The following is a 72,089-nucleotide window of genomic DNA, read 5'->3' as shown; positions in this document are numbered from 1 at the left end:
TACTCAGAACAGTCTCCAATTTACAGTATGGGGTGAGCTTAACAGCATTAAAAGGATTTTCAAGGCAGAATACAGATGAACACCGAACTCAGAAAGAAAAAATATAAGTTAAAAAACAAAACAAAGCTAAAGGAAAGGTGGCTAGAAGCAGAAAAAACATTCTGATTCTTTCAATCCATTGCAAATCAGGAAAGACTAAAAGCTAGCAGTTAGCCTGATGTGCAGTGACTAACCAAAGAGCAAAAACATTGGCTATTAAAAGAAATTATAAATAAGAAATTTTTTTTAACCCAGAAAACAAGCATCTAGAAGAAATTTCCAGAATTTATAGACATTCTTAGCACATTTTCTTTCTGCACACTCTTGTATTTATTTGTTTTTAAATAAAGGAATGCGTGTACACTTCATACCTCTGTTCTGACTAGCATTCCCAGGCAAAACTTTAACATTTGCCAGCAGTTCACGTGTTCTTTGCAAATTGCATGGAAGCAAATGCTGAGCATGCACATGCAAGGCACGTGACCCCACTTCTCACATACTTCTGAGAAATCATGAATGGGTGTGGTGGAACATGACTGTGCTGAAGCCTGACACCATTCTTCATTAGGATCTCTTTTTCTCTGCCTAGATTAGCGGTCTGCATGCATTGTAACATGCTCGTGTGTGCAGCAGTCTTTTGCTGATGGCCGTAATGAAATGGTTATCAATCAGTTAAAGAGCCAAAGTAAAGGTCACATGGACAGGATTTTGAAGAATCTGTCTGTGGTCAGAAGAAAGTGGTTCTGCCTGGCCTCTGGACTAGTTATGTAACTACCAAAATAATTTCTCTGCTTAAAGTCTGTTTTCTCCTGACCAACCACCTGACATACCTCTATTACTTTCCTTTTCGCAACCTCATTTCTCCTGTCACTTTTTATGTAGTGTCTTTAACTGCTAGCTCCTCTGGACAAGGCAATCTCAATTCCCCTTTGATTTACTGGATGCAACTACAACCAAGAGAATAAATAGTAGTAGTAGGGTCTCTTGAGTAGATTGACTCTTGCAGGGGACTTCCCTCCAAGGAAGTCCAGTGCTTTCTGGCTTGGTGCTAGCTCTTTATCCAGCTAAATTTAAGCGTTTTGCAGACCTGAGTTGAGTTGTTCAGGAGTTATTGTAATGGGCTAGATTTTCTCTCAGAAATTTTAACAACCAGAAAGATTTCCCAGGCTGGAGAAAGACCTGTGCTATGCAGAGCTACCCAAGGAGTGTTAGTAGGCAAGCACCTACAGTACATGAGCAAGAACGAGGATACATGTGAGAACAAGGTGAAGTTCAGGCCCCTAAAGCTACTGCTCCAAGAGTGGCGTCCCCTGTCTTGCTCATGCAGCTCTCTCGTTGGCTGCTGGGTTCTGGGGGGGGCTTCCACTACCTCTTGTGTTGCTGCACTATGCACAGTAAAACAAATACCCTTCAATATGGCACCGTCCTCCCCAGACCACAAGGGTGCCCGACAGGAGATCACCTTGTCAAAGCCATAAGTGAAATGAGAGGATCTTTTTCTACTCGAGCACGTTATGGGGCAGCCTGGGTCTGCCTTCCCAGAGGGCAAAAAGAGGGATTCTGGGGTTTAACTGAAGCACGGACACATGCGTTAGATGGAAAAGGAGGGAAAGGACAGAAATGAGATGGAGACGGGTGGAAACAGTGGTGATGACGGGCAGATGCAAAATGTTGAAAGAGAAGGGAAGATTACAACATCCTGACAGAGATGAAGCTGGATCAAGATACAAGTGACATTTAAAGCCTAGACAATTTATTTAAAATTGCTTAGGTCTGCAAAGCCTTTCTTCTTTCCCTTACTGTTCACTACTGCAGTTCGCACAGTGAGAGAGGGACATAGCCTGGAAGGCTTCAGACCACGACCAGAACCATCTGTATCAGCATCCTTAAAAAGGCAGGTGGACATACAGATTGAAAGCCAGATACTAAACAAGTTTTTCACTGCTACCTAAGAATGCCAGATGAGAGTCTCCTAGAAAGACTTTGCTTAATATTGCCCTTTTGTGCAATTTTCACAAATCATTACACATTTTTACAAAAGTCAGCAATTTTAGAACCCCACTGTTTTTTCATCACTGTCGCTAATCCACATGTACAAACAGTATTGCCCTTTGTACTCTAAACACACATATTAACCAGCAAGTGGTCCTGTAGAAATTGAAATGATGCCTTAAACACCCTTTGCCTCTTTAATGAGAAACAGTATTTTGCTGAGAAATTTATCCAAGTTAAGAGAATCATGGCCTTAACAGTGCAGATAAAACCCAAACATTTACTTGGAAACGGGTTTAAAAATTATTTACTGTTTGTAGGCTCTTAAGAGATGTGGTAAGGTTTTTTCGAGGCCCTGGGTGATGTCTTCCTCTGATCTTTCAGGCATTTCCTATTCAGAAGCTAAGTTAAATTAGCTATTAAAACGCAAGGTTTGTCTTCTATATCTGTTTTAGTAAATTAAATTTGCTCTCTTGCTTGCTGTTAAAGCACAAGTAACTAGGTTAGTAAAAAGAAGGTAGGGGTAGTACTAGGATTTGTACAATCACAAGAAGAAGGTCATGAAGGAAAAGAACCTAAGGGATGAGAACAGTATCGTGCTGATTTCATGTCCCAAAGGATGTACTTGAAACTGTACTGATGGAATGAATTAAAATGAGCCTGGAAAGCTTATTTGAAGACTTCAGTTACAACAGCCCTTGGGGGATGAACTAAGTCAATCCAGGTCACAATTCTGTTAGCATAAATTTCTATAATTCAGTTCTGTGTTTTTCTTAAAATACAAATTTTGTATTTAAAATAAGTGTGTCTGCGTGCTGCATATCATGCATGTACCACTATTTAAGTGGCTGGCAAGTAACAGTCAAAAAAAATCCCCCACACAATGGCAGCCTTAATAATTTTAATATTTATAAGAAGACTTAATGGAGCAATCCAACAGCCATATCATTCTGTAAAAAAAAAGAGCTGTATTCCAATACTTTTTTGCCAAATGTCATGAGAGATGACAATGCCTTGCAACTCTTCAGTGGGGCAATATTGGAAATACATAGACTATCCTACATGGCTGCTGCTACATTCTCCTCAGATGAGCTGCAGCACTGAAATATGAACATGATGAGAAATATTTGTGTATATATTTTGCAAAAGAAACAGAGAAAGAAAGTTTTCCCAGCAGATAACTTTGTATTGCGTAAAAGACAGCTAACATTTGTAAGTTTTGCAGAAGGTGTTTTGAAAAGAGACAAGGAATGAACAGGGAGTGCACCTGAAGGAGGCTGTGTTCTCAAGGGCAGTAAAGCGCTAGTGTCACAGTTATTCTGCAAAATAATTGGATCAGTAGCATACGGTTCTACTCTGGACTACTAAACTTAGCAACACTTTCCTTGTTCCTCTTTCTCCTTTTGCACCTGCTACTGCTCCTGTCACCGTATTGTGTTTTGCCCCTTTGAAAATAAAGAAAGAGGAAAAGCGTGCCCTCATCTCCCAAAACCTCCAATATTTTGCTTTCTGTCTTGGATCAGCAAAGTTTGATTTTGCCCATAGTGCTGAGAAGCCTTGAAACAATTCTGACAATACAAGTCCAACAATGAGAGGGACTATGAGTAGCACCGTAAATCCGTTTTCTTGAAATATGTTCATGGTCCTCATTCTTGAGCAGGAGGGAGGCTGAGAAGATAGAAAAAAAATAGACACCATGCTGTCATGCCTGCTTTAGATTTTGCCAAAGGTTTAGGTTGCCTGTTGTTGCCCTCCCAACCCTCTCCTGCCGTGTCTTCCTCAGGGTGACCTACTCAGTTCTCTGATTTCCATAGGACTTATGGAAGAGGAGGAGAGTAGTTGTCTCTGAACTAGTTTGCTGGAGGCTCTGTAGGAAACACAATTTTATTTTGCACATTTTTTGTGAGCAAATCAGTCACCAGCCCATCACTACAAAGCCTATTGACATACATTTCAGAACAAAAGCATGTCAAGAGAAACATAATAAAAAAAAAATTACGAAATCCAGTTTATTGCTAGTTTTCTAATCATAACTCAAAGCTACCTAATGTACCAGTAAGCACAGACACAAGTTCCAATACATTTATTCTGATATTTGTCTTCTTTGAATATTCATTTGACGCTTGATTAAAGTCACCTTTTTAAAACACCATCATGTCTTTGCTTCTTCAGCTTTTTGATTCTGAAACAGAACACAGAATTCTCAAGTGGGAGAAGCAGAGACTTGCTTATCTGCCAATAGCTATCTGGCAATTAATGAACATGTATCACATTTGTAGCACTAGTGCATAAGGCTCCTTTGAAAATTCGTGTCGATAAGGTTTAGCAAATTGAAACAACAGTCTTTGGAACTGCCTTATTCCTGATGTGTCAGTCACAACAGCATATTGGGGCCTCCCTACCAGCAGGTAGTGAAAAAGTGACAGGAACAGAGTTGGAACTGAAAGCTTCCTCCTGTTAAGAAAATGGAATCATTCAGCAATCCTATTCCTGGTGATGGTCCCTGAAAGAGGAGTCCCAGCAAATCTCCCAGCTGCTATAGCTTCTGAATTTCCCAGAAAAGGCTTCATCTCTTTTTTTTTAAATGTTACAGGGAAAATGAGGAGCTAATTGTCACCAGATGCTGCAGTAGTCTCTTTTGGGACTACATGGACAGTTTTTCTACTCTGTTTTCTGTTTTGCCATAGCAAAGTTGCAGCAGATGGCACATACTGCAAAAAGCTTGTCATTGCAGTCCATTGCTGTTACATGGTTTGTTTAATGAACTAAAGTGTGAAACAGAGATACACAAAGATTTCAGACACAGATATGATTTTTCTGAAGTGCTTCATTATTTATTAGATTCCCTTTTGTCTATGTGTACATGAAATGCTCAAGGCTCAGAAAAAAGACAGCAATTTAGTACAATTCAAAATCATCTAGGTGTTCTAGAAACCTTACAGACATTAAACCATTAGTGTGGGAAAATACTTAAACAAGAAGAAAAAAGCCTTTAGAACTTATCTAATTTATCTTATTCCCTTGTATAATGGACTCTGTCTGCTTTCAGTTTCATAACTTCATAAAAATTGGAAAGGAGATCACCAATTTTGGGTCAAATAGTCTGCATATTGGAAAACTGCAAGATATCCATCAATACTATATTTTATAGCGATTCATCCGATAATTGCTAAAGGATACACACACTTATCTGAACTAATCTAATCACACACCACTTCAGATGTACAGTGGATTGGGCCAATTTCCTTTTTAGATATAATTTCAAAGTTACTTCTGGATCTGCACAACTCTATGCTCTGACTTGTGTGTGAGCTATGACACAAACAGAAATCCAGGCCTTTATTGGTAACTATGGTCCAATCAGGAGACATTCTCTCCAATTCCAGCAACCCGGTCACTCCTCCTTTCTTGATACTAGTAAGGGCATATGCAACATAAGGCTAGAGGAACCTCAAGACGACATCCAATGCGCTTGTTTCACCTGGGCAAGATCAAGTATAGCTACATAACTACTGGAAAATATTAGCTAATCTGGTTTTAACCTCAAATGGCGAATGACGACTCTGTTTCATGATAAAGTAACCTGTTCTAGTACTCAGTTGTGGGGAAGAGTCTTCTTAATTTTGAACCCAAATCCTCCTTCGCTGAAATACAGCTTATGATTTTTTAGTCCCATCCACTATGAACATGAAGGGAATATATTTCATTTTTGCAGGAGCTTTTTAGTTATTTCAAGATCATCGTGGTGCCTCTTTCCAGTTTTCTTTTTCCTAAAGAAATCAAATTATGTCAATGTTTTCTGGTAAGTCATATGTTCGAGATTTCTAACTATTCTCAGACCTTCACTGATTTGCCTCCAGGTTGCCCACATCTTTCTTGAAAGGACATATCCAAAAGTGAACATGAAACTCAATACGAAGCCCTGAGGCATTTCTACAGAAAGAGAAATGTAATCTCTGTAATCTCTGTGCAGTAAATTCTGCCTCTTAGTAGCTTTAAACTGACACACCTTTACTTGTCTACATAATAGATAGAGCAGGGACCAACTGAAAAAAACCAACACATCGTTTGAATAATCACAGAGGGAAGTCTTAAGCCTTCTTATGCTGGAACACAGACATATAAGACAAGTTACAAGACTCAGACAGTATTGCAGACACAGTTTGCAGATCAGAGCAAAACACAGCCTGAGTATATCGCAAACCATAGTAGAACTGCAGTATTCAAACTAAGAAATGCAACAACATTTCCTACAAAGATGTGATGTGCAGCACAAAGCAAGCAAGAACACTCTAAAACAATGACATGGCCAAAAAAAAGGATCTGAAAATTTCAGCTTGACTGTAAGGAAGCAAGCTGCAATTTGAGGTCTCTCAATCTATGACATTCTATTCTACTCACTTTGCTGATGAAACAGTGAATGCTATTTTTATAGAACTCAGTTCCTGCTACTGGACCCAAATCAAACAAAAAAGTAAATATCAGCCCCCAAAGAGAATGTAGGATTTACACCAATCCACAAGAATTAAAGTTTGTTTAGACACAGCTCCAAAACAGCGAAAAAAAAACCTCAGTTGAAGAAGCATCACACAATGAATTTCAGGCTTTACAAAGCATTAAAATATTAATTTTTAAGGTAAGTGCTGTGAAAACCTCTGTACTTCTACTGTGTACCAACAATGACAGATTATAGCCAGTCTTAGAATGATTAACACCATGTTCAGCTAACACAAACTAGGAAATTTCTGCTATATTTAGAAACCTCATAAATTTTAAAGATTAATTATCATGAATCTTTGCCAAGTCTTTTAAACTTTCAAGGAGGAAGTCAACATCTGGTTTCCTGTTAGCTGGGGTGGAGAAAACCATTCTGAAAAAAAAATGGCTTTGCCATCTTGTGTCTGGTAGCTAACCATTGTCGTTCCTTATTTTATCGGCTGTGCTTTGATCTTAGGAGCAATCTGCATACAAGATGGAAAAGAGTGTGGTTAAAAGCCTTTTGGAAAAAAAAAAGAAAAAAAACACCAAAGCTTCTTTTTTCCCTCTGCTCTACACCTGATTTCGTGATATAAGCTAGCATGTTGTTCAACCCAGATCAAAACATTTTGCAGGGGTGTGTCTAGAAGAAAGAATTTTTCGGTACAAGAACAATGCATTATTTTGACCATATTATTTCAAACATTTTATGGTCTTTGCTAAAGTCAGAAATAATTCTGTCTGAAGAAATGGGGTGGGTGGGGAAGCAAATTCAAAACAAGGAAGGACAGTAAGCCCCTGGATTTGAAATCATTTGGTAAAGGATTAATGTAAGTTTTTCATTCTGGGATTATCTGATGAATATTTCATGTGACTAATGCTTTCAGCAGTCATACTTTAATAGTACAGTTCTATGACTACTCAGATTACTGTTTGTTTTCTTGTTGGACAGTTCCAAACCCCGGTAAGTTTTCATAATGGCTGAACAAACAAGGGAGGCACTACAGACGTAGGGAAGCTATCCTACCCCACTGCAGTAAGGGATCACCTGCTACAGTACAAGCCTTCCTGCCCCACTTCTCTGCCTGGTCTTGCAGCCCCATGCTGATGCCACGAATGCAGAAGCTATGTACTTTTTTCCATTCTCCTCCTGACTCCACAAAAACACCACAGAAAATGATCATAAATTGCCTCAAGGCAGAAGCCCACTGCAGAAGGAAAACCTCTTTCAGGCATCATTATGACCACCCTAGGAATGAGGATAGTGCAGTCTTAGCAGTGCTGGATCATTCAGTCTGCAACATAAAACAAAAGTCAGAGGACTGTAGTTGTATTAACACGTCACAACTTCATTAATGCTGGTATAACGTACGTTCAGAATTATGTTACTCCTGTGGTATTAATTCAAACCTCTCCATTATCACAAGCACATCAAAAAATATTTGATTATTTTCTTTGTACTATATATGTGAGATGTTTTATTTCATTTGTCTTTGGATTTGTCCAGCTCTACTTCTGACACTGTTGTTCTTTACACATCGATATTTAAACCCTGGTAACACTCAGGCAAACAAAAGAGATTAGATTATTGAGAATCACTGCTCAATGCCTTAGTAACCTCCAGATTGACTGAATAATGTTAAAAAACATTACCTGAGGGAGTAATTATCCTATTCTGGTCCAATCAGTGGGATGTACCAGAGTCACACATTGGTGAGTTCAGGTTTCAAAACAAAATAGGTTATTTTCTCTACTTAGGACCCCCCAAATTGTAACAGAAATCTCTCCTGCTCTTTGGCCTGAAGTCAGAGGACTCAACATATATTAATCAGTATCTGCATGATTTGTACTCCAAGTTAGTTGAATTTTTGAGTTCTACCCTGTATCTAGAACTATTGTTCTGACCAAGGCTGATAATTACTGCAAGTCTAATACAGCCTGTAACCCTCCTCACCATGCTTGCTTTCTAAAGAAATCCGCGTCTGTTAGAACTTTTCCCCACAAAATGTGAAATACTCTGGTCCTTACAAAGCAGAACATTAAAGCAGATGTTTAACATTAACCTGTTGAGCTGTTCTGTCATTATGTGGACCTGAGAGCACAATGCCACACAGAAAGCAGTCTGGATCTCCATTATGCATGCAATGCTGCCATGATAAAATGCTACTGTTTTAAAAACAAATTATTTAGAACAGCAACAAATACAAGGCCATATTTCTAACTTTCTCCTAGAATAAAAATACTAGAAAAAAATACTAAGGTTAAATGGAAGTGTTCTGTTTCAGCAATCCCAACTTTTATACTTTAAGTATATACTGCTGTATAAGTAGTTACCTTTTCAAAATTTCTTTACATTATGAAAATAATCAGTCTAATCAACATAATAGTTCTTGCACCTTCCTGGTCTCCCACTGAAACTTTTTCAAATAAGTAAAATGCTATAAAATAGTTGCTTTTTTACTGCTTTGACAGAATACTATAATAAATTTTAGTCTACGTCTTGCAGGATCAACACCTTATCTGTTCTCGGTAAATTTTCTTCTCCCAGCTGATCACCAAAAATAATTCTAATCTGATTTGCTATCATTAGTTGCAATACCAGCAGTGTTTGCTGAATAATAACAAAAAGGGTTAAAAATGCGTTGTTGCTTCAAGAAAAAACATCTCACCATCAGTACACTATGGTGCTTAGCTGGAAAATGCTTGCATCAATTAAACACAGAAAAGGAAGAAAACCAAAGCACATTACCTTAGCAAAGAACACCGAGGATGTGAGAAGACAACAACATGTATAGAGCAGAGATCAGAAAGAAATGCCGTTCATCCATACTTACCTTATCATCAAATACAAGCTTCAAGTTTTCTCTTGAACTCAGTTCCTTGTAAAGCTGCTCAGCAAGTTCAAGGAATCTGTTGATAAGAGTCCTAAAGCCCAATGTTCCCTGTTGAATATCAACACATTTAGAGAAGTGCTCATAGCAATGACAGATATTTACTGTATATTACATAAAGACAAATATTATGACAGAAAATTGTTATTGTGACTTGATAATTCTGTGTTACACAGAATATACCAGTTTAAAGTATGCTAGCTATAGTTTTATAAAAGTAAGAAACTGTCATGAAATAATGCCATTTCTGGAATAAGCAGTGGGTTTCAATTAAAATAACACCATCTATAAAGAATCTGATTAGATTGCCAGCGATATGCATCCATTTATTTGGTTTTCTTCCTTTTAACTGATAGTACTATTTCCTGTTTAGTGATTAATATAAGCCTGATCCTTTAGCTAATACAGTACAGTTATGGATTTTAGAGCTTAGCCTTACTCACTATTTTAATAATTTCTCGACGTTTCTTATGCATACAACTTGTTTTCACGAACTATAAATCATAAAAGTGAAAGTTTTAATGTACCTTGATCTTACCATAAATTACAATAGAACTCTATTGCTTGTCTCTTCTAGGCAGAAAAAGGATCAGACAACAACTATATTTTGGTTTTTTTTAAGATTTACCTTACCTACTGCAACAGTTCTTGTCATTGTTTGTGCTTAAGGTATGAAAAAGTAAGAGCACATATTTTACATCCTATGTTTACAATGTCAGCCTTTTTTATGCAGTGTACACTATTTCATAAGGGAAAATTTATTTATCTAACTCAAAGAATTAGCTACCATATTCTAAAAAACCCTAAAATTCCTTACTTATAAATAACTATTTGGAACAGGAAAACTATCAACACCCTTTCATGGAAAGGGACGTAAAATATAAATTCTGTTTGAAGCCTTAAGGGCTGAAGATGTTCACGAAAAACGCTACACAAATGGAAATGTGTGACGATCTTATATGGAAGGTAGGAAGGAATGGCAATAAAGGTTTTAAAGAGCATTAATATTCAAGAGTCCAGATTCATTGGAGAATGCCTGTCAGTCATACTGTGCCAGTCAGCAGTGAGTCAATTAGCATGACTGATATTATTGTACTACAAAAGTCACCAACAGCATTTGTTCACTAGGCAGTTGATAGGTGCCTCCTCTGTTAACAGGCCTGGACCATCAATGAAGCTAAACACATGCTACTGCCTTCAGTTCCCCTCTCTTCCCCTGTCCAAGACATTTCTAGTATGGAAAGGAGAAAAGCAATGCACAAAAAAGCCTTCTGGGTGACAAGTTGACTTTTGTAATGACAGGAAATGCATACCATCGCTTCAGTAAAATGTTGACACAGAAGCAAACAACAGTAAAAAAAACGGTGGTCAATAAGATATAACTTTCTCTTGATTTTGATTATGGACAAGATAATTTTAATTCTTGCTACATATCTACATGCCATATGCAGTTCATCTCTTTCCAAAGCGCTCTTCATTAGCATATCTTTCCTTACAACTCTTAGAATCACAGAATCATTTCGTTTGGAAAGACCCTTTAAGATCATTCAGTTCAACTGTTAGCCTAACACGGCCAAGTCCACCACTAACTCATGTCCCTAAGTGCCACATCTACACCTCTTTTAAATACCTCCAGGGATGGTGACTCCACCACTTCCCTGGGCAGCCTGTTTCAATGTTTGACAACACTTTTAGTGAAGAAATTTTTCCTGATGTCCAATCTAAACCTCCCCTGGTGCAACATGAGGCCATTTCTTCTTGTCATATCACTTGTTACTTGGGATAAGAGACTGACACCCACCTCACGACAACATCCTTTCAAGTAGTTGTAGAGAGCGATAAGGTCTCCCCTCAGCCTCCTCTTCTCCAGGGTAAACAATCCCAGTTCCCTCAGCCGCTCCTCTAACACTTGTGCTCTGGACCCTTCATCACCTTCGTTGCCCTTCTCTGGACTTGCTCCAGCACATCAATGTCTCTCTTGGAGTAAGCCATCCAAAACTGTACACAATATTCGAGGTGCTGTCTCACTAGTGCTGAGTAAGGGGCACGATCACTCCCCTACTGCTGGCCACGCTAATTCTGATACAGGCCAGGATGCTTTTGGCCTTCTTGGCCACCTGGGCACACTGCCAGCTCATGTTCATACCAGCACACCCAGGTCTTTTTCTGCCAGGCAGCTTTCCAGCCACTCTTCCCCAAGCCTATAGCGCTGCATGGGGTTGTTGTGACCCAAGTGCAGGACCCAGCATTTGGTCTTGTTGAACCTCATACAATTGGCCTCAGCCTAATGATCCAGCCTGTCCAGATCACTCCACAGAGCCTTCCTACCCTCAAGCAGATCAAGACTCCCTTCCAACTAGGTACCATCTGCAAACTTACTGAGGGTGCACTTGACCGTCTTGTCCAGATCATTCATAAAGATATTAGAGAACTGACTCTACTACTGAGCACTGGGGAACACCACCTGTGACCAACCACCAACTGGATTGGACTCCATTCACCACCACTATGGATCTGGCCATCGAAATAGTTTTTCACCTAGAGAAGAGAACACCCATCTATGCCATGAGCAGGCAGTTTCTCCAGGACAATGCTGTGGGAAATGCTATCAGAGGCTTTAACACATCCAGGTAAACAACATCCACAGCCTTTCGCTCAACCACTAAGCAGGTCGCTTTGTCATAGAAGGAGAACTGGTTAAAGCAGGACCTGACTTTCATAAACCCCTGCTGACTGGGCCTGATCACCTGGTTGTCCCATACATACTGTGTAATGGCACTGAAGATGATCTGCTCCATAACCTTCCCTAGTACGGAGGTCAGGCCTGCCCTGATCATTCTTCTGGCCCTTCTTGTAGATGGGCATCATGTTTTCTAGCCTCCAGTCAACTGGGACCTCCCTGGTTAACCAGGACTGCTGATAAATGATTCAAAGTGTCTTGGAGAGTACTTTTATGAGATCCTTCGGTACCCTTAGGTGGATTCCATCTGGCACCATAGACTTGTGTATGTCTAAGGTGTGCAGCAGGTCATTAACCATTTCCTCTTGGATTACAGGGCTTCATTTTGCTTCCCGTCCCTGTCTTCCAGCTTGAGGTGCTGGGTACCCCAAGAACAATTGGTCTCACTATTACAGACTGAGGCAAAGAAGGCATAAAGTACATCAGCCTTTTCCTCATTCCTTGTCATAATGTTTCCCCCGCCACAACTAGTAAAGGATGGAGATTCTCCTGAGCCTTCCTTTTGTTGTTAATGTATTCATAGAAATATTTTTTAATTATCTTTTATGGCAATTGACAGATTAAGTTGTACTTGGGCTTTGGCCCTTATAATTTTCTCCCTTCATAACCTCATGACATCCTTGTAGTCCTCTTGAGTGGCCTGCCCCTTCTTTCAAACGTCATAAACTCCTTTTTTTTTTTCCTGAGTTCCAGCCAAAGATCTTTGTTCAGCCAGGCTGATCTTCCCTGCTGCTTGTCTTTCAGCAGATGGGAACAGCCCGCTCCCGTGCCCTGACGATTTCCTTCTTGAAGCATGTCCAGCCTTCTTGGACTCCTTTGCCCTTCAGGGCTGCCTTCCAAGGGACTCTGTCAACCAGGCTCCTAAACAGCCCAAAGTCTGCCCTCCAGAATTCCCATGTAGCAGTTCTGCTGACCCCCCTCCTACTTCTATAAGAATCAAAACCTCTATCATTTTGTGTTCACTGTGCCCAAGATGGCATCCAGCCATCACATCACTCACAATTCCTTCCTGTTCACAAACAACTGGTCCAGTGGGGCACCTCCACTAGATTGCTCAGTCACAAACTTTTGTCTGTGATTTTGAGAAATGTATAGAGCTGCCCTCCGTGTTTCAAAAAATATGTTTAGCCTGGCTGTACACTGTGAAGCTTTTCAGCTGCTGAAGGGTCCTATTCCAAAACAGGATTTCACTACTGTGACCTACGGTTTTGAACTGTCCTTCACCACTTAGAAGTTTGACTTGTACTTTAATCTGCTTCAGGATCTCTGAACAGTTAAAGAGACTAGTTAAAGGAGAGATACTTGTCAAGTGTTTAGCAGCATGTTTAGCTTCATTATCAGTGGAATAGGGAACCTATAGGTTTTAATGTAAACAATACATCTAATTCAAATAACTCTGGAGAGGGGAGATGAACCCGAGAGCCTTATAATTTCTAATGTGGATGAATAATATAGAATGCTTCTTAATATTTCCTGCTGCACTCCAATTTAAAGTTTACTTTTATCTTTGTTTTCAAATATTTATCAGTCTGAAGCAGTGAAAGAAATCCGTTAAACTTGTGGAATAAACCTGTATTTTCAGAGTCCTTCCCGACCTTTGCTTACCATATTAACGAAAGCTTAAAGAGATCAGCATGTCGTCCATATTGAATTGTCTTGTCCCCAGCAACAAAAGCTGTATCATATTGTTTATCCGGCTGGAACGGATAAACTGCACGCATCTGGTTACAACACTGTAGAAGATTCTAGTAAAACAACATGGTGGTCACTTTGTAATGACGTATGTACAAATAACGCCTTATGAAAATTCAGTTTTTTCTTTCTAACTGGGATTTAAAAGAAAATAAACGGGTATAAAAATCTCTTCTTACTCAAAGCTGCACCTCCGTCAATGGAAGAGAAGTAAAACTCAATGAAGCAGTAAGAGGATTTTTCCAGCTTAAAGCCATGAAAATTAACAGACAATCAAACATGCTAGGAAGCATTATGTTATGTTAACAGTGATCATTCTCCCAAATGCGTTTTTCAGACATTTAATTTTACCTCTAAGGCAGTGTTGCATGTTGCTACTGTGGCTGAAAATGATTGTACAGACCTTGGTAAACCAAACCATCAAGTAAGCAAAACTGTTAACTTCTCATAATAGTATCTCACGGGTGAGATGAGTGCATTTCCCATATAATGTCAAGGTCAAAGATTATAAATCCCTCAGATAATTAATGCAGCCACTGCAACATTTTCTTGTGGCTTGTCTGCATGACAAAATCAGTGAACACTTAGGTAGGCTCTAAGGTAACGCTACATTCCCATGTGTGGTTTCCAAGCATCTCCATGAGCGGCTGGTCGTTGCATTTTGGAAGGTACCCCATGCTGAATATTTGAAGAACTATTTGCATAACGAAATAGAAGTAACTAAGATGCTTACATTTACACCTTTCCCTACTGCATGCTGTCTTCTGTAAATAAATCTCCCAGACACACTGAACACCACATACTGTACTAAGGTACCTAGCAGTACAAAGGATGGTTTAACTTTTACTATGGTATATTCTGTTTGCCAGACATTGGTTTGGCAAGCAAGATTTGCTCTTGAGAGAATGGCAGCTGCCATAGACATTTTAATGAAAAAATGAGAAGGGTAGTCTGCTTTTCTGATTTATACAAAGAGACAGTACTTATTAAGTTTAACTGGGATCTGATAGAACCCCTCTCAAATCTTTTAATTTCATGTACTTCCAATTTTTTCAACAGCTTAGAAAAAGAAGTCTGAGTTTGTTGGAAGAATCCCAAGTCAGATACTGTACCACACAAATCTGGTAATAATGCTGCCTTTCAATTTAAAATCTTTTAATTTATAAATGCTTAAGCAAATATAAGCTTGGCTCACACAACCTTGCAAGATCTTTGAGCCTCATTCTGGATTTCAGACAATTCTTCTCAAAAAGGAGCAATCGATGGAAGAAATCAGTGCTGTGCACATCAGCATTTCATAGTTTTTATGTGCAGCTGCCAATATTTCCTTAAAATGATTTCCTAGTATGAGGCATGCAAGATTATTTGTAGCATGTAGCTAGAAGTTTTCAGAAGCGGCTAATGGACTAGAGCTCCTATAAACTTCAACATCTGGAAAAAAAATTCAGACTATTTAGTAAAAACAATACCCAAATTAGCTAAAGATATAAACCATAATTACTCATAGCACTTCACAACAGTAGCAAAACCCCCCAAAACAAAGCTAACTACTTTCACCACTACAGCCACAAACTTATACCAGAGCTAAAAATTTTATGAGGCATAATTAACCTTACTTTCTTACAAGCCAAGCATACTGAAATAGCAGGGTAAACTGAATGACAGCTCTGAAGACAGGCAGTAACTCAGGAACTCAAACATTATATGCTGCACAGGCAGTGTGTTTAATATTTGCAGTTGGTGTAGCTGATGCATGAAACACCATCGTAGAAGTGGTACATGTGATATTGCTGCATGAGGGCAGGCAGAACTTATCTCTGTAACTAATAATGAAGAACATTCTTTATTACTATCCCATCTCCATTTCTTAATCTCCTATCCCATTTCAGGGTGAACTGGAAAAAAGGGTGCTCTTCCAAAAAAGAAAAAAAAAAACCAAAACAAAAAGAAGAACATTTTCTGAGCCTTCCTGGCTCTTCCCCCGAACACTTATGCAGGTGTTTCAGCAATGTGAAAAACATTGACCAATAAAAATAACAAAAGCCCCTAATACAGATCAACCTGTAATTAAATATTTAAGCATCAAGTATCACAATAATTTTAAGTTACTTTTTAAAATAGCCAGGCTGTGAGTTAACACAGAGTCAAAATGTTTCACTTAAAGATCTATCAAACTGAAGCATTTTGGATTTTCCTCCATTTGCAGAAAACTGGCTGAAACAGTAAGCCAGAATTTGACACAAATTAACAGACAGTTCTCATTCTCTTCAAAACCGGAGAATTTTATTTTATTATTTCTTAGGTGGGGGTTGGGGTGGGAAATATATATATCTCCTGCTTTGTCTTGCACAATCAGTATTAATGACATTATGTGAGTTAATGCTGCCGGATTTCAGATAACATTGTCGAATTCAACTCCACATTAACATTAAAAAATGAGAGTGAAAACAACAACCTGTCTTTTGAATTTAAGTATTTCAGCCTCCAAATCAGCTGGAATAATTCTCCTAGTGACAAATATTGGGAGAAAAATAAAAAATTAAAGAGGATAATGTCATTTATTCTTTGGATTTAAACACGCAGGAAATCAGGTATCAGAGTCTACTTCTAAGACTATTCATAACACTCTACATTGCTTATTATTTACTATGCTAATTTCACGTCATCTGCAAATTTTATCATCCACAGTTTCATGTCATCACCAAAACGGTCGAGAAAAATAAAAAACAGTACTAGATGAAGAACTGATTCCCAAGCGCATCTTCCTCAGTCCCTTTACATCTAAGAACTACCTAAACTTTTGAATGCTGTATGTTGCTCTTCATTATTTCTGTTCTGAAGACATACTCTGTGTGTGACTGAGTTCTGTTAAAATACCAGCATTAAAGAAGAGCCTTGTTGAAGTTCACCAGTGTTCTGTTGGTTTGTGTCAGCAACACATCATTCAGAAGAAGCTGTCTGTCTGGTAATGCATTCAGTTGTGCTACGCTGTATGTACCATATAGGAAGCTAACAGTTTTTCCTCAGATGGTTTCATAATGTATTCTCAGAAGATCACATATGTATATTTATGCAATCATAGATAATAAACTTAAACATGTTACTTGGCAATTCACTACACAATTTCACTCAGTAATAAGGAAGAAGCAATTCTGGAACGTTCCCTGTAGTTTATGATGGCGTTATATAGACATGCAATATCATTAACCATTTAGATTACAGTTGCAACACATTTGTATCATGAAAACTTAATCAGTGGTTGGTTACTTGAGCGTTGGTTAGTGCAGTTGGTCCTAAAGCCGTAGGTGAAAAAATTACTTAGGATATATCAAACCTAACGTCAGGGGATTTCTATAATAAAAAAGAATAAATTTACCTGAACTATTCTCCATTGCTTTTGTCAACACCCTTGACTTCAAAGTGTAAAACTAACAGCATGTAAAGCTTTGCTAACTTTTTTATAACATGCCTTCACAGCAACAAGAATCACGCAAATAGGGAGCATTGCCCTCTGAAATGACATCCCCAAACAACATCTGAGGCAGCAGCATTAGGATGGCACAACATTATCCCACCCTGTAGCTACAAGGTCACGCTATTCCTCTCCTTTCCAGACACCTGCAGGGAGGCAGCTTGTCCCCACAGAGGGCTGTCAATGTCCATTTGGATCTCTCAAGTTTACAGAACCACATACCCTGATTTAAACTTTATTTTACGAGCTCATTAAGAAATACAACAAAAAAACAAAACAAATGGGAGCTCAGTCCCCTTTTGCCAGACTAATCTATCACATGGATTCACTTACCATTCAGGTCATAACTTATAACCCGTAAGCCAATTCGTGCACCTATGAGGAAGAAAAAAAAAAGGAAAAAGGTTACCAAGCCGATAGTGAGAGCGCTCATACTTTCTCCTCTATAACAGTGTGGGCGCACCCTGCATGGCACCAGGAAGCATGAAAACCTCATCAGTCTAGCTGCTGATAGTTTGGTTTCAACCTTCCAGCTCGGAAGTTTGATCATTACCATTTCCATAACCTGGCAGAATTCTGACGAAACTGCCAGACAAAGATGATAGACAGCAATTTGCAGGTGATATTGGCAGCATAATGGCCCCTTTGCTTTTCTGGACATTTGTCCAGCTTACACGGTACTTTTGCTTTGACATAATGGCACTGCTCCTAACATACATCAGACCTTAGCATGAGCTGTTGGCCAAAATCTCAGCAAGAGCTGCCTGAAGTCACAAGCGCGCAGCCACAGCACTGAGTGGCATGTCCATACCACCTGCATCGCCACCGCAGGGTCTCCTAGAAGAGTTCCTGAGGCAGGGCTGGGAACCAGCTGGGGGAAGCAGGACAACGAAGCAGAGCTTGGCCATCCAGCTGGCCATGAGGCACCCTGGTCCTACCAGGCTGATTTTCACATTTGGGGAAGAAATGCTCAATTGCACTGATGCTGTTGGGACCCTAGTGTCAGCTTTTACATACTCAGAGGCTGTTGCTTGCTTTCTTTCAGAAACCCCTCCACTCACTAACCTCTGGTGAAGGTCAGGCTCAAACAGCTCTGTGCCAAGCCCATGACGCACACAACTTCCCTGGGACCCAATCCCAGAAAGCTTTTCAGTGCACATCACAGCTCTTTTAAAGTTACTTGCAGCAGCAAGACAAGCACCCAGTAGCTTAGCCAAAGTGGCTGCAGGCAGAGCAATGTCACATAGATGCCCTCTGTGGACATCACCAGTATGTTGTGCCACATATCTACGAGTAGAAGCAGCCTGGTCACCCATCTTTGTCCCTGACGGAGGTGAACTACACTCTCCATACTTCTCCATAATGAGAGACTGAGGGTTTCTCTTGCTTAAATGACCAGAACAAAGGCTTTTTTCTTTTTTTTTTAAAAGGACAAATAAAAAAAAAAACAACTTAGCAATATGACAGGGTTCATGACCATCTGATATTATCGGCTGTTTTTTATTATCAGCAGTGAAAAACTCCTAAGAAGAACACCCCTACACTTAATTCTGATATTCGTAGTCCATGTCAGGTTCTTCCAGCTAAGAATCAATTTACTTTTGAAATGTCTCTAGGTCTTTGTACTGTAAAAAAAAAAGTTATCAAATTTAATATTAGCAGGGTTTTTTTATTGAAATGAACTGTTTAATTCACACAAAAGTTTGTTTGATATTCTTATTTGTAAAGAAAATACAAATACTTGGTTTTGGCTGATGAATAACCATTTTTTTCCTACTCTTTCAAACTGTCAAAATTACAATGATTAGATAAAAAGAAAAGGAAAAAGAAAAAAATTGTTGTGTGTCTTCGAGGCTAATTTGCTAATACAGGCCAGCAAGGTATTACTGCTCATTCACATCCCTGCAGTAGCAAGCAGGAAAAGAGCCTCAATTCAGGGGTCTGTCTACAGGTAACGGTGATTTTTAGACTACGTGCTTACACAGACCATGCTCTCCCATGCAGACGGTCATATGATTTAAGGATCATCTAAGGTTCAAATACCTGCCGAATGTGGGTGTTTACATTGAACATCACAATCCAGCTAACTTAGAAGCACAGGCTCAAACCTAGAATCAGAGGTTCCTAAAGCACTAAGAATATTTTTACACACACATGCCATGAAACATTTGGGATTTTTCAGAATTCTCAGGCTGTGTGCTCTGGGACAGGCATTACAGGCCTCCTCACTGATGATGTGCCACAGCGAGGCAGTTTATGGAGCCTTGTTGTGGTGAGATACTTACCTGTTCAGAAACAAACAGCACAACACGTGGAAGTGCAACCATGCCTTTAGTTTTAACCTCAGGGAAAGACTTGTAGAAAGCTAGCAAAACACCGTAGAGATTTGATATGATCCCGCCTAATGGCTTGGAAATGACAGAAAGATTTTGAGTTTTGAGTAGTTTATTCCTTTGAAAAATCTGAACATCACATTCCTGGAGATCTAGGGCCACGATCCAGAGTTAGTGTGAGCCGTCATTGCTCTTCCAACCATGTACAGATTCCCTAAGAGGCAAGAGGCTAACTCCCCAACCACCTCCCATGTTGTCTGCTTGCATAGTCTGTCACCTGACATCAGACCAGAGGATGTCCTCTCCATTCTTTATTCCATTCTGTACTTCCTCAGTTCTGATAATTCTAGAAAGCTTAGTCTAGGGCATAGGAAGGAAAAGATTCCCCCCTTGCCTCACAATTATTTATACAGTTTTACTTCCTAGGCCCACTTAACCCTTTTCATCTTCCTTCACACAAGTCCTACGCTTCAGCAGAACACCAAAGCATTGAGGAGTAGGAATTAGTTGCACACAACTGATTGTCACTGCACTTAATGTCTTATAGAAGATTATTATTTTGATTTATTGAAGATGATCTCTGATATCTAATTGAAGAAAAATTTAATTCTATTTCCTTCAAATCTGGAGATGCGTCTATCTGGGATTTTTTTAGGCTGAGAAAGTATTTTTACCACATTTGTAAAGTATTTTTCATTGGCAGAATTTATGTGTAGAAATTATAAATATTATTTTTTAAAAATATAACCAGTTATCTCCCTTCAAAACAGTTCCACTGCTATTTGCTTCTGGATTGAAACAAAAGTACAAGTCATTGCCTGTCTTATTACAAGTTCTTTTGCCCCCTCAAAAACTCATCCTCCTCTAGAGCCTGATCTAAGTACAAAGTCTCTCCCAATTCAGTGGGGTAGGAGACTTCACAGGCTGGCACAACCCATAAACAACGTTAATTAACTTGCTCTACTTACCTGGAGAAAATATGCCATCTGCTTAAAATTCCCTCTATCCAATTGTTTAATGCATTTTCTTCAGAAGAATCTGCTTCATTATAGTAAACACAGGAGCCATTTCATATGTAAACATATATATATACACATTTTTTTTTTTCTCCAAAAAAATTAACAGCTTATTTTAAGATCATTTCATGATGCAGGGAAAACATAATCTAATGGGGGTTGATTTAGCAAGTCCAGAGAACACTAATATTTGGCTTTCTGCAGAGAAAGATGCTGCATTTCTGACAGACAGACATGTTAAGGAGTCACCATATAATCTGTGACTGTACCTATTGTTTCTACAAACTGCAGTTCACATTCAGGTTTTTGCTACAAGATCTACTTGATTTATTTGTGAAATCTGAGCTGTGACTTCCCTGGACTGAAAAGTTCCAGCATTTCAGAGTCATACATTAAGTTATTTTTGCTGAAAATCAACTCGGACTGTGTAGCACAGTCTTTGTACCACACTTACATTTGAGACATTCTCTGTGAGGTCCGTAGAGATGTTGGGTGACTACCAACATTTGATAACTTCAAAACATCAAGGACTGATTTCAGGTAAAATTACAGCCCTGTCTGTTTGTGCTCTGTGGACCAAGGGGGTTTGGCAGCTACCTGACACATGTTGTAGATGGAATTAAAAATTCTTTAATCTCGAAAACAGACAGTCAGGAAAACAATACTGTCTAATAAGGTCTATTTAGTATGAGGACATTATCATGCAGTACCAGCCTGTTTCACCATATAATTCCAAACAAGCCTGAAGATCGACAGAACTCCTAGCCAGCAACAAGTATTTACATGGGCTTGGTGAAAGGCTTGCAGGCTGTTTTCTGTCACCTGTAATTCAGAGGACAACACACTGTGTTTGGCAAAAGTGAATTACATAATGTGCAAAAATACTGCACTATGTGATGACTTGCATGTGACTGAAATCAGTTTTACTCAGTTTACACTGTTCTATTAAATTACAAAGCCATAGAGATTTTTACGTGAAAACAGGTTTATGAGACGTGCTCATAAGATATAGTTAGACACTATTGCCTAGTGCTAGAGCCCAAGGGAACGTTTTCTGCTTTTCCTTTATTTGAACTTTCCTATAAAATTTCTGCCTTTCAATTATTTTAAGATATGTGGCTACAACCAACCTGATTTTGTAAATTTATTCAATATAGACTTACTAGACATGACACTGAAGGACCGGTATTTTCTAGTTAAACCAAAGGCTGTAACATAACAGTCCTATAAATATAGCTTAGAAAGCTGAAGAAAATAATTATAATCTAATCAGCCCAGACTGATATATCATACCACCACCTGAACTGAAAACAGACCAGGATAACCTCAGCCATTAGGTAAAATGTAGCAATATGAATTTTCTTGGAGGAAAAAAACAAAAGCTGGGTTTTAAAGCAAGCAAAAAAACCTCTGAAACTTCAGGCAGAATTCTGTGTGGCTTTTTAGCCATATGGCCAGTTTCACCTCGAGCACAGAAATTTAGACTAATAAGCAATATGCTGTATTTGCACTCCAGATTGTCAAAATGATGCTCAAATTAATTACAAGCAATGGCTTTGCTATCGCCTACGAAGCCAGGTGCATGCTTAATTTAATTACAGACATCAGGAATGAAAAATGGTGGCTTACGCACTTTATGACACCAGCCCTTTTTTTTTCCCTGAAAATTGTACTACAGCCTGTCAGAGGGGGCTGAGAGACTTTTTCAGTCCTTTGCAAAAAATTTCCCTGTCTAACCACAAGTAGTTCTACTCAGAAGGAGGACTACCTACATGTTCAAAACATATGATGGAATAAAACTATTAGACTGGGTCAACAGTCCCTATCTGTTATTAATCCAGAAATGTGGTATAGATGAGAAGCTTTATAAACACATTTCAAAGAGTATCAGACAAGGTAACATTGTTAGATAAAAATAACCACATCCACAGTCTTAAAGATAAAAATGTTATCACATGTACACACTCTGCATACTTCTTTCTCCACCTACCCTTTCCAAAGGGAAACATGTATACTCTAATTATCCAGATTTCTCTACTCTTATTTGCTCCATTTTTTGTACACATACCAAAGAGATAAAAGCATATTTTGACTGGGAAAAAGAGGCAGGAGCATTGTTTCTCAAAATCTGAAAACCACTGGCTGCTTTTGTGAATATAAAACCTTATTCCAGCATCTCCAAAAATAATTAAAACAAATAAAAAACGAACCCAGAAACGTCCTCACAGGCAAGTAAGCACACATTTTCTTCCCCTCCAACACATTACAAACCACTCAAGTTACACGCCCAAGAACCTAAGATATAATTCTAGGAGGGTCCTCATTCCAGAGTACCTCAGCTAAGCCTGTAACAATCACCTCTTTCCTCTGTTTCCCTTGGCAACTGTGGAAGTACTTCTCATTAACCCTGTGATTTCTTTTCTTATATGAACACACATGGGTCTCATACTCCTTTGTATTTGTCCTATCTCTCAGCACTATTCATTTTCTGCAAGTAGAACATATTTGCTAATGCTCTCAAGGGCCACTCCTTCTCCATTCTTACCGTTTCCCACTTTTGAAAAGTTGTATTTTCAATCCAGAAACCTATCAAAGTAAAACTGAGAAAAGCCTTCCTTTTACTTATTATCACTTCATGGAGCTTAGGGCAATTAGCTGAGGACGAATATCTAACAAGCCTTATACTGAAAATATTATTGTGATGAACCAGCAACTAATATTGCAAAGACAAAAATATTTCGTTTTGTTTTTTTTTTTTGGGGGGGGGAAGAGGATGGTATATGTATGTATACCTATACAAAAACATATATATTTACATTTATAGCCTTATGTACATGGGGCTTTTACAGGGTTTTACATTAAACAAAGATTTTTAAGGTATACATAAATATAGCAGAACCAGTCCCATACACATGGTAGTTTAAATTTCTTTGGAGATTCTTTGGGCAAAGCTATGACAGGAGGTCAATTTGTTGCAAATCTGCACTGCTAAGAAAAACTTATCTTCACAAAGTTAGATAAGTAGAGACATCCTTTAATAACGATGTCCAAAAAATGGTACAAATTAGAGAAATCCGGGGACATGGAATCCTTCCCAAACATGTCCGCCTGCATATTGCAATCAACAGATATTTATATATTAAATTCATACATATTTAGTCTACACAGTGCGTATTCATCTTCATCCTCTCGATGATTGGTTCTTCTGTCGCTTCTGATGTAAATTAGCACGCAGCCTCAGTCGTAGTCTTCTATTGTTCTCTTTTGAGTAGGTGGTATAATTTGGGTAGGTGGACCGTGTGTTGAAGGTCTCGATCACTCCTCGAGTTGACCAAGTATGGTCAGGGAACGTGTCCTTGGTTTGCAGGCTCTTGGCTCGTACATGCTTTTGTCATGATTCAAAGACTATACACAATGGGTGCCATCATAAATCCTATCTTGCAGACATGTTGGACTACAACATACTGTCCTTGTTTCTAATCACTAAGACATTATTGGTTAATGAATACCTTAGGTCTGGAATTTTACAGAAGAATGCTAGCAGCATAAGCAATACAGATTTTTATATTTAATCATTTATTCTATTTGAGACTGATCTACCTAAAATTATCACTAGTCATACTTACTAATATCTACTAATTAGCATTCTTGATATTTAAATCAGAATAAGAGGAGTAAGGGGTTTTCAAACAGCATCACTGGTGCATAACAGGTTTCAAGTTTCTCTAGTTTCTAAACCGCAATCACCTGGTGAAGTTTCTGTGCTTACAGATTTCAAAACACGCACACAGTTCTAACATTCTAAATCTGATGATTTTATGCAACAAATTCACCCTCTGCTGAACCTGCTGTGTTTCCTCCTATATGGGTCTATAAATGCTCCAAAGTCAATAAAATCTTGCACTCAGATAACCAGTCCTGGTCAAACATCCTAGAATATTCGTTCTTCATGTATTAGTCCCGCACCTACAGTTTCACAGGGCAGAGTACAGAGATATTAGAAGTTTTGATCTGCATCAACAGCAGATTTTAGTGTGATGTGTTTGCAAAGGAATATTTCTTCAAAGGAATAATTCTTCTGGTTAGCACATCCAAATCAAACACGTGACATTAGTTGCTGTCAAGCAAAATGTAAGAGATGATAATATAATCTTCTACAAATGTTCTGCCAACAGTCACTGATGACCTGAGCAGACGCCCTGCAGGAAGCGAATGGGTAGCGCTTCCAGAAGCCGCTGCTCTCAGCCAAGGCTCTCAGCTAACGCTGCCTGCCCTGTGCTGGCAGAGCTGAGGTCTGTTCTGTAGCGTTTTGTCATGTCCCTTGCTAAGCAGGGGAGAAGCAGGAACATGGTCAGGAAAGGAATGCTTTAAACAGATGCTGTCCACTACTGTTTAGAAACAAACGTATGACTACATCTTGGGTTTTTCTGGACTAAAAGGTCAAGATATAGAAATAATTGCTACAATTTTTCTTCTACAAAAGACTGCTATTTACAGTACATACATGTTAGTATTTGCTGTAGCTGTGAGCCATTCCCCAGCCAGACCAATAATATCAAGGCTACTAGAAAGTTGATTGAAGTAGAGAGGATATCCCGCAATGATAGACAAGTAAACCAGATTTTGTGTAATAAATAGTTTTCTCAGAACGGTCTCTAGTATCTTTTGTGAAGTGGTTACTTAAAAGGATATGGAAATCAATATGGGACACAAGAAAGAGCATGTTTCATGGTAATGTTGGGAAAGACAGACATCCCTGAGAAAAAGATCTAATGGAGGCACCATTAAAAAAATTAAAATTAAATTAATCAACCAAATTCAATGTTTACATCAGGATGATGCATAAGTGTTTGCTGATGATACTAATTTTGGCAGATGTTCAGAGCATCCTATCTTCTTTAGAGCTGGAACTCCATATGTCCTTGAGTATCTGAACAAAACCAAATGGTTTTACATCTTTCTGCTACTTCCTGGACTGTACCAAGTTAAGGACTGTACTCTACTTAATGCCTCTGTATATAAAGCAAACAAGTTAAAAACATGTGCTGAAAACATAGAGGGAGAAAAATGGAAATGGGGTCAGCTAACCATGTCAGAAACAATGCCTTAATGAAGAGGGGTGAAATGAAACAATGTAAAAACCAATCCAGTCCTGCAAAAGCATTACCATTTCAAATAATATTATCATTAATTAGGGGAGTAAGGGCGGTATTTTCCTCTTGCATTTATAGGTACACAAACTTCAGTGTCTAAGTAAGGGAGTAAAACTTAGACTACCCCATTTAGGAGCCTATTTATTTTTTCCCACTGGCCATGCAGAGACCTGTAAATGAGACAGCATAAATAACTCTTCTGATAGTCCCAGAGAAGCACATCTCTTCCCACCAAGTGTCTTCTATACTAACAAAGCCTTTTCAGAGCAGTATGAATATTACTGATAACACAGAATTGCCATGAAATATATGCCACACAATCGATAAAATACAAATGTTCATGTAAATCTAGTCCAATCCATGAATCGATATTTCATGCATCCATGAACTGATGTAACAATGAGGCACATATGGTTTTGCTACTTTACTTGATTTAACTTCATATTTTAAGTTATCCCTATAGTTGGCAAGTATTTTTTCCAGGGGCTCAGGCTGATAAGACAGTTCCAAGCTGAAACCTTCCAGAAGCTGATGGGGGTGGTGAAATTCTGGGACTTTATTTTCTCCGTCACAGGCTCTCTTAAGTAACTCAGGAGAGTTTCTGCCACCTTAAGCAAGAACCGTTTTCTGTGAAGACGTCAGCATTTTTAACATGTACAAGTCTAGTATTACTCTAGTAATACAGATGTGCAAAAATAGTCTGTGTTACTTGCACACAACTTAAGTCATGTTCAAAACTAACTACCTGGCTCTGAGAGGTACAAATGATGGTGATCATTTTTTAGATAGTCTTTAAGTAGATTCCACAAAAATGTTATTTAATGATATCTTTAAACTAGTCTTATTAGCAGCTACCTTGTGACACATGGCTGTGCTTCTCCGGATAATAGTGCAGAATAGGAAATAGTAGGAGCCATGGGCACACAGTTTTGAAGAAGGGGAGGTTTCTCTGTCTGAACAGATATCCAATATGTGGATTTATATTCTTCTGAACTAGTGGGAACAACTCTGCATTGTGATTGGTAACTAACTGGACGGCTGAAATATGCAATACTTTCAAGTTAAGAGATTTGGATTTTCAGCAGAAGCATTTAAAGTTCAGTATTAAAAAATCTAGGTTTTCCATGAAAAGTAGCTTTCTACAGGAAAACCCATATCACTTTACTGAGGGTGAAACAGATGAAGCACAGGGATACCCTGGGCCAGCCAGCATTGTAGCAATTCTTAAAAGCCTTCACATAATTCCCCAATTAAGCCGCAAACTTTTTTCACCAGAGTCCTAGCTACCTCCTTATAAGCAATAACATAGCTCCATTAAGTTCCCCTTATCTTATAAAATCATGGGTTGAAAAAAGATAGTGTTGGGATCTAGATGTAGCTTGAGTGACAGGGGCACCAGGAGAGGCTGCTTTAGAACAATATTTGCTGGGATAGGTCTTGCTGATATGCACTATTTCAATTTGGGTTTACGTTCTAAAGATAAGCTGATGAAATGGAACTGAAAATTCATATTTTTACATTAAACAATCAGGTTGGCAGCGCTCTTTTTCTGATGGTTTTACTGCAGTAAGAAAGAGGTCCTCCATTGTTGGAAAAAAAATGGAAAAAAAATCTCTGAAAAAATGGATAAAACCATGAAAACACGGATAAAAACAGAAAAAAATGAAAAAAACCCAAACAAAGTAAAAAATCATGCCAAAAAAAAAAAAAGGAACATCTTCACATACTCATATTTATTTCATCTTCACACTATCTATTGGCATCAATTGTCACCTACATACAAATGCACCTACAGAGGTATTTTTCACATGATTTAGCAATTTTCCTTCCAAAGTTAGCTTGGAAGGGAACTGTTTTATGAAGTTCAAAAATATGACTGTAGAAAAAAAAAACAAAACGAACCTGCGTGCTCCCTGTTTTACGTGCAGTGAAAAAGCATCGAGGAGCGGACTCCTTCATGCCTGCAGTGGTTCAGGTTTCTGCCTCGCTAGATCTTCAATTCTCCCTTGGACAAGAACAAACAGTACCCACACCTCAAACTGGCTGCTTTGCCTCCTAACCCAACATCCATTCACAAGCTTCTCCAGCTGGGAAGTGGTGTCTTACCTACCCTGCAACACCTACAGCATCTATTTGCTTCTCTCATTACAGCATTGCACCCAGCACTCTGTAGAAGGCCACGCCACATGCTTGATCCAAGTTACTGACCAAATCCTGCCCACTGCTCCCTCTTTTCCTATTGTTGGCAGGGGGGTTATAACACCATGAATCAGTTCCTTTTGGGGACAGCGACAGGACAGAGGCAAGGCTATTTCCTCAGCTGCAGCACTGATTTGCGTTGCTTTAAAATGACCATGTAACTATGACCTAAGATTGTTTAAGATTTTGTGTGTAAGATGACCTCCCCATACATGCACATACAGAGAAATGTCTAGAGAGCACATGTTTACAAGTGACATGATCTCCAGCAGGTTTCCCTGTGTGATGATGCCCCTGTAATTTAGGATAGCCTGATGCACAGATTATTATGGACAATGGGTAAAAACCCTGTTCTGGATAAAGGTCTAAAACTTCGTCAAGAGTATTTTGTCTTCACTGTGGGCTAAGGCTCACATACCTATAGCTTCTCCGTCACTAGGGCACCATGGAGGGAGTTTAACAGACAGCCTTGGCAAACTCTTTCATGTTCTCTTCATGTTGCACTATTCAGTTCTTATCTTCAAACCTAGAATTAGCTGCGGGAGAGACCTCCCTTTTCCAGCTGGTTAGTTGGCTTCACCTATTAAGTTCCTTTATTTGGAAGGTATCACAAAACTTGCAAAACCATCACTTGCTGCATTTGCCATTTTGTGTAAGCAATGCCCACACAAATAAATAGATGCAATCAGACATAATATACCATACTACTTCCTTTGTCTTAACTGACACCCCTTAGAAATCTTACTGGTTGGGTTTTTTTTATATACCTAAACTGGGGCTAGGACTGCTGCTAGGTAAGAATAATTAAATATTCAAAGCCTATTTGCAGAAGACAGCCTCTGACTTGAAATTTGCAATCTGCAATGCAGAAAAAGTTGAAATCTTTAGAAAGTCATCTGACTGACATACATATATGGGTTCAGTTATGATTCATGCCTACAGCTCAAGCTTATATGGAATATATTGCCATATTACCTTTTATGCTAGTATGCAGAAAGCTGTGCCATTAAGAGTCTATCATGAAAAGACAGATGATAGGAAAGTTCCTTTCACTACTTAAATACGTCCCTCAAGCTTTGATGACGTAATCAAACCTCTTCATACATTTATGTCCTTGATAAAAACACTTGAATCATTTTTGAACAGATACTGGAAATGCTATTACAATAAATCACTAAAGGGCAGCTCTCATTTCTGCATTACAACAAGCTACTTCAAAACCAGCCCAAACCAAACAACAATAAGCATCAAGCGAAAGTCTGAAATATGGAAAACAAAAGCAAAGAAGGTATAATTATTGGTGCCCATAGCATACAAATGACAGTCAATGCCCCAACGCCACACAAAAAAAATCCTCCAGATAATGCTGGACAGTTCTTGCTATCTTTCTACTGAGGTCAAGCATTTGTCCCATCTGTGCAATAGATCAGTCCTGTGTAAGCTAATAACTGTTTATTAAATAGCTTTTGTTATAATCACTGGGAAATATTCCAAAAACAAAATAAAGGTTTTCAAATGGGGGGGGTGGGGGAGGCCAAGGGTAGATGGAAGGGAAGAAGAAAAAAATCTGTGAGAAATTCAAACAGAGCTCCACTCGAAATGATCAAAGAGTAAAGCAGAAATTTGTTTGGCTAAGTGAGCAATGAAAGACAAGACTTAAAATAGGGTGCAGACTCAAAGAATAGAAGGGCAGTGTGTATAGAAGAAATAAAGAGAACCCTCACCTTTATAAATGCAAGGGGATCACATCTAGGGCTAAATGCATGTCAGAAATTTTAAAGCACCAGCGGGTTAGTAATAGCAAGATCAGACTATAAAAGTATTATCAAGTCAAATAATTATGGTTTGTAGACTAGGAACCAAAAGCAGTCCTGGCTTCATCAGACAAGCCCAGGGAATTTTCTGCCCCCTATTCATTCTTTGTCTGCGTCTCCAAAGGCAAAGCAGCTGTCCTTACTCCTTGATGGTGGTGGCAGAGGATGGGGCACTGTGGACTCTCCTCCCACAAAGACACAACTTCTTTATTCTGAGGGTGTTCCTGGGACATGGCCTGACTTCCCCCAGCTCAGGTCCCTAGCTGATGCTGTGGATCATGCAGAGAAGTGAAAATACTACAGAGCTGCTCTCTCGTTGATGCACTGAACTACTGGTTCACATATTTCTGGAGTTTTAAGTGATGCAAAACAATAACTGGTCCGTAATCGAATTAGGTGTGACAGAGGCAGCACATCTTCACTCTGTTGGAGAGTGACGCTGTTAATGCAACAATTTGGAAAACTAGTGCAGCTTATGAACAGTATTCACTTCGGACATCAGTACATAGCATTTTTGTCCTTGATGTATGGACTAAGCCAATTCATTCTACAAGCAGCTCGGAACAACAAATCAAAGCCACTAATCAGACATTAACAGAAGATAAATAAAAGTGTGCTTTATAATAATACAGACTTAGCAATTACAGCAGAGACATGAAACAACTAATAAATAAAGCACTTCCGCAAGGAGAAACTGCATATTTTCCTGTGGTGTTCATAGTACTCAGACATTTAGGAAAATGTAAACATTTTAAATAAGTCATTTATGTCCCCAAGTTCCTGTAAGTACAATATTTTGACATTTTTCCTAATTATTAGAATGATATAGCTATACTTCCAATTAGAGTTTTTTTTTTAAAAATAAAACCCAAGTAACATTGTGAAACATTTTTCATGTTTAGAGTAAAAATGTACCAATGTGTGTTGCATCCAGAAATACTCCCCACTCAATCCCACCAAGTCATGCAGTGAAACACCTTTCTGCAAAACAGCAATAGCCATAACACTTTTGCTTAAAATGCACTTTGAAATACACTTGAAACTAAACAAGAATTAGGCAACCTACATGTATCACAGACAATGAGTTTCTGAAATTGTGCAAAGTGGCAATTAGTTTGAATAATGAAAAGATGGGGTCAAAATCAAAACCAATAGTATTCTGATATTTAGGTAAACATGTTTTGAATTTAAAAATTTAGTAACTATATAAGCATTCAAAAATTATTTTTAATAAATTGCTTTATTTTGTTTGCTTTTAATTTTTCACAGAAAATTAGGAAAGTACTATTAATCAATTTTCCTCAGCTTATTTTTTTTCTTAACAAAACTGAAATAAGTTCTTATTTAAAAGATTGTGATTGAAATTTAAAAGATTGCTCTTTGAGCGAAAGTATTTTTTCCTATTCTGTGAATGATAGAAGAAATAGAGCAGAAAGTGTATAAAAGAAGTCAGAATGAAAAAGTAATATCACGTTTTTCATAAACCCTTATTTAGAAGGATTAGCTAAAGTTGCTTACATATTTTGACAAATTTCAGTAATTTTGTGGTTAAAATATATTATTACAATCATGCTCAATTTCTAAAGACAAAGTAATTAAAAAATTTATCTTTTAGTATTCCTTTTTTAAAAGCTTACATAAATATTTGTTCCCGACATAAAAAAAAGAAATAATTTCTCATGTGTTTTATATTCGGACAACAGCTCTAGCATTTTCATTGATTCTTCTTACCAGAGTCAAAGCCAAAGTACATGAAGGTACCTCTGCAAGGTTGTTTAAAGAAAACTTACCCAATTGATATTACAACTTATTCATCCGCTGTTTAAAAAGAGGTTTATGTAATGTTTTAGGCTGGCACTACTCCTCTAGGTAATATTGACTCCAAAAGAGCACTCCAGATATCATTTTGCAATTATAACCTGTAGTTTGGAGAGTATTAATTTTTTAATAGGATACTGCCAAGAACATTGCTTTGGGGTCTTTTATCTTTGTTGAGTGCAAAAACTAAATGAACATTGTAGCCCAAAGCAAAGATGACTTCTGTACTTTTCTGAATCACTCTGTTTAATAGTTCAAGACATATGGAAGTATTTGGCCAATAGTCCAAAGCGGGATTGGCACAGAATTGCAATTCCCTCAGAACAGACTGCAAGCTGATTTACCATGGTCTTGTCTCTGCTTTATTCCCCTTCCTGTTTTCCTTACTGAGACTACCTTTAGAGTAGACTGGAGGAACAAGTGTCTCAGGCAATCCCTCAGAGAACATTATGTAAGAAAAAAACATATCAGTTAAAAAAAAAAGTGCACTGGAGAAAGGAAACTGGAAATCAATACCACAGTGAGTTGCTGTTTTGTAGCTCCTCTTTGATGTCCATCAAAGCATTTGAGATGCATTTAAATCAACCAGGACTTAAAAAATTAATCTTTCGAACTCTAAAGTTTTATTTTTTCTCCTCCATTTTTAAAGGATGTCAATTCTTGGAAAAAGGGTTCTTGGAACTCAAATTTGCTGTGAAGGTTTCTGAGATCTAAGGCTTGTGTTTCTGCTAAAGACAAGAGACAGAAGCACAGCAGCCGACAGGTGAAGGCATTCCTCATGACTTTAATCATGCTGGGGAACCTGTCAGAAATACAGGTGTTCTGCAGGCACGTTTGTGCCCAGTGTTGCTGGATAGGTTGTTTTTCCTAAGACTAGACGTGCCTGTTGGAGGACACATACACTGTAAGCAGCGCAAAACACTGAGCACGACTTTCTGAAGATTGGTCATGAAGTGTGATAATCCTCTCTCCCACACATATTTGTCAGTCAATGCTGTTTTAGTAAATACAGACCACTCAACACCTTTGTCTGCTTCATCTTGTTCGAAGATTTGAAAGCTTCTTCCTTTTCTGAAGAGTTTAAAAAAAGCACAGTCTCCCTATCATGCTGTTTGGCAACTGCAACCTCATAAAATTAAAGTGTGTAAAATATGACATAAGGTGTAATATAACTATATTACAACTAATTAATATAATATTATAAACGTATTTTAATGTCCTCTGTATCTGAAAGCCTGTATAGCTGCTTCCCTTTTTTAATTGGCAAGATGTGTGCCTGACTGTCATAATATCAGATTTACACTCTTTCATAGCAGTTGTTAGCACACGACAAACCAGATGAGCTGGAAGACATAGGCCAGTGGTGAGAAAATTATAAGAGAAGTTAAAGTGGACTGAAATTAACTGGGAAGAAACCCATGAAATGGAACAGTTAGAAATCAACTAAGAGGAGAGGAAAGGGAAAGATTTCTCAAAATATGAATGTATTGCAGGGAATTAGATCTTTTGTTCTTGTTTTCCCTGTAACCCAGGTGGTCAGAGGTTCCAGATTCATTGCTTCCTCACTTAAATGTATTTGGCCTATACAGCTTTAGCTTAAAATCTCTCCACTTTTTTCCCCCTATAAAATTTCAGCCCTAAAATTTCAATCCAAATGTACAGGGAGTTTTTGTTTGGCTGGATTGTAACTTTCTATTGTTTAGTTATTCAATATGGTACTTCCCTTCTTCAAAGCAACACTAATGAGCAATTGCTAAGTATGTATTTGGGAGCATGCCTAGAGAGGAGACATCAGTGCAGGTTTCTTGGTGTATCCCAAACACAACCTGATTTGTTTTTTCTTATACACCTCTTCAGAAGTTATCAAAGGGTTGACCCATTTCCTCATAGGACTGTACCAACAAACAATTCCCAGAGGCTTCTGCTCCAAGAAAAGGAAGTTGAAACAAACCCTAATAATACTACCAGGAAAACCCAGGTAGGCAGAAAACAGCATTGGAGGCAGAAGCTAATCTAAAGAAATTTAGTGTCCTGGTTATTCCAGCTATGACATGGAAAACCGTACAGCACTACCTTGTGAGCTTCCCCTAACATACTCTTAAAGAGACAAGATACAGTTGGAAGCACTCTGAGCAGACTTAGGGCACGGCTAGCAAAATGAGGAAAGACTCTGAAGATTGGCTTCAAAATACACAGTGTATAAAAAATCAGCTTAAAAAAAAGTAAAAAAAAAAATCAGATGGCATACAGAAATAATGCAGGAATTAATGAAGACCAGAAAAATAACCTCTATGTTTATTAAATAGGCAAAAAAAATACTGTGGGTTGTACCAAAGTCCTTCGTCATAGGGTCTGCCAACAGTTCTTCTAAATAATAGCCATACCTTCAAAACCCACTATTTCTGACCTCACTGGGAATGCAGCAACCCTGCAACACTGGAGACACTGACAGCGTCGAGATCCAGCTCTGAATGAAAGAACAAAACATTTCTGATGGCTTCTGCTACTTCAATCCAAGAACAAACACATCCTTTTTGGAGGCTGGCAAACAAATAAAACACACATCCACTGCACCCCTCATACACACACAATGAACACTATTACCATAAGGCAGTTTAAATAGAGAAATTTTTTACACTGAAATAAACAAGTTGGGATAAGCCCTGATATGACTGCAAATATACAAGCGTAAAAGTTCTTTAGAATGCTGCCCTTACACCCTTCCCTTTCCGTAAAGTTATACCAACACAATCCCATATACCAGTGAAATAATATCAAGGCTATAGCCTTAGCACCTTATTTGGTTGTGTCTGTAAAGATGAAAATACAGGCAACTAATTTTTGTAGAGCTGGAGAAATTCAGAATACCGCTGGTCACAGAATATTTTTTTAGAGAAGAAGCAGCCCTGCTATTTACCCTTCAATAAAATCTCCACTTATGGTAAAGGTATCACTAGGGAAGAAAATACTGGCAACAGCTACAGCTGCTCTGTTTGAAGGGTTCTTCTGCTACCTGTAAGCAAAATCAGTGGATCAAAAAAACCAGCTGAAAACTTCCATGCCTTCTCTGCCCCTTTTGTGGCCATGAGATTTTGCTCTTCACTCTCTCCACCAAAAAAAAAAAAACCCACAAAGTGAAACACCAACTTCACTAAGAGGGAATAATAATGAGGTAAATTTCCCTACATGCACTTAATGGTAAAGTTTGAAGATTCTTATTCAGAGCAGTTCAGAGTAAAGTCAAAAGAAAGTATTCTCTGGTTTTTAAAAAAAAAAAATCTCAAAGTGCCTATAGTAAATAGGATATGTAATTTAAATATGAAGATTTAAATTTTATAATCTAATCAAAAACTGAAACAGGAAGAATGCCTTTGCTCCCCTCTCAGAAAACTTTTGCTATTTTTCTCTTTTCCACTACATATTTTCTTTAATTGTTCCAGTCTGATTTTGCACTGTTATTTTAAAAAAGTGACCATAATTACATGCTGTATGCCAGAAGACTTTAGCAATGTTTTGTACAAAGGCAAAGTACTTTAATACTTACTTCTGCAGAAATAATGTCTGATATACATTTGCCTTCACCCCGTGTGCCCCCCGTGTCCCTATCTTCTGAATGACTACTATATGCTGTTAATTCCTCAAGTAACTGTCTCCAGCATTCTATTTTCATTTCAACAAAACCCACTGTTGTGCCTCCTTTGACCCTTTGTCCAAGTGAGTGTACTACCTCCCCGTCTTCTGTAAATTAGCAGCTTTTCACAAAATATCATATCAAATCCTTTACCGAAGTCAGCATGAATTACATTGTTTCAATTCCTTTGCCTGGATAATTGTTTTTCCAAAACAAAGAAAGATAACAGGCTCCCAGCGGTGAACTCATGCTCCTTTTTACTCTGTTCTCCGTGCCTTTAATTACTCTCATAATTTGCTTTTAATCTTTCTGTGCTATTGAGGTCAGAGTAAAAGGCCAACTGATACTCAGAAAGTGTGTCAATAAAATTGTCGCCTGACACAGCTCACCTTAGAGCGAGGGATGTATTTAGATGCGCTTAAAGTCATAGGACATAGAGGGTGCTGTTGCACTGAACAACTAACAGTGGTCTTCATACAGCGCTGAAATCAGGGATTGCCCATGTATTTTTACTGGGTCTTATAGCTGACACTCAGGGTATTTACTGTCATTTCCTAAAAAAACCCAGACTATTAAAAAAACCATAACTCACTTTCAGTCTTGTAAAAGTGAAAATGAGGCGATGGCAGCTTCATGGTCTTGGTAGCAATTAAATTTCTATTTTATAAGACCACAAATAAAACATTCACTTTACAGCCTGATACCAGCTGTAAGTTTCAAGCATCATGCAAATTATAAGACCAGCTCTTATTGTAACAGTCTAACATGGACAGGTTTTGTTGGTCTCATTTTTTTGACCATAAAGAACAAAGTTTGGCATTTTTCCATTCTTCAATATTATTTATACCACCCTCAAAACAGGGAAAGATGGCAGGGGAAAACAGTAAGGTTCATAGATAGATGACTGAAAAGGAAGAAACACTTTAAAAATGTTCTCCAATACATATTTTGCCCTTAATATTCAAGAGAGTCTAGTTTTACCTTGAGCTTTTCAACAAGGAAGTTACTACTTTCATGCTGTCTTGCTCAGGATTCCAATGTATCTCTTCTATATCAGTACTCCAGTGAAGAGGTACAAAGGGAGCCCATCATCTTCTGATAGCAAAAGGCTTTCCTCTGTATCTACCTGTTGTGGGTGGAAGATGGCTTCAAAAGCAGAAGAAATAACTACTCTAAATCCAAGCATCTGTGCAAATTTCAGAAGCCTGAGTTTTTGGAAGCTTTTTTCAGGAGGGGGAGGAGAAGGGGAAAGAATAGGCTTCCCTTTCTTCTCTGCCTCCCTGTCCAAATAACATGGTTGTGAAAAAGCACTTGAAATATATAGCTGGTATATCTTGAAGGCTGAAAATGAGGTAGTGAGTCAAAAACTCGTTTGAAAATATACCCTTCCCTCCTCCCCCTCCTAATTACTCTTGGGTTGGCTTTATGACAGTTAGGTAGGAACAGCTGCTATCTGAACATTAGACTGGCAAGACTGAAAATCCAAATCTCATGCTATTAATGGACATACTTTTCTTGTTTAAGAATAAAGAATTCTGTCCCATATATAAGTATTTCTTTTTTTTAGTACTTGGGATGTAAACTGAGGGGTGTTTACATCCCCTGAGTACGAAAAGCTTATGCTGCCTTTACATCATATTTTACAAATTTTATCTTCTATTGAAGATTTGCAGTACATACATGAGTCCAAAAGAGAAAGGTAGAGATCTGTACTCTCTCTGTGCTCATAGCTCTTCTCTCAGAAGCCCATAGTGCAGCAATGAGAAAGCTGAGAACATTCTGGCTAGATAAACTATCACACAAGTGTGCTATTTTGAGTTGCTCCCTTGGTAGAGATTTTTGCCATGAAGACACACTAGCTCTTTGCCTTTTTTTTTTTTGTTTGTTTGTTTTTTCTTTTTTTTTTTTTAAGAAATAGGAGATGACTGCTAGATGAAAAACAGAACAAAAACGTTTTTAAGTGGCAGTTTCATATTGTCTCTGTACTGGTGTAGATATAAAGGAGCAACAGAGAGCACTGACTGACTGATGGTAAGAAAGATGAAGTGTATGAGTTGGCTACAGTAGTCACTGAGGGACTTCAACAACAATTGTCTTCACACTTTTCTGAAAGGAAACGGGAAGAAAGCTTACCTACCAGCTGCCTAACTTGATATGAGAACAACAGAAAAGGTTACTCTTTTACACACTTTTCAGTAGGCCTGTACTTCAAGCACAGAGTATTTTATACTCATATATTAGTATCTCCTGTTGAATGTGGTAATTTAGATCACAAGCTCTGTGGGACACGAACTTCACCTGTTTGAGCATCCAGCCCCTTGCAGCACACATGCCTTGATGATATCAGAAATCCTTTGCAAACCAGGCTAAAAAAAAAAAAAAGTTATGAGTCAATACAAGATATTCACTGCAGCAGATTCAGGCTCAGCACAGTCATAATACAATTACTGTGCCTAGATTAGTACAAACATAAAGTCTAAGCCTAAAAGCTAAAATATTTTAAAAAAATTTATTTTATTTGCTCCAACAGCACGCTCAGCTTGGTGAAACAAAAAGCAAAAGAAATGCCTGGCAACTCAAAGTTCATCACTGAAGGCAGAAAGATAGCAATTTCCATTCTGACTTTTTGAAGTACACATTTTGATGTCTGGTTGCTGGGAATAAGGGAAGATGAAAGATGACTCAACTCTAGAGAACTTGTTGATTATTATTTTATATGGAAACAGCTGAAATGATGAGCTGTAAGATCAGAAAATTGAGGTTTGTCCATGAAAGCAAAGGATCAATTTTCAGTGTAATGGAATAACACCAATGGCTGTACAGATGACAATTCAGTAATAGATTGTTACTGAGGAACAGCAGTTCAACACACTGAGACTAGCATTTATGAACTTAGAGATACTTTAATTGCAATAAGCTGACTCACTATCACCTATGCATTGTCATCTAAAACAAATCAGAAAAAAAAAGGTCAGGCTAATATAAGGTGCTCTGAAGTTCAGCCAAAGGCTTTGAATCATGGCAGAGCTGTTATCCTGCAGTTCTTCCTTTGAGAGAACTGTAGGGTCCTAAACGGCTCAATTTATAATGTACTTTATTCACTTGTGTATAACTTCAACGCAGACACTCTTTGAGAGGAAGTCAATCCAAGCAGTAGACTCCTCTGGAGCTCAGTGTGATCTGTGTTGGAGAGCCAGTGAGCTGAACCAGGTCATCAGCTTGTCTTTGCCTCTGAGATAGGTCTGCTTTATCCATCTGAGCTGGGACAAGAGCCAGCGTTTTTTGACATTCTATCCCCTTTTCAAAAAGTCCTCCCAGACTATCAATCTCCCCATAACCTTTTAGCTGATCATTGCCTTTTGACCTTGGCTTTGGTGAACAACCAGGCTTGCAGTGATGTGTCTGACATCCTATTTTGTTTGAAGCAGTGGACCTTGCCATCAATTTAATTTTCCATTGAATTTCTTCATCACTTTCTGATTGATCTAACTACATTTCCCACAGTCTATAATCATATCCCAGGACCCTGGAACTTGTAGCTGTGATATAAACAGTTTTCTCTCATGATTTTTTTCCCCTTCTACTCTATTTCAGTACAGTTTTATGTATTTATGCCAGCTACACTTGTAGAACAAAATCAAAGCATGCATATAGCTACAACCTGTGATAAAACATTTTAAGCTAATAGAGACATCTACCAAGAAGAAACACCAAGAGATACCACATAAGTGGAATTTCCATTCTTGACACTCATGCTCTGGGATTCCATGAAGAAAAGTGTTGTGAATGGGTCTTTCAATGTTCATGAGAAATCATGAAGGTAGGATATCTGTAACAATGCCTGTGAAGATTTTTGTCGTATTATATTGCTATGGTGGCAAGAACAGTTATATACCTAATTTAAAGTACATTTCTTTGTTCTGAGAAAATTTCACCATCTTCTACTTGATTTCCCAGCTCCTTGAAATTTATTATATAGTGCTTCTGACCAAACACGATTCCAATAACTTAAATAAACTTTTCAATAGTAGCATATGAAATAGAAATGGGAGGTCATATTTAATCACTAGACCTCAAGAATGAGGTACAAAATGAATTAATGTCTTAAATACAGAAGGAAGAGATACATTGCACTGTAGAAGGCACCCTGTCAAGGATTGAGGCTGGGCTGGCCACTAACTAATGACAGACGCTCTTTATTAACCCCTCTCCCTTCCCAGAAGGGGAAGGGAGAGAGAACAAGGGAGAGAGACTTCACAGTTTGGAAAAGAAAACAAAAACAGCTTTAATGAAACAAAAACAATAAAAGAAGGGATAATAATAAAATCAGAAAATAAAGAAATACATACAAATAGTTACAAAACCAACACCGAACCCAACTTCCCCCACCCTGATGATGCTACATCACCACCACGCTGTAGGGCTGGCACTGGGGCAGTCCCAGGCTGGACTCAGCAGCAGATAGGGATGGGATGCAGGAGCTGGACTCAGGCACTGGATTCAGGGATGCACAGCCTGGGTTTGAAGACAGAAGAACAGACAGAGTCCTCCTCAGATTCTGGCCATTGAAGAAGAGAGATTTTCCCTCATGATCCCTCAGCTTTATACTGAATATGACGTATATGGGATGGAATATTCTGTTTGTCAGTTTTGGGTCACCTGTCTGGTTTGCTTCTCCCTACAGGTGTGATCTTTTATGTGCTTGTGACCTTTTTCACCTACAGCACCCCAACACGGAGTACAAGATTTAGCAGTGACCTTGGTCACTATAAGAACAAGTATAAGCAAGGGCCTCTCTGCGTACCATTCATTGGTACGAACTATAAACATCAGGCCTTACCACTGCTAGAAGCAGTCACTGTCTGCAAAAACATACTGCTGATTTCAGAAAGTGCCGTTAGTTAGAGAAGACTTAACTGAAAACTTAAAGCACTAAAACAGAATTAGTTTTGGTTTAGCCAAAACCAGGACACAACCACATGGCACACAAATCAATCACCGCAAAGCTGAAGCTAGAACATTTGCTACTGTAAAAGACAAGTATTTCCAACAATCATGTTGGATAAATATTAGAACAGATTATGGCAAGAACTTTACCACTACTTGAAATCTTTTTATTACTGAATCATAGAATGGCAGGGGTTGGAAGGGACCTCCAGCGATCATCTAGTCCAAGCCCCTGCTAAAGCAGGTTCACCCACAGCGGGTTACACAGAATCACATCCAGGTGTGTTTTGATTACCTCCAGAGAAGGAAACTTCAACCATAATGCCTTTGTAATACACAGTCTGTGACACAGTGACAAGGTAGTCAGCCCAAAACGGAGAGAAATATTGGTTCTATGGAGATAGGAGATTTTTAAGGTTTGTTATTAGCTGTTTGATTTTCTGAAACATTTCATATCTTACAACCCATAACAGAAAAGAACTCTCTAGGTGTCTTGGTTTGAAAGACAGGTATCTGTGGAGGAAGGCAGGAGCCTCCCTTGAAATGGAAAGTGCAACCCCCTTCCCTCCAAATTATTATAAATTTGAAATTAACGGGCGTTCAGGCAAAGATATGAGGAATAGGAATAACAGTTCTTTACTGTGATAGGTAGAGACACGGACAATTTAAAGTGTCAAAATCCAAAGCGAATTTTATTATATTAGCAAGCGAACAAGAGCAAAGGCAGCGCTGGGCGGCCGGGGAGTCTGCGCTCCGCCAACGGCTCGCAACTTCCCGGCTCGTGTAAGCACATTATATACAGTCTCATTTCCTGCATTCGTGATGTCGCAATCAGGTCGATGCTCTGCGCATGTTCCTTCTGTTGCTGGGGGGGTCTTTCTCTGCCTCCTGGTGATCGTAAGGATGAAGGCTGAAGGTCTTCCTCGTTGCCCTGTGGGTGGACTTATGCAAGAATGTGACTACTCAACCCGCTCAGCTACGGGTCCTGTTGACTTATGCAAGAATGTCCTTCGGTTGGGCTATCAAGCCTTGCGGGCACATAAATCTTCCATCCATACCTTCCCATACAGGTTTAATGAACAAAGCACAATATGTTACTTATTACATTTACTAATATATATATAACACAAGGCAGGGAAAAACAAACAACCCACTGGTTTACACTGACAGAGTCAGGAATACAACCTGACACCCTGTTAGGGTGGCAGTAGCAGTCCGATAAGATGCTGGCTGCAGTCCTCCTGAAGCGATGGATGTAGTTCTGTGGAAGCAGCAATCAGGTAAAAGTGTCTGGTCTTCCTCCGAAGGTCCAGTGGTAGTAGGTAGCTCTTGTCCTCTGGAACTCCAGTGGGGGGGGAAAAAACTCCTCTGGGAATCCAGTGGAAGAAGGCTGCTAGGGTGTTCAAAATCTCCGTTTTTATTTGGCATGGACTGCTTGGCTCCTTGGCTCCTTCCCCACCACCCCCGGGGGGGAGCATCTCACAATAGGATGGGGAGTCGTGAGGCAGTTCCTTGATGGGCCATTAACAGGAGATAGCCCAGGAGCGAGTTATCGATGGGTCAGGCGATAAGGCATTGTTGTGCCCATTGACAGGAGATAGTCCAGAGGGGGGAGGCAGGGAGCACCGCCCCACTTGGTCTCAACAGCTCCTGAAGATGGTAATAGAATATTTTTTTTCTTTTGGCACATTTTACACTGTAACCCAGGACACTAGGTCTGCTTAGAAATAGTAGACTTTTCTCAGTCCTTACCCACCTCAGCAATAGAAGGAAGAGTTTGAGATCTGTGTCCTACCTAAATGGAAGTGAGCACATTCCATTCTTAAAAAAAACCCCAACTACCTCCCTGTTTGCAGAAGGGAAAAAGCATAGAGGGGGCTATTTTTCTCTGAGATAACGTCACCGTGAACTTGTGCTGGAAGAGTATGTCAGACCCGACTTGAATAGATTGCTTCCCAATACAAATAGCTACATTTGCTGCTGCTTCTCTCAACACCTGCAGTTCACTTGCCAGAACATACAGATTTCACACACCCTAGTAACCCCAGGAGTGTTCCTAGCCTGAGGATGGCATACAAATTTTTACAGCTGTAAAATGAGATACTTTTGTTTCCTTTCACTTAAGGACAGTTCAGCAAAGGCACCTGGAAATAATCCTCTGTGTTAAGCGCCTTCCAGTAGCTCTAAGCATTCTTTAACTGCATATGCCTTATCTGAACAGGCAAGCAAAGGAAACCTAACTCCCCAGATTAAAACCCTCCAGTGATTTTTATTCTGGGTGCAGAAGCTGGTTTGGATAAAAGAAAGAGAGGAGAGATATCAAAGGAAAAAAACAGAACAGGTAGGCAAGGATAAGAGGAGAGAAGAGCAGAAAACCTATGCATAGAAAAAAAGACAGTCCAGACTTCAAAACTGATATAAACAACTTGATATCACCAGATGCAGATACCAGCTCACTTGAGGATGGCTCTGTCACTCAAACCTCTCCACCTTTCTTCCTAGCAATTCTGTGCGGGGAGAGATGGCTTGCTGGGGCGGGGGCGGGGGGGGGTGTAGCGTACTGGTGGTGTCCTGATACAACCTTCTTGAACAGTATACTCCTCGTGAGCCTGGGCTACCATACCACCGATGGCAGGAACCCATGCAAGTCCAAACCCAGGGGAAGAAGCAAGTTGGTGGGAGCTCCGGCAGCCATGGTCATGATGTCACCCTGGGGCCACTCGCTTGTCTCAGCCCAGGCTCCTCTGACAGCAGGAACAGGGTGATCCTTGGCTAGCTGCAGCCACCTTCTCCCTGAATGCTTCCCTCAAAGCTTCTCTTCAACAGTTTTTTTTTGGAACTCGTGGCTTACAATCCCATTGGTCAGGATGGCAGTTCAGGAAGAGCAGATCCAAGCACAGGTAGCAGTAGTAGGTAATTTGATGTGCACAGAAAGAGAGCAGGACAGGCAACGCAGATGCCAACTCCAACTCCCAGCATGTACATCCCTACTGGCCTACTTCATACAAGAACCTTTCACTGCTTAGAGCAGCCACCACAACCATCATTTTCTGGGTGGCAGCAAGAACAGCTTCAAAGCAGCTGGCTTTGAAGAGCTGGAGAATGGATCCATGCTACTTATGGAGTTCCTCAAGACAACCAGAAAATATTTTTCTAAGAAAAAGTGGAGGTTTCTGATATTTCCCAAAATTCCCTATGGGTTTACTTGCCTCCTACTGTTTCTCCTCAAAGTTAAGGGATATCATCTCCTCCTTTCTTCTATAGAGAATCAAAGCTGCATTGACACACTGAAGACCTCTCTTTGTAAGAGTCACCCAGTCTCAGCAGCACTAGATCACCTATTTTTGATGGCCCTTAAAATCAGATGCAGCCTTCCTCAGTTTGCAAGATCTACAGAGAAGTAAGAGGAAGGCCCAAGTATCAGAATGAGTCTCATGGTGCATTCAAATAGTCTCTCTCTCCTCATTTGTATCAGGGTAGCATCTACTGCTGTTTTTCTATCCAGTACTGAAATAGGGATGCATAGAACGGGCTCAGCTACCAACCAGCAATAAGTATCTCTTCTTGTCATTGCCTGACAATTTATAAAGAGGCTAAACTTGTTAAATGTGTAAATAGTCTGTCATCGACACACACTTGCAGAGCAAGCTGTAATCACTTGAGCTGCTGGGAGCTCTGGAGGCTGCCTGCCTCTGCCCCATTCTCACGTTGCACTTGTTTCTCCCAGTGAGATTCACAGCAAACAAAAAACTGAACCCTGCAAAGATTGTTGGTGAGAGAACAGACATTTACTAAATCACACATTCTTTGGGGATATCTGGCTCTTTATTGAAAACAATTCATTTTGAGAAAATTCAGCCCTCCTCTCCACTCCAAGAGCAGTGCCAAAGAAAACACGCAGATATCAAATGGCAGCCTGCAGTTTTTCTGTAGAATAAAGAGATAACTTTCCCATTTACATTACTGTAGCCTGTGCTAGAATAATCAACCAGAATTCTTCTCAGAAAAGTGCCCTTCATATCATCCTGTCTCTAGGTCTGCCTTTTTTGTTATAAATAATGTTGATAAATCCTATCTAAGTCAATCCAGTTACATTTTAAAGTGTGTTTCTGCATGCAAAAGCACTTTTATTTTTTTCTGCATTATTAGCTGTACATTAGAAAAATTATCTTCTCACCCTATGAATTTTAATTCCCGACTGCAAGAAGACTCCTACTATACTTATATGGACAAACCAGCAGAAGGTGAGTCTTGCCATATATGAGGCTGTTTAGTTCACCAGTAGTGATCCCAGAAGGCAGTGAAGGCACCTCAGCTGGCCATTATAGTCATCAGACAAACAGAAACTGTGTGTGCTCAGTAGCAGCATGCAGCTGGTTGTGCAAAAGGAACACTCTGCCAAAGGCTTCAACCTGGTATCAGCTCTGGAAAGATAAGGAATAAGCATAATTAGATTTTCAGTGGCACAGGTTAGTTAGCTCTGAAACTACCATACTCCTTCTCAAGCAGAAAGTGCATCTGACTATATTACAGGATGTGAAGCAAAGCATTGTATTTTAAGGATCAAGTAGAGCAGGGGACGGATATGTCTTTCACATATGGTATCAAATGCTCACAACATCTTTACAATGTGATGGAGGATTGTTTACAATAGAATTAACTCCCATGGTTTATGAAGTGAAATCTCCTGCGGTATTGGCAAGTATTCTCTGCAGCTTCAAAGACTCTGGTAAGGTCAGAGAGGCAGGGGGCATGCACTCTCCTGGACACAGACCATCAAGATTGCTTCATTCCTCACTACAGACCTTATTTCACCTCTGGGTTGCCCCTCCAGAGAGCTGCCAGGGTGCAGGCTGCTTTGCTTAGGTGCATTGCAGCTCAGGATGTGGCTTGCTTGTTCTTCAGCTTGTTGCAGGAGATACAGACCAGTGGGAAGCCAGCTGTAACACCAGCTTCTCTCTGAAAGGGTGTTTGTTCATCAGCAGAGGGGCTTTTCCCCCACCCTGGGTCTCCCTTCCCCCAAGCTTGGCTTCTTTCAACTGGAGCTGAGTGGAGAAAGAAAGCATACAATGCTGTCGACCTTTCTTTCTGGCTGTCACTCTCCAACTCTATAAAGCTGTGCTATCCAGTACATTGCATTAGAGCATTCTTCTGACAAAAGATACATTTTATTTTTGTACCTGCCATGAAGCAGACGCTGCAGTCTTCATATGAATGGAGCAGGATGCCAATTTCTTTTCTTTGGAAATGTTACAAAAGCCTCTATTACTTTCATATCATGGATAGATTATTACAGACTTTTAAATCATTTTTGTTGGATTCTGCATCATTAAAAACAAGGCATTGGCAAACTCTTTTTCCAAAGTATTTGAACAGCTAGTTTTGATTGAAATGGGTCACAATAGTGCATTCTTGGCATTTACATCTGAGCGCACATAAGAAGCGAGACTAATTGTATTTTCTAAAAATGTAGAAATAAGAAAAACTTCATAAACCTGAGATTTATTTGCTTGTATTAGACCATTCGCATTACACGTATTGTGAAACAAGCATGATTTTAGTGTTTTATCTATATTTGCCTTCAAAAGCCTTTTAAAATTCGGTGTAAATGCGATTTTCTTATTATGTGTTTTCTTACTGCCATTTTTATCTAGGCAACAGAGTAAGAGGCAGAAATTACAGATAAAGTGATCCAACTAGTGGTGTTCTTATAGAGAAAGCTTAATAGATTGTACTCCTAGAGTTTAGCAAAGAGAAATCAAAAGTAATTTTAAGTATTCACATCTAAGTTCAGTCTGTACCTGGAGCTGGACTATAACAGCCACTCTATCACCCAACAACCCCTCAACCAGCCCATGAGGGGAAGCAGGAAAAGGAGAGGAGATCCATGAGTTGAAGTGAAAACAGATTTAATGAAACACCACCAATACCAACAGAGATATACAAAGTTATACTCAGCCAAATGAATATCCAGTTGCCACAACTAACCAGAGAGCAGTCCTCAAGAAAAACTAGAGGAGAAGTAAGAGAAGAAGCAGTGGAGACCCCACAGTAGCTCCCTCTCCTCAGCAAACCTCCCCCCCTTTATAATAACCCTGACATTATGGGATGGACTACACCTGAAGCTCACTCAGGTCAGCTGCCCTAGCTGACTCGAGCCTGCCTGGCCTATGATTCTATGCCAGCTAAACCAGGACGTTTCAGTATCTAATTCTACAGTAAGAAAATAAAAAAAAAAACAGAATACTAAAATTTCAAAGAGTTCTTCAGTCTAGCGTAAAAGAAATAGAATGACTACATGGATTTCAATGCCAGCAGTTAAAGTGAAGTTTCAGTGAAGTGACTGACTAATTTGCTTGAATGACTAGTCAATAATAAGGATAGCAGCAAATCTAGCATCTCTTTGTGTTTACACATCAAATAAGAAGCCTTTTTGGAAGCCATTTAGTTAAGCAAGGTGTGCTGAGCTGAAGAGTAACCAGATTACAGTTTAGAATCCAAGATGGTCAGGAGGTAAGTACCTATTGTTTCTTTTTGTGTAGATACTTGAATCCTGAATAATGAAAATGAGAACATCCTAGCTGTTAGAAATGACCTTCTTTAGGCAGACATCAGAGTTTTTCTCCTGAAGAAATTTGATAGATAACACAAAGACTTTTACAGGTCCTGTTACATTTTCCAACAAAGAGAGGAAAACAGTGAGAGCACAGACATACATCCCACTGTAGCTAAAGCTACAGGGGGGAACATCCCCACCACCCCATCCCAGACTCAGGCCCTTCAGCATTGTTTTCCCCACCAGATCTGTGTGAATAATTTTCCTTAATGATGTGGGCCAGCTCAAACGTATTTGCTATTCTCTCTGAGTGAAGAAGCTGAGGGGAAGGCTTACTGTCCAGCAGGACATGCTTGTTATTGCTGGTCCTGCCTGTGGTGAAGCAAAGGCAGACCTATTTACAGGTTGACGTTCTTTCCTGGCCGTATATAATACTTAGATTATATATTATTAGATAATACTGTGTTATTAAAACTCACCAAGAATTTTTAGTCGGTCCAGGTGACTAGTCTGACTGCTAGACACAATTCAGAAAAGGGAAAGTGGCCTAAAGCACTTGAATTATGGCTTTTACTAATGTGGACATGTAGGACAAGTTTTGGACAGTCAGAGCACATTCTGCCAAACCCAGACACAAAGACAAGTCTCCTTTTACTTCAGTAAATCCAGATGAGACATTTCAGGGACAGCTTTTCATACTCTGAACCATACGTATTCCAGACGTTTCCATTCCACCCATTCATTCAGTATTTTAATTTCTTCCATCTCAATTTGGGGAAAAATAACAGTCTTTGAAAACACTGAAAATACTTTTGGGTTGGAAATTCAAGATACTCAAATAGGTGTTACAACCGGAGTTATTTTACCCTGTGGTCCAACTTCATGTTTGAAAGTTTATTCTGAGTGATACTTGCACCTAAATAAGAAAGACAGCAGAAAATATAATCAAATTTGGTCAAACGTTGATAAAACTTGGAAAATTCAGTCTACAAAAAAGACAGACATGATATTAGTACACAAGTATATGAAAAAGAGGTTAGCTACAGATTATGACCGTTGCAATTAGTCACTGCATGCAGAACCAAGCCATGAAGCAAGTTCCTGCAGGAATACTGAAGTTAAACATTAGGAAGGGAACTTTACTCATTGTAAAGACAAACACAGCTGCCAAATCAAAATGCAGACTTATGATAATTGAAGATATTTTAGGCTGGGCCAGACATCCAAAGATGGATGAAGAATAACGAAGTCAACGTCCTGCACCATCACCCACATACAAAATAGGAGGAAAGGATAAGTCATCTATTTGCAACATCAAAATGGCAATGTCAAGATGAGTATAAAAAAAAAATCCTCCCCAAAATGAAAAAACAAAACAAAACAAACCCAAACTCACTTACATAAGTAAACTGCTTTCCTGGAGCAACAGGGATGAGAGAGAAACACAAATGAGGCATGACTCGCTTTGTTTACTGAACACATTGATTGTGAAAGATACTCAGATAATTCCTGATGAAATATCAACCTGGCTTCAGGCTTGTGAAGGAAGTTTTCACAGTTATCCTTTGCTTTAAGCTAAAGCATCACAAAATAAGTGATTTCTGACACTTTCAAAGAGGAGAGATGCATCTGCGCTTTTAATATCGCGAAATGTGATATGCAAATTCAGGTAAGTATTTAAGTCCCATGTTAAGAAAGAAAACCCCAAGACACTTTTTTTTTCCCCAAAACAGTATTTCTTGCTTTCAAAATATTCTGATAGTTTCTTGTAGAAATTAACAAATCACTTGTTCCTATGGAATACTATGATTTATTCTAATTAACATTTTGTGGCTGAAACCTGCCACTGAAAATTTTATTTTCATTCTAACAGTACCATAGTCCACAGAAATAAATTTGCAAGATCAAAAGAATTTTTTTTTTTGGAGGGGGGTTTCACAGAGAAAAAAATAAAGAGTTTTGAAGTTGTGAAAGAATTAAACTCTTAATTTTTGGAAAAATCCATATGACAAAATAAAAAAAAAGTTAAAGAACAAATCAGAACTGTTAACATTAACAACCAGAGGTGTGTGAAGTGAACAGAGGCAGAAATGAGAGGATTTCAAAAGGATGATAGAAACTAGAGGTTAGTTTAGTGACCCTAATGCAACATTTGAGACATTGCTTGGAATGAGATGTTCGACAGAGTAAGGAGTAGGCCAAATTAAAAATATTGCTGTAAGAAATGACAGCATTCAAGAACTTTACAGGTCCATAAAAGTGATTTACAGACCTTTATAAAGAAAAGGTGCCCTAAAGATGGCCTAGCCACATACTGAAGTGCAATCAGTGTTAAAACATTTAATACAGTTAAACACTTGTAAGATTGATCATGATCATTAATGAAACTAAAGACATAAACAGCATATAAGAATAAATCAGGAAATAAATGTGTATTCAACTAAACCACACTGAGTCAGTTTAACACAGTGTATTTTTCTGGAATTAAATTTTTCTGAGCGACATTTGCTCTAATAGGTTCAAGCCATAGCTGTAGGGTCCTTCAGGATTCTAGACTGTGGCCCAAAAATGGAGATGGAATTTCTCCCGTGGAGATTTCAGCAAGCATAAAGAAAGCTTGAGATTTAAAAAATAGTACATGTTGAAATAAAATCCCAGATTAAAAAAAAAAGTGGATGTGAGCAATGAATGTTTTCATGTATATTCTCACTGCTTCATGATGTATTGCCATTAGCATCCCACCAACTTTGCAACAGGAACTTGACTTTCATAGTTTATCTTAGAATTAAATAGAAACTAATGTAACCATTCTAAATTTAACCTTATATTCTCAGGGCACACTGCTCTAGGTATCCCTTTTGGAGCTATTTTCTATACCAAATGGCTAAAAATGTCGATTAGAAAAGACCCAACAATGTCTTCATAAGTCAGAACCACCATCTGCCCAAGGTATTTGGTAATTTCTCTCAAGTGCATTCTTATGTTGACAGGAACATGAGATTTTGGCTTTTATCTTCTACAACCTTTGATGAGGTATTTAGTTCTTTACAAATCTTGTTCACTTTAGTGAGTATGGTTGACTGCATCCATCAACAGTATATTTCCATTAACAGATCTGATCAGAGGGAAAAAGTAAAATTAAGTAGACATTAACACTCTGTGATTAAAGACAGCATAAGAAAGAGAGGTGACATTCACAGTCTCTAGATAAATTTTCGTGGTCATTTTATAAACAGCGTGGTGGTTTTGAAATAACTTATGACAAATGCTCTGTTGTATCTCTTGGTTCTTCTCAACTATTCAGTCAGTCTCAGATGTTTTAACTGCTTTTGCTTATGACCATGGGCAAGGATTTCTTAGAAAATATCAGTTATCTAAGGAAAAGAGAGCTAGGATTGCATAGGTTTGTCTCCACATTTAAGGTAAATTCTTCCTTCCCACAGGAATTGTTAATATGTACTTCTACCCAGAGCAGAAAACCGTGATTCTAGTCCTCAGAACATCAGTTCTGCACAGAAAGTCATTCCTGAAAAACAGCGTAACACAATGAATGATGAGCATGCATCTGTAGCAAAAAGACAGGCAATACCTGGAACTCAGGAGACAATAGCTAACTGACAGAAGACCAAGCAAATAGAAGAAAAATAGCCAGACAATCCATTATGCTCACGAGCCTCTTATTTGACAGTACAGCTAGAAGAGCAGAGAGCTAGCTGAGGAGGATGTCCCCAGCATGGCACAGATCTCCCAGATGGCTAGAGGGGAGCGGGATGGGAGGTGAGGTCAAGTGCTGCACACAGTGCTGAGAGCACAGTGACATGCACTCCTCAACCTCTGAGGATGTGGCAGGATCCCATCTGCTAGGTCTTCCTATCAGATGCAGAGATCCCATCAGCTGCAAGAGGTTCCTAGAACTGCAGGGTAAATCACAGCCTAGACCTGTGCAGTCAGCTTTTAGCCACTCCATGTTTTGTTCAGGCTGCTGGGAGCAACATCTCATATCCTCATTATTTGATAGCTGTCAGCAATACGAGTTAGGTCTAGTGTCCATTATCATCAGGTAAAAATGTCTCTCATGTTTAGGAGCACAGGAACTGAAGGAGTCCTGAGTTACTGAATAATATCCTGTAACATCTTTGCACTGCTTTATGCGCACCTTTTCATCAGCTACGCAAGTTACATGATGAAGTTAACTGTGATTTTTTTGTTTTTTTTTTTGTTTTTTTTTTTTCCTGTCTCAGACTATTTAAACCGTGATGCTTCTGTTTGCCAGGCTCTATCTACAGATGGCCTATTTATAGCCGTTTGTTCCTGTGGTGACATTGTCCTTCAATTCAGTTAAAATCTGATATTTAATCTCATTTACGGACTACAATCATTCCTTCTCAGCCCTCATTATACTATCTAAGCCAAAGAATCCTAGCTTTTCCTAACAAAATGGTCTCATCATTCCCTAGACGTTTCTAGCAGCCCTTCTCATAGTTGAACCAGAGAGTTATACGCAAATGAGGCCTCAGCAGACCTGATTATGATTATATAAGTAACCCTTTTTAGAAATACTTCTTTTTGCACATTTCAGGACTGTACTGGACTTTTTAATGTCTGTACTAGTTGGCTGATGTGTCATGAAGGCCATACACCCAGGTCTTTTTCACTTCAGGTGCTTCTAACTGAGCACCTCACAGCTTATAAAGAGGTTTAGTTCACAAACATACAACCTTCTGGTTTTGTACTGCCTTCACAAGCCCAGTCTACTGCTTCCTCAGTACTCTCACATAATGACCATACTTCTTTGGCATCAGCACATGCCAAATTCACCACTTTTGAGCTGAATAACATGTACTGTCTCTGTTCTGTGATTGATTTATATTACCTCTATAAAATACAGTTGAACACTTCATCCCAGTAGTCCAGATTCCTCCAGGTTTTGTCTATTCCTTTGGCTTCTTTCTTAGAGTTCATCCTTTGTGACCACGTCTCAATCCTAACCACATTGGATTAGAACCGTGAGTTAAAAAAAAATAAAAATACTGTGGTAAAGGTATAAATACGCTTGCATCTTTATATGCACAATTTTAAGTCTTCTGTATATTAACAACAAATGCAGAAGTTGCATTGCTCTGTTCTAGCCCTCTCACAATTTACTCTAACCCTCTCCTACTTCAAAACGGACACCTAGGCCTCTCATGGTTCAGGAGGATTATAGAGACTTTCTATTCACCTGCTGAAAGATGATGATAAATTACCCTAAACAATAAAGGGCAGATCTAGACACACAGATCCCTTCACCAGAATCTAGGACTGGTCAGTCCTTGCTATAGCTATTCTACTGACAAGAGCTTTGCCAGAGATGGTTGGAAATTGTGTGAAAAGAGGTCTAGCAAGGACAGGGAAGGAGGGATTCACCTCTGCAGAGACAGCATGAAATGAGCCAAATATACCAACAACCCCAGTGGCAGGGACAAATTTCAGGAAGTATAATATAGACATGCCAAGAACACATGATCTCTCTGGACTTCAAATGTCAGTGCATGCTCTGCAACATGTTCCATTTTACTCTCAGACATTGATCAGAAAAAAGAACAATTTTTCTTTGCTCAAGAAAAACCCAGCACGCATGATTGCACTTAAAGGTTGTAGCTCTGCAAACTGAGACAACCAGAGAGTTTTCATTTTGTGGCATTCTTTCTAGAATGACTGAGACAAGGAAGTAGCCCTCCAAAAGTATACCTGGAAGGACGAGCTACCACCAAAGACAAACAAATCCCCAAAAGTAAATCCCAATAATGGAGGATTTTGGAAAGGCCATCCCTTAAACAAGGACATTCTCATCAGATTTGGAAGAGTTGAAGGACTTCTCCCAAATTCATGTCTAAGGAAATTGACTTATTTCTAAGGCAGAACCTAAACAAAGAAGTAGACAGACAGGCTTACTGCCAGAGTTCATTGCAATAGCAAGGGAATGCAAAGATGCTAACTGCCCTGCACATAGTCTTATTCACAGTTTCTGCCAATCAGCCACATCAAATGTATTTATTTTAAACGCATGAAACAGACCTGACACAGCAACATGCATCCATCAGCCACAGTTTTGTGGGCATGAGTCATAGATCTCTCATCTCTGGTACCCTAATAAAAAAGAGGTGGTGGAAATGTCAAAGTCAAGGCTGAATTAAACCCTCCCATGTTACCATACAGACAAGGAAACCAAACTCTGTGATTAGTACCACTGAGCAGCAAAACAGAACCAATGAAACATGATCGTTACGTTCTGGCATTTGTTCAAGCAAACAACAAAAATGAAAATGCTTCTAAGGCTAATGACTGAAGAGAGAGTTACTGGGAACTGGTGGATCTACTAAAAGACAGCACAGTCAAAAAATAAGCAAACAAAACAAAATCTGCCTTGGGATCTCAGGATCCATAAGACATCTGCCCCACTTTTCTGCTGCAGGGGGAAAAGGAGAAGAGAAAAAGTAAATGTCTGAGGTTTGCCACCCTGAAGACAAACGAAAAGATTAATCTTGGCAAGGCAAGGCACGTTTCTCTGCTCTCCCTGGTCCTGAAAACATCTGAAAGTTGGTTGGCTTTTTTTCCTTATCTGCTTAGCCTTAACTGGAACTTCTGTAGTTAAAAAAGGGGGTGGGAATTTTTGTTTTAATGTTCTGTATATTAAAAGCTACTTTACTGGATGGAAGGGAGTGAGAGAAGGTGTGCTAATTTTTAAATAACTTTCTGGCTTGTCCATCCCTAATACTGAAGATATTTGGAGGGAAGACCTTGTCCGGATTACTGACCAGCACACATTCAATTCACTTGCTCAGTCACTATGGCACAGGATGGAAATTAAATACAAGTAGGTGGGTCACGACTCAAGATTACCCTTTCTGACTTTCATCACAGATTTCCTAGTGCCAGCTATCTGCAATGTAATCACATTTGATTCAATTCTGGATATGTTCAATTGCACTGTGCAATAACCTTTGGGTTTAGTTATAAAATTATATTTCTACTGCAGTTTATTACAGTACTGAGACAAACTCTTCGGTAGAAAACAATTAAAGTCTGCAAAACAGTTCCTCAAATACGATAGAGATAAAAATCCTCCTTTTTTTCTTCTGTAGAGGTGATTCAATCAGATGAGGTTATCATGATGGACAGGCCTCCAGAGAGACATTCATGTGTCATGAGACATTCCTCCAGAATGAGCTGAAGCTCATAGTGATGGTAGTGGAAACAATGACAACATCATTCAAAACATGCTCATAATCTTGGGGAACTCTTATCCAAGTAAATACAAACTGGAGTCCATGAGTGCTTTAGTTGTGATATGTTACATGGCAAAGCAACAGTGCTGGTGTGGAGGCAGAGTCTGTCACTCTATAAGCTGACTGTAAGGCTCCTGCAAAGGTTAAAAATGAAGCACAATGCTGAAAACTCTTGGGAAGTACTGCTGTGTCAGCCAGCGTTTCACCAGCAGAGAGAGGACAAGGAAGACTAATTTTGTTGGAAATACATTCTGCAACAAAATTAATACCTGAGATCAGGAAAACAATTTCAGAACAAATAGAAACGTCAATGTACTGTTTGCAGAAGAAATACAGGACTATAGCATTTCCAAAACCAGAATATCTAGCGTGAATAAGGCTGGATTTGTAGATCCCCTCACACAGACTGATGGCAAAGGGAAATATGCTTTATTTTCCTATGCTGTAGCTGACACTTAATGGCTCACTACAGAAACATACAGTATCTGAAACTTTAATGCCTGTTCAAGCTGAGAAGCTAGACATTATTGGTAGCTATTAGATTTTTTTTTTAAAAAAAAAAACAACCCTGGAGTAAGACTCTCCTAGAAAAATACCCTTCAATTTATGACATGCTGTAGCAATTCCCAGAATATAGACATGTCTGCTAAGATGGCTATCTCACACCAAAATCTTGTCTGAGATGTGCCGAATGAAATGCCTCTAACAGGAGATCAATTGTACATGTATTAGCTAAATGACATCAAACTTTTCTCAATAGAAATAGCTGAACATAGTTGACTTTTATGACATTTGTGTAGAATGTACAATCCCCTCTTTTTCTTAGTTCTTACCAGGGTCAGCTAAAAGAGGAGGAAACTATTCTGCTAGGGATTGTTGTTTGAATAAGTGTCTAGGATGAAAGTGGAAATGCTGTTAGAAGAGTACAAACTCTATCCGGAGTTTCAATTAACATGAATCGAAGTAGAATTGATTCAGTCAGAAGTAAAAACTAATCAAGATACAGTGATTGTAAGACATACACAGTGTCACAAGTTCACAAGGTGAATCACAAATTCTTGTTAGATATTAAGCCTGAAGAGTAAGGTATGTGCCTGGCTGAAAGAAATGAGTGGACTGAAAGTGATGGAACCACTTCTGATTTTATGCAAACCTCATGTCTGAAAGAAATATACTCTGAAGTACTGAGAGTGACATAAAATTGCTATACCAAGCTTTATCAAGTGACTCAAAGAAACTCCCCTGGCAGTTCCAGCAGCATAGATGACAGTTGAAAGAATATCAGAGCTCAGATTTGCTCTTTCATTACAGAGCTCCAGTATGACAAAAAAAGTGTTGGGAACTGTGATTTATTTCAGTCAAACAAGTTGTTTGTGATAAAATTGTGCATGGCAACATAAACACTTTGGGAACATTAAAATAAAATAAGAAACATAAAATATCAAGAGCTGAAATCTGAAAACCGGAAGCAGTCAAAACAGAATGTGATTTGAGTATTTTCTAACCAATAACACTATCATGTCTGTGAGGGGTGGGAAGTTGCGAAGGGAACCTGAACTGAGCAGTCTAAGTAAAGAAATAATAAACCCCCACAAATTCAAATGGGCCAAAATACATATCAAATCTATTTGTTCTGTACCACAGGAAATATTTTTTAAGCCAAGGAGACATATTACAGAAGACTAAGACATCATCTTCTCAAAGTTCAAGAAGAGGTGAAGGCAATAAGTGAGTCAACCATTTTACCATCAAAGCTTGAGACTAACTGCAACCAGAATGTACTGGGAATGGAAAGCCCCAGGGCATGAGATGAACAGCTGATTATTTTTCTGGTTTTATATATGTCAAGAAACTCTATTTTATACTGACTATTAGTTATTTCTGGAAGAAATTTGGAGGTCACTACACCTTCAAAACCCATTGCTGCGTTGTGTACCACTCACTATGGCTGTTATGTACAGCTGAGGCAGCGAGCAGCCCAGACTGCGTGACCGCAGAGCAGCTTGTTAGTTCAGCACAACTCCCACTAGTGCTGATCTCTGCCTCAGCAATAGTAGCAGACGTGAAGAACATTTTCATAGGTGCTCTTTGGTTGTAACTTTAATTTACTGCTTGCTTGATCTTTCAATTTCTTATTTTAAACCACAAATTTGGATAGTAGCTGCCAAGATTCTTAAGTTATTCTATTTTTTTTTCTCATTCAATTCCATGTTCTCACAATTGCTTCTCCCACTTAAGCCCACGACAGTTCGATTTTGCAATGGCAAATCTCTCGAAAAAAACCTTCAAAGTTTTCACAACTTGTCTGACATACAGATGAATTCCTTCTTTCCTGTCCCAGATTAAATAATTTACAGTTGTCTTAACCAAAAAGAAGAAAAGACTTGCACTTTCTTCTTCATAGTCTTGTGATTATTTTTCCCAGTTTGCTCTGTTTGTCACATACCTGCCCCACCAGCACCTCTCCCTGGTCTTAGTAGGATACCCCAGATGGGCTAAGGATAGCTGGAGAAACAAAATATTGGGAGAAGTTTGCACACAGTAGCAAGCTGAAAGAACACTTTACTATCTAGGTCTTGTCCTCGTTTCTTCTCCCCTCATCTGTGTGTGGAATACCACTTCACAAAGCCCCCTGGGAGGAAATTTTAAAAAGACTACCCACAACAGAAAGCACTCATTTGCATTTTGTGTGTGCTGCACAGGAGAAAGGATTGTTCCAATATTTTGAATATTATCAGCTGGGTTCATCCTATTTGCTGATGACAGGATGAGATGTCATAGGCCTGTAAAATGGGCATGATGGAGAACAAAAAATGCTCTTAAATGGTTTTCATATATGTATATATTTAGTACCTATTAGGCTTGTTAATGCAGAGGGAGAAATCATCTATTTACCTCAACTTCAAAGTAAATCATAGGAGATTATGACAAAATATCAACAAAGACACTCTGAGTAATTTTTCCTCAACATCAAATCCAATCAACAAGAAATCAGGCTTGTATCATAGGAAACAAAAGCCTATGAATGTAACATAAGTGTATTGAAGTACCGCAGATGAGATGGCATTAAGCTCTTTTTCATTGGAGTAAACAGAAAGACAAACAGTACTTTTAGAGTTACAGGCAAAAACATTTCCCAGAAATCACTATTAGATCCTGACCTTCCACTAGGACAAGTCAGCATGTGATTCTGTGCTCAAGGGATCCTATAACAATCAGATGAAGAAACACAGGAAGTTTAGGTGTTTTAAAAAAGTTGTTAGTACCCAGTGATCCACCCACATGCAAAAGCCCAGGTAGGCTGCATGCAGACCGTACGTGGTGGTGTACATGGGCAAACAGCCTGACCTGACGGCTCCTGCAAGGCTGCAAGCAGCTCGCTGCATGAGAGAAAACCCAAACCCTTAGTTACTTGCCTGCACTGGTCTGCAAGAAGCAAGAGATTTTGGGGACTATACTGATTTCTAAGCTGTTTCAAAATTTACTTTATTTTCTTTTTAAATTAAAAAAAATAAAACCTCTAAAAAGAAATTATTTGTAAATATCCTTCATTTTGACTTCTCATTGCAATGAAAAAAATGAAGTCTTTTTTTTGTGTAAAACCTAAATAAAAAGATTTCTGTACTGGTTTTCAGTTTGGCAGTCCAAGTGGAACTTATAAATATAGAGCTTACTTTGAGGGAATGCAGTAACAGATTGAACAAAATAAAGAGACAAATTCAAAGCACTGAAGCCTATGCTAAACTCACAGGTTGTCCTATGCTTTTACAAAGAATGCGTACTTTAAGCATGAATTTAACTGATTAATTTCTCATGAAACACATGTCTCATTTTCACATTTTTTTTTTAAATAACGTTTTAAAATCATTGCTATTTTGAATGATTTATTTATCAAAACATAGCATTCTATTGTAAAAGAATAGTTACAGAACTTATTGTAGGTCAGAGTGTTTTGTTGTTTCTGGCTGGAGTCCATACGTCTGATCAACCTTAATTCTCCTTCCTACTTGCACTTCCCAACAGCAGACTTCAGGAATCGAAGCACAAGGTATTTAAATACATAAATAATGAATTGCTATGTTTTTAACTGACAAGCAGAAAAAATGATGCCAGGAAACTTTTTGGTTTTAATTCACCTTTCTTTTTCTGCACAGTCTTGTGAAGCCTAATAATAAAACAGAATTTGGCCACATTAGTTGAAATGAGGTAATAGCAAGATGAGTTATCATGAAATTGGGCCTGTAAGGTTACAGCAAACTGAGCAATCACAAAATCATGTCTTGTTTTCTGATGTCTTTTGCAATCTCTCAGATTGCACTGACTTTAATAGGGAAGAAAATCTGATTGATATCTCATGTGTACCTGTATGAAGACACCAGTTTCTTATGTAGATTTAAGAAGCCCTGTAATGTCTCTCTGTCTCCATAATTCTCATTCTTTTAATTGTCCATAATGTTCCTGGCAGGGATTCTTTCCCTCCTACTTAAAAGAATAAATAAAATAGATGTCTAAAAATATTTTAATAATAGGGTAAGGCTAGCCTTAAGATATCTGCAAAACTCTGACTGTGGTTTTAGCCACTAGCCAAAGATAAAGACAAAAGGAAGGTTGAAGCCATATATATCAACAAATGTGCCACTTCAAATACCCCTGTCACAGCCAGATGATTAGCTGCTGGAAAAGGAGACAGGCTATATGTGATGAAAAAACTTAGCCAGCTAGGATGTGTACATAGGTGCATGTTAGATAGCACCAAGAGCCGCAAGGTAACAGTATACAATCAACAAAGAGAGTCAATTTAACACATTCAAGGACAGCCAGAGGTCACAGTCACTGCAATGCACTGCTGTATTGCTGTTTCCCACTTTGTTCTTTATGAGCAGCTATACCTGATATCAATCTTCACACCTGCCATAAGGCCTGAGAAAAGGAAAATAAACAGTACGTCTCATGGGGAGGAGAGATCTGTAGGTAGGCAAGGCTGAGACAAGCAGGGCTCTGGAGTTATAGTCAGAGTCTGGAGCAGTGATTTGCAGTCAGCAGGCACACAGCTGCCCTTGGGATCAGGATGGAAGGTCAGAGCAGCAGTGCCCTGGGACAGCACAGAGCGACAAGTGAGGTCGGCTGGAAAGGGAGGTTTTGAAAGCAGCAGCTGTGCAATTTCCTCTACAAGAAAAAATTAGTTGGAAGGACATGATGTACTCAGAACTGTAATACAGGGGAAGTGGAAGCTCTAGAGGGAGGGAGAGGCTTTTTTCTTCTTTTTCATTGTCTCCAGGACCAGCTGAACAACAAGCCTCATTCAGAGAAAGGAAACAGAGAACAGCCTAATCATAATCTCTCTACTTTTCCATTATGAACTACCTCAGACTCCCATTCGCTTCGAAATATATCATCTTCTCATTATACCAAGCAATCCAAGGCAATTGCGATACTATGTCATATCTACCTTTGCCCAGTACCGATAATTCTTCCACAACAAGTGGAGTATAGCAGGATATTTCTTCAACACCTTGTATTTTAAGAATTCCTGCTATCACCTCAGAAGCATTAGAAGGTCAGGTAGAGACAGTGACAGGAAGTAGTAATGCTATATCAATGCTATCATTCCTAGAGGTTTAGCCCATCATGCACGATTTTCAGTTTTACCTTGGCTGTGAAGTGTCATCACCTCACCTTGATTATTTCAGGGTTTAGGTTTCACAGTTTCCATTCTAGACCTATTCCTGGTGCTTGACTGGGCTGAAAAAGGGAGGGACAAAAATGACCATTTTGTCCTAGAATGCCCAGATAGAAAAGATAATTTAGAGATCCAGCAGATTTAGATTATGGCTCCCTGATATTTTTGTCTATTCAGGCCTCCTGGTGGCTCTAATTTGTAGAAGTTCTACCTAGCAATAAATCCCAATGGTCCAAATAAACCTTGAGCATCCTGATCATATGTTCTCTCTGCTCCTATGCAGTGCTGGTAAGTGTGTGGGAAATCTGGCCAGAAAAACCCTTTATCAGCCCCTGAAGGACAATACTGTCTTTTGGAAATACTCAGCGTAGCAGTCCGAGTCAATTATTATCCACCCTTTTACCAGCAGAAAGGAAAAAGAACACAGGACAGAATCACAGCCTTGGTCTATTGATAAATTAAGAGACCAAAATTATCCCCAAACTGATTTCTGAATCTACAGCTACAAAATTATTTTACTATAACGCACAGGATATTAGCCATCAATCATAATGACTTTACATATCAGACTAAATCGCATGCCTGCTCCCCTTCTAGATGAGAGAGGAGCACTAGACATCTGCCAAGGTGTTTCATTCTCCCACGACAATTCTGCATCTCAGCCCACAGGTGCGAGCTGGCACATTCAGTAACAGAGTATACGTACTCCTGGGAACCACCATGCTATACCTCTTTTTGGCTTTTTTTATTCTTACACACATACAGGCAAGTGGGCAAGTTTTATAGAAAAAAAATAATAAAAGAAGCAATCATAGAATCATAAAATCACAGAATGGTTTAGATTGGAAGGGACCTTAAAGATCATCTAGTTCCAACTCCCCCGCCATGGGCAGGGACACCTTCCACTAGACCAGGTTGCTCCGAGCCCCATCCAACCTGGCCTTGAATATTACCAGGGAGGGGCAGCCACAGTTGTTCTGGGCAAGCTGTGCCAATGCCTCACCAACCCCACAGTGAAGAACTTCTTCCTAGAATCTAATGTAAATCTCCCCTCTTTCAGTTTGAAACCATTACCCTCACGCTATCTCCACCTTGATAAAAAGTCCCTCCCCACCTTTCCTATCGGCCCCCTTTAAGTACTACAAGGCCGCTAGAGGGTCTCACTGGAGCCTTCTTTTTTCCAGGCTGAACAACCCCAACTCTGTCAACCTGTCTACAATAGAGACATGCGCCAGCCCCCTGTCATCTTCATGGGCCTCCTCTGGACCTGCTTGAGCAGGTCCATGTCCTTCTTATGTTGCAGGCCCCAGAGCTGAACCCAGTACTCCAGATGAGATCTCACCAGAGCAGATTAGAGGGGCAGAATCACCTCCCTCGACCAGCTGGCCACACTCCTTTTGATGCAGCCCAGGATGGGATTGGCTTTTTAGCCTGCGAGCACACGTTGCTGGCTCACATTCAGTTTTTGAACTACCAGCACCCCCAATTACTTCTCTGCAGGGCTGTTCTCAATCTACTCATTGCCCAGCCTATATATGTGCTTGGGATTGCCCCGACCCAGGTGTAGAACCTTGCACATGGCCTTGCTGAACTTCATGAGGTTTGCACAGGCCCACCTCTCTAGCCTGTCAAGGTCCCTCTGGATGGCCTCCCTTCCCTCCAGCGTGTTGACCGCAACTTACAGCTTGGTGTCGTCGCCAAACTTACTGAGAGTGCACTCAATCCCACTGTCCATGTTGCCAACAAAGATGTTAAGCAGCACCAGTCCCACCACTGACCCCTGAGGATTGCCACTCATTACTGGTCTCCACTCAGGTATCAAGCTGTTGACCACGACTCTGAGTGCAACCGGCTAGCCAATTCCTTATCCACTGGGTGGTCCATCCGTCAAATCCATGTCTCTCCAGTTTAGAGACAAGGATGTTTGGTGTACAGTTTCAACTGATTTGCACAAGTCCACTGCAAACACAAAACACAGTAAGTGGTAAATGAAGTCCATTTACGCAGCATCAGCTTCTCCAAAAAAATGGAGATCCACCTGCTGATAGAAAGAGAGGAACATAAACTTACTGCTCTGATACAGGAAGGGGCATGCCAGGGGATGAGTAAAAGCTTTGATCACTACTGACAGAAAAATCTCTAGCAAGGGGTACAGGAATTTCCCTGGAAGACCTGGGACAAGAAAAAGCCTCTCACCCCACTTACCAGAATTTTTAGGTTGGAAAACAAATTTAAGATCACCAAGTCCAACCATTAACCTAACATTATCAAGTCCACCATGAAACCATGTCCCAAAGTGCCGCATCTACAGCTCTTTGAAATACTTCCAGGGATGATGACTCCACCATTTCCCTGGACACCCTTTTCCAATGTTTGACAACCCTTTCAGTGAAGAAATTTTTCCTGATGTCCAATCTAAACCTCCCCTGGTGCAACATGAGGCCATTTCCTCTCGTTCTATCACTTGTTACTTGTGAGAAGAGACGGACCCCCACCTCACTACAACCTCCTTTCAGGTAGTTGTAGAGAGCGATAAAGTCTCCCCTCAGCCTCCTTTTCTCCAGGCTAAACACTTCCAGTTCCCTCAGTCGTTCCCCACAAGACCTGTTCTCCAGACCCTTCACCAGCTTCGTTGCCCTTCTCTGGACACAGTCCAGCACTTCAATGTTTCTCTTGCAGTGAGGGGCCCAAAACTGCACACAGTATTGGAGATGTGGCCTCACCAGTGCTAAGTACAGGGGCGTGATCACCTCCCTATCTCGCTGCCACACTATTGCTAATACAAACAGAAAAGACTCGCTTTCTGTTTTATCTGATATAGTGTATGTCTGAACTGAAAAGCTGATAACAAAAAAAATTAAAAAATAAAATAATTCCAGAGTCATTTCACTCCCACTCATCACATCTGAGAAGGTTTGCTGTGTACAGAGTTTCTAGTCTGATTCTTCTTCTCCTTCGCTGCGTATGGAATATTCTCAATTAAATTTTGCTCATTTGAAAGCTGATGAAGCTCAGGCTCTGATAATTAAATTCCTTGGTGTTCAGATTCCAGCAGGGGATCAACACAGTAGAGGACTGTATCACCCTAATTTAAGGTACATGGCCTCTAATGGAAAATCCTAAATCCAAAAGTCACATTCTTTAGCTCCATACAGAGCACACTGGAAGACACAGGCCATGTAAAAAAGCATCCCAAATATCCTGCAGGTTGAGCAGAGCAGCATGTAGACTTCCTTCTAGACAAAACAGTAAGTAGACCTGAATTCTTGCTCCTTCAATCAACCCTCTGACAGAGTTTATCATTTTTGTTTCATCATACAGCCAGAGGACACAGCTCTGGGTGACTTTTTTTGGTTTTTTTTTTTTTTTTTTTGAGCATGGCCGCATTTCAGACAACCAGTTTTGAATCCAGGTATACAGTGGGCATTGTGACACTGGCTTGTGCCCACTTGCCAGTGATACATGTTCTGTTTACTGGATCTAAGAGATTCACGGGCTTCTCAGCTTTCAGGCAGATTGACTATAGAGGGAGCCGAAGACTAGGTAATGAAGTCAGAACAGGCTTTCTAGATAACATCTGCAGACATCTGTCTGAAAATGGGATTGGTTACCCATTGGACGCACCTTTCTCCCTTTCTTCTGCTTGAAGAAGGAACCACAGATAGGTATTTTAGTTTACAGACCTGACTTTTAAAAGCCTAAAGTTAGGGCAGCTGAATCTCCACTGTTAGTCATCAGCTTCACAGACTGTACAACTGCCCTCTGGATTACTTTTTCTTGTTAAAAGACTATTATAGTTGAGCAGACACTCAAAAGGTCAGATGACTGACGTGCTTATTTTGATGCAAAGTACTATTTGAAACCTTTAAGAGAGTTAATTATTAAGATAGTGAAAGACAAATATTTGTTAAAAGATTTGTCCTAATCTTGTTGTAGGTATTTTTATTTGGTCTGGCTGAGATGGAGTCAATTTTCCCACAGCAGCCCTCACAATGCTGTGCTTTGCATTGGTAGCTAGAAAGGTGTTGATAACTCACCAGTGTTTTGGCTACTGCTGAGCAGTGTCGCACAGCACCAAGGTGTCTCTCCATTTCCCACTCACCCGGCAGGCTGGGGGTGGGCAAGACCTTGGGAGGGGACATAGCCAGGGCAGCTGACCCAAACTGACCAAAGGGATATTCCATACCATGTGTCACCTGCTCAGCAGTAAAAGCTAAGGGAACGGAGGAGGAGGGACGACATATATTATGACAAAGTTTGTCTTCTGGAGTGACTGCTACGTGTGCTGAAACCCTGCTCCCCGGGAAGTGGCTGGACGTCACCTGCGGATGGGAAGTACAGAATAAATATTTTGTTTTCCTTCGCTTCTGCACACAACTTTTGCTTTATTAAGCTGCCTTTTTCTTGACCCAGGAGTTTTTTTCCATCTTATTTTCTCCCCACCCTGTCCTGCTGAGGAGGGGAGTGATAGAGCAGCTCGGTGGGCAGCGGATGTCCAGCCAAGGCCAACCCACCGCAGTCCTTTTTGGTGCCCTATGCAGGCATGAGGAATTCAAGATGGTAGTAATTGTGAGAAGTAACAGGCAAAACATAGACTGAACACCTCTAGAGAGCAAAGAGCAGAACAACTGTAGGGAATTTGTGAAGCTGTAGTTGTGGTGAAGGGACAAGGGATAGACTGTGTATAAGTTGTCGATTTTCATTTGGTGTTGTGATGATGTTATTTTGATTTTTGTGTGGAGAATTCTTTTTGTTGATGTGAGTGACATTCATGAAGATTGTGTGATGAATGTGGATTTAATGATAATTCTTAAATATGTAATTCACAGAGGCGAGGGGTGGATTGTATCAGGCTTGTGTGGCAAGGTTTTGGTAGTGGGCTACAGGGGTGGCTTCTGTGAGAAACTTCCCCTGTGTCCGATAAAGTCAGTGCCAGCTGGCTCCAAGATGGACCTGCCGCTGGCCAAGGCCAAGCCCAAGCCCGTTAGTGAAGGTGGTAGCATTTCTGGTATACATATTTAAGAAGGGGAAAACACACTGCGTGAACAGCAGCTAGAGAGTAGAATGAGAATGAGAGAGACAACTCTGCAGATGCAGAGGTCAGTAAAGAAGGAGGGGGAAGAGGTTCTCCAAGCACCAGAGCAGAGAATCACCTGCAGTTTGTGGTGAAGACCATGGTGAGGCAGGCTGTCCCCTTGCAGCCCGTGGAGGTTAACAGTGGAACAGATACCCACCTCCACTGGTAGGACCCCGCACCAGAGCAGGTGGATGCCTGAAGGAGACTGTGGCCCCATAGGAAACCCACACTGGAGCAGGCTCCTGGCAGGACCTGTGGACCCATAGAGAGAGAGGAGTCCACACTGGAGCAGGTTTGCTGGTGGGACTTCTGACCCCATGGGGCACCCATGCTGGAGCAGTCTGTTACTGAAGGACTGCACTCCATGGAAGGGACCTATGCTGGAGCAGTTCATGAAGAACTGTAGCCCATGAGAAGGACTCACATTGGAGAAGTTTGTGGAGGACTGTCTTCTGTGGGAGGGACCTCATGCTGGAGCAGGGGAAGAATGCGAGTCCTCCCCCTGAGGGAGAAGGAGAAGCAGAAAAAACATGTGATGAACTGACCATAACCTCTGTTCCCCATCCCCCTGCACTGCTGGCGGGGAGGAGGTAGAGAAATCAGGAGTGAAGTTGAGCCCAGGAAGAAGGGAAAAGGCGGGCAAAGGCGTTTTAAGATTTAGTTTTTATTTCTTATAATCCTAATGTGATTTGATTGGTAATAAATTAATTTAAATTTCCCTGAGTCGAGCCTGTTTTGCCTGTGATAGTAAATGCTGAGGGATCACGCTGTCCTTATCTCAACCCAGGAGCTTTTGTTACATTTTCTCTCCCCTGTCCAGCTGAGGAGGGGGAGTGATAGAGCACTTGAAACCCAGCCAGGGTTAACCCATCACACACAAAGCAACACGTTATTCCTCGCTCTTGCTTTGCAGTACTCAGCTTGCAAGAAACTGAGAGTTTCCTTATCAGAACTGGCATTTCTCATCTGTCATTACCAGTGAGAACTGATTCTCTCCGTACAAGTGAAAAAAAAGGCAGAAATTTCTAACTGTCCTAAGTTACAGTGTAAAATGTGCCCCAAAAAAAGTATTCTATTACCATCTTCAGGAGCTGTTGAGACCAGGTGGGGCGGTGCTCCCTGCCTCCCCCCTCTGGACTATCTTCTGTTAATGGGCACAACAATACCTTATCGCGTGACCCATCGATAACTCGCTCCTGGGCTATCTCCTGTTAATGGCCCATCAAGGAACTGCCTCACGACTGCCCATCCCATTGTGAGATGCTCCGCCCGGAGGGGGGGGGGGGGAGGGGGAAGGAGCCAAGCAGTCCATGCCAAATAAAAACTGAGATCTCGAACACCTTAGCAGCCTTCTTCCACTGGATTCCCAGAGGAGTTTTTTTCCCCCCCACTGGAGTTCCAGACGACAAGAGCTACCTACCTACCACTGGACCTTCGGAGGAAGACCAGATCCTTTTACAAGATCGCTGCTTCAACAGAACTACATCCATCCCTTCAGGAGGACTGCAGCCACCATCTTATCAGACTGCTACTGCCACCCTAACAGGGTGTCAGGTTGTATTTCTGACTCTGTCAGTGTAAACCAGTGGGTTGTTGTTTTTTTTTCCCCTGCCTTGTGTTATAAATATATATATATGTAAAGAACTGTTATTCCTATTCCCCGTATCTTTGCCTGAAGGTCCCTTAATTTCAAAATTATAATAATTTGGAGGGAAGGGGGTTGCATTTTCCATTTCAAGGGAGGCTCCTGCCTTCCTCCGCAGACACCTGTCTTTCAAACCAAGACGCTAACTCAGATGTGTTATCTTACGACTTCAATATTTCATCACAAATATCAAAACTCCCTGGTATGAGAAATCCATGACCTGGATGTAATAAGTAACATATTGTGCTTTGTTCATTAAACCTGTATGGGAAGGTATGGATGGAAGATTTATGTGCCCGCAAGGCTTGATAGCCCAACCGAAGGACATTCTTGCGTAAGTCAACAGGACCCGTAGCTGAGGGGGTTGACTAGTCACATTCCTGCATAAGTCCACCCACAGGGCAACGAGGAAGACATTCAGCCTTCATCCTTACGATCACCAGGAGGCAGAGAAAGACGCCCCCCCCCCCAGCAACAGAAGGAACGTGCGCAGAGTATCAACCTGATTGCGACATCACGAATGCAGGAAATGAGACTACATATAATGTGCTTACACGAGGCGGGAAGTTGCGAGCCGTTGGCGGAGCGCAGACTCCCCGGCCGCCTAGCGCTGCCTTTGCTCTTGTTCGCTTGCTAATATAATAAAATTCGCTTTGGATTTTGACACTTTAAATTGTCCGTGTCTCTACCTATCACAATTTGGTGCCGTGACTGGGATCGCGACTAGATTGTGGCCTGCAGCTGCATTGGGGAGGCGCCCCGCCATCTAGCGGCCCCTGCAGCCCTCAGGTCGCTTCTGTCTCGACCGACGAACCTAAATTGAACACTGAGCAAAGGAGAACCGGTAACCCTGTAATCTTTGTGCACGAAGCTCCGAACGAAGACGCAGGACGCGTGAGTATAGGCCGGGAATCCGTTCGGTTTGGGTTGGGTATCCTGGGGCACGGTGTATGAGACGTCCTGCCAGGGCAAAGTGAGTGCGGACCCTCTAGTAGTGCGTTTCTCGTAGCCCGCGAGGGAGCGAGCCACAAACGAGGGGAGCAGTTGGTGTGTGTGTGAGTGCCTCAGAAGATGGGACAAAGGAAAAGCAAGCCCTTTGAGCCCATGGGAGAGGGGCCCCATGTGAAATTGCCCCAAATACCGCCCGATAGTCCCCTAGGGCTGATGTTGAAACACTGGGATAACTTTCCCTCTAGGCAGGGAAAGGATAAGGTGAAAATGATTCATTATTGCATGGAAGTCTGGGGCGGAAAACAGATTCGAGGAGACCATCTGTATTGGCCTGTTTTTGGATCATTTGAGGACTGGATATGTCAGGCGCTAAACATTTATGTTAACTCAGAGGAACCATTTAATTTGGAGGAAAGTGAATATGCCTGTCTATGGATGGTAGCAGACACCAGGGTAAATTTATACCCTTTAAAAGAAAAGGGGGGTGGCTACCGAGGGAGGAAGAATACAGAGGAAGATGTGGTCCCTGTAATACCACCACCATACATTCCCCCTCCACCGCCTCCCCCTCCCATTTCACCACTACCCGCACCGCTTCAACCCTTGCCCTCGGCCCCTCACCGCTCGAACCCTGATTCGCCCCCCTGTTCCCCTGAAACTTACAGACGTAGAACCAGGAGCCAAACACGACGTACACATGAGGGTGGCGGTTTGTACCCCTTGAGGGAAGTACCAATGGGGGGTCCACAGCCAGGAATAGGGTTCGTATCCATCCCTATTAACTCAGGGGACGTAAGACAATTTAAAGATAAAATGGGGGATCTCCTGGAAGACCCGCTGGGGGTAGTGGAAAGAGTGGATCAATTTTTAGGACCCAATACTTATACATGGGATGAGATTCAGGCTATTTTAGGGATTTTATTCACCACAGAGGAGAAAAACATGATCAGGAGGGCGGGGATGCGAATTTGGGACACACAGCATGCCCAGGGGCCAGCGGCAGATGTGAAATGGCCCCTACAGAGGCCCAATTGGGATCACCAGGACCTGGTACATAGGGGCCACATGCAAGATCTTAGAAATATCATCATCCAGGGTATCAGGGAGGCAGTCCCTAGAGGACAGAACATTAATAAAGCTTTCAAAGAACATCAAGAAGCAGATGAGTCGCCCACTAAATGGTTAGAGAGACTACGAAAGAGTCTCCAAATGTATCCCAGTCTGAATGTAGACACTCAGGAGGGGCAGGCTCTGCTGAAAATGCAATTTGTAGCAAATGCATGGGAAGATATTAGAAGAAAAATTGAGAAGATAGATGACTGGCAAAACAGAGGCTTGGATGAGTTATTGAGGGAGGCACAGAAGGTGTTTGTCAGAAGGGAAGACGAGAGGTTTAAGAAGCAGGGAAGATTGATGGTGGCAGTGGCTCGGGAAGGACAGCGTGGGGGTGGGATTAGATCGACTCACAAGAAGGACCCAAGGCCTGGGGTGGAAGGAACAAGGAGAAAGGATGTGGAGTGTTATTATTGTGGGAGGAAGGGTCATATGAGAAGGGAATGCAGAAAACAGCTGCAGGATGAGAAAATATTCAAGGAGGATTAGGGGTGTCAGGGGCTCTATTTGCTGGGGGCTAGACATAAAACCGAGCCCTTGATAAAAATTAAAATAGGTCCCCAGCAACAGGAAATCGAGTTCCTTGTGGACTCAGGGGCCGAGAGGTCCACAGTACAAGAGTTACCCCAGGGATGTCACTTGTCCCCGGAGACAATGCAAGTAATTGGAGCAAAAGGCGAGCCTTTCAAGGTTCCAGTAATAAAAGACGTTCTTTTTGAAACGGAATCTAAGTTTGGGGTGGGATCCCTATTGTTGGTCCCAGAAGCAGATTATAACCTACTGGGACGAGATATGATCATCACACTAGGCATTAATTTGGAAGTTAAAAATAATGAGTTACAAGTAAAATTATGGCCCCTTAGGAGTGAGGATGAAGTAAAAATTAACCCCGAGGTTTGGTACACTCCGGAGACAGTGGGCAAATTGAATATCCCACCCTTCACTGTAACTATCAGGGATCCGGAAATTCCAGTAAAAATAAAACAATACCCAATCTCACGAGAAGGCAGGATGGGGTTGAAACCAGAGATTGAAAGATTAATTAAACAAGGGCTACTGGAACCATTCATGTCTCCCTTCAATACACCCATTTTACCCATAAAGAAAACTGATGGGTCTTATAGATTGGTCCATGACCTACGGGAAATTAACAAAAGAACACTTGCAAGATTCCCAGTTGTGGCAAATCCGTATACTTTACTGAGCCAGCTGGGACCTGAAAGTTGATGGTACAGTGTGATTGATCTCAAAGACGCCTTTTGGGCTTGCCCACTAGATAAGGACAATAGGGATTATTTTGCCTTTGAATGGGAGGATCCTGAAACCCACAGAAAACAGCAGTTAAGATGCACAGTGTTGCCGCAAGGGTTCACGGAATCTCCCAATCTATCGGACAGGCCCTGGAGCACATTCTCCAAGAGTACAAGCAGGGAGAAGGAGTACAGCTGATTCAGTATGTAGATGTCCTCCTGATAGCTGGACAAGAAGAGGAAAAAGTCCGCGTGGAGAGTATCAAATTGTTAAAATTCCTAAGCCTAAAGGGATTGAAGGTTTCCCGATCAAAATTACAGTTTGTAGAACCAGAGGTCAAATATTTGGGACATTGGCTGAGCGAAGGGAAAAAGAAGGTAGATCCCGAGCGAGTAAATGGGATACTATCAATGCCACCTCCGGCAAACAAAAGACAGGTTCGTCAACTGTTGGGATTAATGGGGTACTGCAGACAATGGACTGAAGATTATAGTAACAAAGTCAAGTTTCTATATGCCGAATTAAGCCAAGAGGGACTGTTAAAGTGGTCTAAGGAGGATGAAAAGCAATTAGAAAGCTTAAAAGAGGATTTAATTAATGCACCAGTATTAAGCTTACCAGACTTAAAAAGACCATTTTACTTGTTTGTGAATATCGATGGGGGTACGGCATTCGGAGTATTGGCACAGGAGTGGGCTGGGAAAAGGAAACCTATGGGATACCTGTCCAAACTTTTGGATCCAGTGAGCCGTGGGTGGCCAACCTGCCTGCAAGCGATAGTGGCAGCAGCTCTCCTTGTGGAAGAGGCACACAAAATAACATTTGGGAGCAAATTGAAAGTTCTATCACCTCACAACATCCGGGGAATTTTACAACAAAAAGCCGAAAAATGGATCACCGATTCTAGGTTGTTGAAATACGAAGGGATTTTAATCTCCTCACCAAAACTAACTTTAGAAAGCACTACTTTACAAAATCCGGCCCAGTTTTTGTACGGGGAACCTGAAGGGGAAAGATTGACAGATAATTGTCTACATACCATTGAGGAACAAACAAAGATAAGGCCAGACTTGGAGGAGGAGGAACTGGAAGGTGGAGAAAAGCTGTTTGTGGATGGGTCCTCTCGAGTGGTAGGAGGGAAGAGAAGATCAGGGTATGCGATAATCGGGGGAAGAAATCTTAATGTAATAGAATCAGGACCCTTGAACGCAGCATGGTCAGCTCAAGTGTGCGAACTTTATGCAGTACTCCGAGCATTATGTTTACTAAAGGGAAAGGCAGGAACAATATATACAGATTCAAAGTATGCATATGGGGTAGTCCATACCTTTGGAAAAATTTGGGAAGAGCGTGGCCTCATAAATTCCCAGGGAAGGGATTTAATACACCAGGGCCTAATAACCCAAGTCCTTCACGCCCTAAGAGGTCCTAACCGAATAGCAGTGGTACACGTGAGAGGCCACCAGAAAGGCCTAGATTTCCGACAGCGGGGTAATAATGCTGCGGATCAGGAGGCTAGAAAAGCTGCTCTAATGGTTCTAAGGGCTCAGGATCCCTTCAAACAGAGAGAAGAATGTATCAACTGTGGAGGTAATCTCTATAAGGAACCTTGTTATGCTTGCTGGGAGGATTGGGGCATGGATGGGATAGCATGTGCCTGTGAGAATCCGAGAGCAAAGCATTGTTTGCATCATGGAAAGGTGGTCCAACTCCTCAGTTTCACCACTCAAGAGGAGGAGAAATTACATAAAATGGGGGTAAAAAAGGATGAAATGGGAAAATGGGTGTTACCTGATGGGAGACAGGTACTTCCAAAATCCTTGGCTATGGGGGTATTACAAAGAATCCACGATACCACACATTGGGGAACCCAAGCTTTGATAGACCAATTCGCTAATAAATACATGTATATGGGTATTTATAGTCTGGCCAAGCAAATAACAAACGGTTGCTTAGTGTGTCAAAAGGTCAACAGGAGTCAAGTAAGAGAAAGACCTTTAGGGGGAAGAGAGCTGGCACATAGGCCTTTTGCGAGGGTTCAAATAGATTTTACTGAACTCCCAAAGGTGGGTAGGTACAAATATTTACTGGTAATCGTGGATCACCTTACGCACTTTGTGGAAGCATACCCGACTGCACGAACAACGGCCCAAACCGTAGTAAAGGTGCTGTTAGAAGAAGTTATCCCAAGATATGGGGTAATAGAAGCCATTGATTCTGACAGGGGACCTCATTTTGTGTCTAAAATAGTTAAGGATACCTTGGGGGCCTTGGGAATAAATTGGGAATATCATACCCCTTGGCATCCCCAAAGTTCAGGAAGAGTAGAAAGAAT

The 72,089-nt window shown here is 40.2% G+C and overlaps 1 pseudogene; it reads right to left on the bottom strand.

The window, feature by feature from the left end:
• Positions 1-18,897: 18,897 nt before the first annotated feature.
• LOC104345464 (glutamate decarboxylase 1-like) lies at positions 18,898-68,163 on the bottom strand (annotated as a pseudogene).
• Positions 68,164-72,089: the final 3,926 nt, after the last annotated feature.

Source organism: Leptosomus discolor, chromosome 8, assembly GCF_034619465.1.
Source record: "Leptosomus discolor isolate bLepDis1 chromosome 8, bLepDis1.hap2, whole genome shotgun sequence".
NCBI lineage: Eukaryota > Metazoa > Chordata > Aves > Leptosomiformes > Leptosomidae > Leptosomus > Leptosomus discolor.
This window is presented reverse-complemented; position numbering and strand designations above follow the sequence as displayed.